Raw genomic sequence first — 57,720 nt, 5'->3', positions numbered from 1 at the left:
TTAAATGGTGTGGCGGGTCATGTATAAAATCCCGGCACCTGGGAAAGGAAAGACTGAAGAATTCTGAAGGCTCTGGGCCAGCATGGGCTATAGAGTGAGACTCTGTGAAAACAAACAAACAAACCAAGAGCCGGGCTGTGACAGCGTACACCTTTAACCCCGGTACTCCGAAGGCAGAAGCAGGAGGATCCCTGTGAGTTCAAGAGCAACCTGGTCAATCAGTGCGTTCCAGGAAGGTTAGCGTTGTTACACACAGAAACCCTGTCCTGAAGAAACAAAGCAACGACAACAAAAACAAACCCAGGAAGGTTTCAATCATGCAAAATGTGAAAATTAAAGAGGACTTTATTTACTTTTATATGTTCTTGGAGAAAGCCATTCACATGTAAAAATTAGGCATCTGATAGGAGTTTTAGTCATACTTTATTTTATACATATCAATTTGTAGGGCAGACATAATTCTTCAGTTCAATGGGACTTCCACATGATTACAGTCACAGAATTGGCACACTATATTAAAAAACAAAACCAAACGGAGACAGACAGAATATGAAGCTTTATGCCAACTGAGACCCAGCGTGCCCTGCGCCCTTCATACAAGATCTTGGAAGTGTCTGCTGTGAGCTTACCAAAATAGAACCAGAGGTCAGAGGTCACAAAGGGTGGTTTACAAAATAAAACCTCTTTTCCAAGAGTTACTTGTTTCATAGAAAAATATTACAAATAAAATTAGAGCTATTTGAGGTGTTTACTCCCAAATCGCATGTGGTGCACTGGTTTGTGCCGAGCCCTGCGGACACAGCGCCTGGTGGAGCCTGCATTTCTGGCATTTCTGCTCAGGTACACCGTGACCGCCCGCACCGCCCAGCCTGCTGACTGGCCAAGAGTCACAAAATCAGAACATTTTCAGCCATTGGGTACACTCACAATTTGTTTAAAAAAAAAAAAAAACTGCTTGGGAAACAAGATGTAATTTGTATTTCTTCCTGAAGGAAGGAAATTAGTAGAAATCTGTAAACATAAAACAGATTTTTGAAAATAGAAAGCAATAGCTAATTCTTTTTCAGAGCTGGAATTTTCCTCAGAGATGATTTGAATTTGAATTTTGGTTTTAGAGACAGGGTCTCACTGTGCAAGCCCAGGGCTCCAAGCTGGTCTGAAACTTTCTTTGTAGCCCAGACTGACCTAGGACTTACCGTAGTTTCCTGCCTAGGCTCCCTGACTGCCAAGCTACCACCCCGGCCATTGTGTTTTCCTGAGGGACTGCAGGCTTAAGCAACATTTGGTAAGCAGAGATGCGGCAGATCGATGCTCCACGTAGTCCAACCCCCTGATTTCCCTTCGTGATTATGCAAATCTTAAAGAAAAGAGATCTTATAAGCTATGTACAGCAGTTTACACCTCGGTTTCTTTTTCAATTGATGAATGGCTGAAATGAATTCATGACATATATTCGTCACGGAGATCTGTGTAGGCACATGGAAGCTTCACTGGAGGGGTGAGGTCTTGAGCGGGATCATGATTCTGGACTCCATTTCCTGAATGAGAGGAACTGGAAACAAGGCGGAGGTTTACTTCGCTGGCTTTCTAAACGCACTGGGGTAGAGACACATTACCAAGGCGCATGCTCAGACCACAGACATACGCTGTGAGAAGGCAAGGGAGCGCTAGCAAAGAGACCAGTTACCGGGGCAGAAATCTGTGACGGCACCGACTAGGATGCTAGCGAAACTGAAAGAGTCCACCTGGAGAGCGGCGTGATGGGAAATTAGGAAAGTCTTGGTTGTGAAAAATAGCGCTTTCTCAAAAGATTCTTTAAAACAAATAATCTAGATGTACCCCATAGAAAGGAAAAGTGAGATGGCTCAGTGGGTGACGGCACCTGTCACCAAGCCTGAAGACCTGTGTTGAATCCATGAAGCCACCATGGCGGAAGAGAGACCTGACTCCCACCAACGGCCCACGGACATACGTGTTAAATGCGCTGTGGCGGGCCCACCCCCAGTGGAACAACAGCGCTCATGGAAATCAATGCAAAAGAAAATTTTTTCCCATTTAAAAATTTTGTAAAAACTACTTCTGTGGACTGAGACTCATTCTGGGAACTGGTAAATTTAAGTGGAAATTACAAATAGGCATGGCAACCCACACCTGTAATCCTAGCATGTGGGAGGCCCAGGCAGGAGGACTCCCTCAAGTTTGCTGCTAAGTTTAAAACAGAGAGAGAGTGTATCGAAACGACAGAATAACACACAAAATTACAGGATTTTGTTTCTTTTGTGACTGGTGTCCACTCCCTATGTAGCCGAGAAAGACCTTTAGCTGGGACCCTCCTACCTGCACTTCCTGGCACAGTTCTGGCCCAACTGTGTGTGTGTGTGTGTGTGTGTGTGTTTTGTTTTTATGTTTTTTTTTTTTTTTTTTTTTTGAGACAGGGTTTCTCTGTAGTAGCTTTTGGAGTCTGTCCTGGAACTAGCTCTTATTGACCAGGCTGTTGACTGATTTTTTTTTTTTTTTAACTAAAGCAAGCTATTTTCTGGGTTGCTATCTCATTTTCTTACTCAGAATGCAGCTTAAATAGCCATCAAATTTAACTTTATGCTGATCTCTATGAATTTGAGGTCAGCCTGGTCTACATAGAAAGTTCCAGGACAGCCAGATCTACACAGTTAGACCCTGTCTGGCAGAACAACTAACTAAAAAAAAAAAAATTAACTTCATAATTTCTCTTGAATTTTAGTGCTGTGGATCAAACCCAGGGTTGAGCCAAGTTATTATCATTGTCACTATTATTATTGCTGCTGTTTGTTACTCTGTAGCCCAGTCCGTCTTGGGGCATTCTTTTAACCTTAGCCTTTTAAATGTGTTTGCCACCATACCTGTTTGCAAATATATTCTTTTTAATCGATGTATTAATAATTTTGGGGAAGTAATGGCCTTAGTGAAAAGAATTTAGAAAAAAAATTGTAACTTTTAGAGAACAAATTAACTAAAAAAATATTTTTTTAAAAATTAAGATAGTCCAGCATGGTGGTGCAAGCCTTTGATCCCAGCACTTGGGAAGCAGAGGCAGATGGATCTCTGTCTGTGAGTTCGAGGCCAGCCCATTCTACATAGAGAGTTTCAGGACAGCAAGGGAATAAAATAATTAAATAAAAAAATTAAGCTACCCACAAGTCTCAAAACTCTACTAGGCGGGCTGGAGAGATGGCTCAGTGGTTAAGAGCACTGCCTGCTCTTCCAAAGGTCCTGAGTTCAATTCCCAGCAACCACATGGTGGCTCACAACCATCTGTAATGAGGTCTAGTGCCCTCTTCTGGATTGCAGACATAACATGCAGACAGAATATTGTATACATAATAAATAAAAAAATTAAAAAAAGAAGAGACTCAAAACCCTTTCATTGTCAGAATATCAGAGGCCCAAACTCTGACATATGGCCCCAGTGCACTGGAAGTTTAAAAAAAAATAAAAAAGAAAAAACTCTACTAGGCAATATAATAGTTGAAACAATCAATATTCTTATTTTGTCTGTCTTCTGCTTTAAAAATTATTTATTAATTATACACATATAGGTGTTTTATCTGCATGCATGACTATATGTGTTGTGCCCACGGAGGCCAGAAAAAGGCACTGAATTCCCTAGACCAGGAGTTCTAGGCAGTTGAGAGCCACCATGAGTTTCTGGGAATTAGACCCAGGTCCTCTGGAAGAGCAGCCAGTGCTTGTCTCCTGGGCCATCTCCAGCCATCTCTGGCTTTTTTCAGACAGGGTCTAGCTGTAGCCTAGGCTGGCCCAACACTTTCAATCCATTAACTTCCCAGAGAGCTGGAATTAGTCATGAGGCACCGCCCTGGGTTACAGAATCGGGATTATTAATTTGAAACAAAGTCAAGTTAGTATTGAAAGAGAAAAGAACATTGGTCTACCTCACATCCTGTTAACCTTACTGTCACATCGCATTTCTAACACTAACACTCGAAGCGGGAGCTCTAAGGGGTCTTTGGCAGCTTACCCGTGTAGTACACCAGCTCCTCCCAGCCATGCTTGTGCCACGCGGCATTCCGTATGTCCTCCCTGGTCTGGAGATCTTTATAAGCTTAAACACAGGGAAAGAGACCCGAGTCAGGTACAACACCCACATTCTAGGAGTACAGTCATTCAGGTGGCTGTCTTGCTTTCTGACACTGTTTTGGTCACTCAGTAACTGACTTGGAGAACAGCAAGCATGGACTGAGAGAAACCATGGTCAGCCCTCTGGGAGGGGTGAAGCTGCCTGCTCTCATGGTTTTATAATCCAGTGACCACACGCTGTCTCTACAAAGCAAGGAAGCTTCTTCAGTAACACAGTCCATTTATGACTGAGAACCTTCAGACTGGATAAACCTTAGACTCATACTCCTTCTGCCTTTTTCTCTCAAGTGCTGGGATTATAGGCATGTACAACACCATCTGGGTAGAACATGTGTTTTATTTAGATTTTTTTTAAAAAATTAATTTTTTATCTTAGGTATATGTGTTTGCCTGCATGTATATATGTATGCATGTGCATCTGTGCATTTCATGGAGGCCAAAGGAGAGCCACAGGTCCTCTGGAATTAGAGTTACAGGGGATTGTGAGTCACTGTGGGTGCTGGGAAACAGACTGGGTCCTCTGTGAGATAGGCCAGGGCTGTTAACCAGTGAGTCACTTCACCAGCTGTAGAACACACCTTTTGTTGTTAATGATTTATTATTTATTTATGCACATCAATATTTTGCCTGCATATATGTCTTGTGAGGATGTCAGATCTCCTGAAACTGGAGTTACAGACAGTTGTGAGCAGCCATGTGGGTACTGGCAACTGAACCCGGGTCCTCTGGAAGAATAGGCAACACTCTTTACTGCCGAGCCAACTCTCCAGGCCTGTTGCTGTTTTTGATATTTCTTTGTAAACTCTGATTTGAACATTTGAAAATGCAGACGCTTTGTGGAGCCAAATCTCAGCTCACCGGAAGACGCACTGTTAGGGACAAGGCTGTTGCTGGACGCTAGGAAGAAGGAGGGTCACTGCTATAATCTATCCTTAGCGCAGGCTTTCGGTTTCACAAGTGCTAGGTAAGCTCCACTGAGCAGAAGAGCCAGGCTGCAGCAGGGGTTTCTGAGAGTGATGGTGGAAGCGGAGGGATGAAGTTATCTTTTTTGCCTCAATGTAACCACTGAGGTTTTGCTTCCCTGCCATGATGCTACTATGTAACCAGTCTGCACTATCTGTGGGGATCTTTTTTTCTGATGTAGAACGCCGGGCCTTGTACATGTCCTTCCACCCAGCCATACCCTTTTTTATTTTTAATTTACTTATGTGTAGGTATATATGTTTATGTGATAAGCTGGAGGTACTGAACTCGGGTTCTCTGGAAGAATAGTGAATTTTTAATTGCTGTGCCATCTCTCCAAACCCTGGCTGCTGTGGTTTTCCCAGTTTTAATTCTTATTTACATACATGCATGCAATGAAATACCATTATATCCATCCTCCCATCTCCCCCTCCAATGTTTAGTAACCTCCCAACAGCCTCTTTTGCTTGTTTTTGACTATGGCTTGTTTTGTAGTTCAAGGCTGGAATCTTCCATGCAGCCCTTGCTGGTAGCGAACTCTCAATTCTCCTACCTCGGCTTCCTGAGTGCTGGGATTACAGCCATGTGCCAACATATCTGGCTTGGGTCCGGCCTGCTGCCAGTTTCTAAGCCAGTGACCCACTGACCTCATGCTGCTGGCCTCTTTTGTTCTAGATAGCCCAGCAGTCACCATCCACCTGCAACGCTTGCGGCTGCTATCGGGTTTAAGGTTACTGAGTCTAGACTAACCCCACTGTTTATTACAACGTCATTAGTAATGAATTCTTCAATCCCAGTAAGTCACAAAAGAAGGAAAAGTACACATACCCCAAAGATGATGCACCATATATAGCTGCCCAATTTGAGAGAAGAATCCCCCAACTGCCTCATTATTGTCCTGTCTAAAGCGGATGGCACGGGCCCTATGAGAGAAAAGCAGTGTTCCGATAGTTAAGGAGAGTCGGGAGGCGCCTGGGGATGCTGACACACACCTGCAATCCCAGCACTTGGAAGGCAGAGACGAAGAAAGGCAGGAGGATCTGCAGTAAGTTAGAGACCAGCCTGGGCTACACAGTGAGTCCAGGCTAGCCCATGTTATATAGTGAGACCCTTTCTTAACAAAGACTCAGACTGTATTTCTTCCACTCAGGGCCAGCTATTGGGAATGAAGACTGTTTTCTTTTTTTTTCTTTCTTTTCTTTTTCCCACGCATGCCACAAGAGGGCACAGGGACTCGGGAATCGAACTGGGGACCTCTGGACTCACAGGCGCTGTGCTTAGCCATTGAGCCACTGCTCGGCTCAAAGACCATTTTCTTTTAATGCGTATCAAAGTTTTAAATGCAATCAAGTTTTTATTTTTGGGTGAAGTTAGGATCTCATTCTGTACCCCAGGCTAGCTCAGAATATACTACACAGGCCAGGTGACCTCAAACTCGTGATTTTCTTGCCTCAGTCTCCTAAGGAAGCTATTTTTATGATAAGTAGATAATATTTAACTATGACTTTTCAAAACAAAAACAGCAATATGAAGATATGTGGTTGCACTTCTGCTTATTCCTAAATTTAAATATAAACCTCTGATTCTTGAAATAAATGGGAGGGGAAGAGACCTGCGAACTTACAAGGAACTGCTTCACGGTTGTGAACTTTGCAGTCCACAATAACTTTCCTCATGAGATATGCTCACTGGGGTGACGGTGGCACTAACGCTAGTGGGGAAATCAACTACATTTGGTTGGATTTGAGGCCTTGTCCATGAGATGGACTCCATACCCGACACTGCTAACAAGGTCCAGCACCGAGAACAGACACATCACAGGCCCTGGGGACACCTGCGATGACCATGCTGCTAAATGTTCACAGCAGTAATGTGACTCCTAACCACATAATGCCAGACCAGAGAGCAGAGCATGGCTGAACCCTCAGCAGGGCTTTGCTTGCCAACGGCAGCTAACATAGAGACCCACAACTGGTCAACATGCAGGGGAATTTCTGTGAATTCTAGGCCAGCCTGGTCTGCAGAGCTGGTCTAGGACAGCAGGGCTATACAAAAAAACTCTACCTTGAAAAAACAAAACAACAAAAATTTGATTATAAACAAATCATTAAAAAAAACAAAACAAAAACCGGGCTGGAGAGATGGCTCAGAGGTTAAGAGCATTGCCTGCGCTTCCAAAGGTCCTGAGTTCAATTCCCAGCAACCACATGGTGGCTCACAACCATCTGTAATGGGGTCTGGTGCCCTCTTCTGGCCTTCAGGCACACACACAGACAGAATATTTTATACATAATAAACAAATATTAAAAAAAAAAAAACAACCAAAGCTTTCCAAAACCAACCACCAAACACAAACCCCTCTTCGCTTTCAAGATTTAATACTGCAAAAAAGCATGTTTTTTGTTTTTTTTTTGTTTGTTTTGTTTTTTTAAACTTAAACATTATCTTCTCCTGGGACCAGGTACTCTGTCTTCACATTTAGTGAGATCACCTGAAATCTTGAAAATGTTTAAAAATGAATTTTTCCCAAACCAATTTTCTATAATCCGAATAGAAATGAAGGCAGGGGTTTCAAATGACGCAGAGACCCCATCCCACCAGAGAGCAAAGCTGGGGTCTATCAAGGGCGTCCTCGTCATGGTTTACCCAGGAAATCTGTATTAATACTTCCGTGCTCTGGCCTGGTCTCGGGCACATGAAGGGCTTAGCACTGATAAAATTTGGGGAGATAGATTCACCTTCATTTATTTAAATAAAAAGAACCTGAAAAATAAGCTACGAATATCCACAGTGAAAAAAATAACCCTTAAGTAAGGGACAGGATACTTTAAGTTTTTTGAAATAGGGCCTTACTATGTTAGCCCAGGCTGGCCTTGAAATCATGATCTTACCTCGGTTTGCTGAATGCTAGACCTACAGGTGGGCATCACTATGCCCAGGAAGGAGTACAATTCTCCAGATGGCCTGACCAGTGTGTTCTCTTCCTGAAGGAAACCACAGACTGAATTCTAATGCCTTAACTGGGCTCAGAAACAGAGCAGCAAGCTCTCCTGTTAGTGATGAGGCCAGGCTGCTGAGGACCACTTTGTGTGCTGCCACTCTCATCCACAGGGACCCCACCAAGGCCTCCAGGTTCCTCTGTTGTGAATCACATATGGATTACCCACAAATTATAGATATCGTCAAAAAATTACAAATGTGATCAATTGTCTCGAATTAAGGAAATCAGTTGAACTGTGCACTGTAACCACTCGGGAGGAAGGAAAGAGTTTTTCATTGATCGTGATAAAATATTCTGGATTATTAATTTCATTCTGGACTTTTCTAATTTGGTTATGGAAGGCAGAGAAAATATACTTGCCGTAGCCTGGTAATAATCAGAAATGTGTGCTGCGGAGGAGACCGCCATCTTAACAGTTACCTACATGCCAAAATACAAATCAAATGCTGAGCTGGCTATATGAAAAGCTTAAAATAACTGAGTAACCTCAACATATCCTGTAGATTCACTGTGAAAAAAATATTAATTAGTAACATCCTAGTTGTATGAACATCTAAATTGCTATAAGCTAACGTGAACAGCTCAAAAGCACAAACAAAAACACCTCGATACAGTGGCACTTATCACAGTGTACAATCAAATATATATTCCTTTTTTGTTTGCTTGAAGCAGAGTCTCAGTAGCCCAGGCTGGCCTCAAACTTGCTATGTAGCTGAGGATAGCCTTGATCTCCTGGATCCTCCTGCCTCTCCCTCTCCCTCCCCGGTGTTGGGAGCAGTGGGAGCTACTGTACCTAGCTAGCTAGAGCTTTTGTGCCTACTGAACCTAAGAACTTCTGCCCAGTTCAGACTAACAGAGTTTCCCTGGCTTTTTTCATTGTTTCACTTCTTACATTTAAAGAAAATATTTGTTTCTATTTTATGTTTATGAGTGTCTACCTGCATGCATGTATGTGTACTGTGTGTATGCAGTGCCCTTGGAGGCCATTAGAGGGTATCCGAGCCCCCTGAAACTGGAAGTACAAATGGTTGTGAGCTGCCATGGTTGTTAAAAACCCAACCTGATGCTGGGTGTGGTGGCACTTGCCTTGAATCCCAGCACTCAGGAGGTAAATAAAGACAGGCGGATCTCTGTGAGTTCAAGGCCAGCCTAGTGTACAGAGTGAATTCCAGTACAGTCAGGGCTACAGAGAAAAATCCTGTCTTGGAAAAAAGAAAAAGAATCCAATCTAGGTACTCTACTAACTGCTGAGCCATCTTTCCAGGCCTGAGTTGGTTCAGGTTTTTTTTTACACACTATAAGCCAGGAGTGCAAACATTTTTTCTATGCCCAGTTTTCCTGGCACCTTTGATGCCAGGAAATAGTTATCTTCTCTCACTGAAGGAAGATTTACTTAGGCATATTTTTCAAAAAGCACCTGCTCATAATTGCGGTCAAGTGTTAAACTTCTGGCCCTTCAGCTCTGGCCCACTGACCTATATTATATGTTTGTCCATGTGCCAAGACTATACTTGTTTAAAGACATCTTCCGGGGGCTGAAGAGATGGCTCAGAGGTTCAGAGCATTGCTTGCTCTTCCAAAGGACCTGAGTTCAATTCCCAGCAACCACATGGTGGCTCACAACCATCTGTAATGGGGTCTGGTGTCCTCTTCTGGCCTGCAGGCATACACACAGACAGAATATTGTATACATAATAAATAAATATTAAAAAAAGGACATCTTCCGTTGTATCCCAGCATGCATCTAACCTTGGAAATCTTCCTGCTTTGACCTCCCTGAGTGCTAGGAGTACAGGCATAAGCCATAACATCGGGCTTCAGGTGCCGGCTCTTGGAGAGAACTGTCAGTCTTCCTACTTTGTCTATTTAAGCTTGCATTGGTGCTTTGCTACTCAAATTACAGAAAAAAAAAAAAAAAAAACCAAAAAACCAAACCCAAAAACCAGCTGCATCATCTATGCCAGCTGCCCTGCTACTGTAACGAACCCCAGGTCCCTGAGGAGCTACCCCTCAGGGATTTTGTCGGCAAGCCTTTCTGGAGAGATGCATGCTGAAACAGTTAAGGATGAAACAGCATGTGGTCTTGGTAATTCCTAAGAGGTCAGACCTAAACACGACTGGTTTTGTGTTAGTAATTTATTTTTGTGTATGCATTTTTCTTTTGTTGTCTGTCTTTCTTGAGATGGTCTTGCTGTGTCTTGTGATTGTCCTTTAACCTCCTAAGAGGTAGAATTTTATATGATGTTCGGCTTGTGTTAATAATTATAGAAGCAGTGCCGGAGAGATGGCTCAGTGGTTAAGAGCACTGGGTACTCTTCCAGAGGATCCAGTTAAATTTCCAGCACCCACGTGGTGGCTCGTAACTGCCTGTAACTCCAGTTTCAGGGGATCCAACACCTTCACACAGACATACATGCAGGCAAAACACAAATGCGCATGAAATAAAAATAAAAAATACTTTAAAATAATAATTATGGAAGTTTAGAAATAAGTATAGAATGGGGGATCCATCATATCGTTCTCTCTAGTTCTGTACATGTTTGAGATTTTTCATCAAAACATTTTAAAAAAGCCATCTAAACCAGGGGCCAGCAAGATGACTCAGGGGTTAAAGGCACTAGCAGCCAAACCTGATGACCTGAGGTTCATCCTAGGGATCCAGGCAGTAGGTAGAGAGAGGCAACTCCAGGAAGTTGTCCTCTGACCTCTTCAGGCACCAGGCCCTACCAATAAACAAACAACAGTGGAGGAAGAAGACAAAGGGAACAGAGAAGACAAATCAAGGCGGCTGGAGAGCGGGCTCTGTAATTAAAGGCCCTTGCCCATCTCCTAGGCACACACAGTGGGTAACATACACCTGAAACTCCAGTTCAAGAGGATCCAACACTCTTGGACTCTGTGGGCACTGTATGCACATAGTACACAGACATACATGCAGACAAAATGCCCAGACACACAAAAGAAAACTAAACCCTAAAAAAAGGATGGTGGTGTGTGTCTGCACTTGCAGGTTTGTTGGCGGTGGAGGCAGAAGGAGCACTGGAGCCCAGCATTCAAGACAACCCTGGCAGCAGTGAGGCCCTGGAAAGCGCAGCACTGAGTCAAGGCATTTGAGCGTTTCTCATCTGAGGATTTACGGTGTGAGCCAGATGTGGTGGTTCACACCTGGGAATCCAGGAACCTGGGAGGTGGAGGCACAAGGATCAGGAGTTTAAGGCCTGTCTTAGTTACACAGTGAGTTTGAAAGTAGGCTGGGATATGAGATTGTCTCAAAAAAGCAAAACAAAAAAAAATTCATGGCATGGCTTAAAATAATTAATGAGATATACAGACTCAACACAATAATATACTTACCAGTAATTGCCCCATTCAATCATTGTTCCTGGCTGAAAGGGAATTTAGATTTTGGTTAGTTGTATGAAAATATATAAACTGGGAACTGTAATTATCTGCTGTGTTCCCACGCAATCACTGTAGCGTCATAAGAGAAAACAACCAACACATACGCTAAGAGTAATCAACCATGGTCAGTCCATCTCTTGATGCACTGAAGACCTCTTTCCACCTTCCCCAGTACAAAGATCATTACATCACTGAGATGTGCACCTTGTACTGCTGCTGCCACTGGAGGCTGCCAAGGGTGAAGGATGTATATAGAAAGAAGATGATAAATGGACATAATTAACCAAGTTTTCTGTTGGAAGGACAACCAGAATGTACCAATAAAAATGGGGCTATATCTAGGTCATTAGTCACAGAAGGGATACATCTAGAAAGCTGTAAAAAAAAAACATATTCTCTCTCTCTCTCCTCTCTCTCTCTCTCTCTCTCTCTCTCCTCTCTCTCTCTCTCTCTCTCTCTCTCTTTCTCTCGATAGGATTTCTCTATGGAGCTGTGGCCATCCTGGAGCTTTGAGCTCACAGAGATCCGCCTGCCTCTGCCTCCAAGTGCTGGGATGAAAAGCCATCGCTGCCAGGCCTGGCTCACTCTTGTTCTCACCCAGACAGTGCTGTTTAATCCATGCAGCACTCAGTGTTTTTGAGGCACTCTTGCTTCAGCAAGGGCTGTTGCTGCATATTTGGTTCTGTGCTTGAACAGAAAGTTATTAGGGCTGGAGATGTAACATAGCTCAGTTAACAGTGTTTGCCTGGCACACAGAGTCCCAGGCTGGATCCTCAGCAAGGTACACATCAGGTGTGGTGGTGCACACATTTGACCCCAGTGCTCAGGAGGTAGAAGGAAGAGGACCAAGAGCTCAGGGCTATCCCTGGTTACATACCAAGTTTGAAGTCAGCCTCAAGAAAATTACTTGGGGGCTGGAGAGATGGCTCAGAGGTTAAGAGCACTGACTGCTCTTCCAGAGGGCCTGAGTTCAATTCCCAGCAACCACATGGTGGCTCACAACCATCTGTGATGGGGTCTGGTGCCCTCTTCTGGCCTGCAGGTAGAGCACTGTATATATAATAAATAAATTTTTTTAAAAAGGAAAATTACTTGGAAAAACATCAAATATCAAGTAATAAACATTATACATAATGCCATAAATACAAAAGAATTTAGCAGAAGAAAAAGGATGAGAAAGAGAAAATAAAGTAAAACAAAAAGACTAGATTGGAAGAAAACAGGTCAAATCAAAATACAAGCCGGATGTGATGCTGGGTATCTGTAACCCAGCACTCAGGAGACTACCGCAGGAGCTCAAATTCAAGGCCAGCTGGGGCTACGGGCGACCCTGTTTTCAGTCATTGCCACCACCCCTGAAAAATATGTGTAAGACGCTAAACACACATAACAAAACGTTTCACTGTCTGCATCAGGAAGCTGTGCAGGGAGGTCTGGCCTGCATTCACTACTTACTCGGAGCTGGTAGGACCTGAGTTCGTATATATTGGGTCCTGATCTCGGCACGGGCTCATTCCAGAAACTGAACTCCAACAGCAGCTGATTTCTCCTGGAGATAAGCATGTCGCTTCTGGCTTTACGGAAATTTACAAATTCCTTTGGGAGAGAAAAAAGATGCTCATGAAATCTTTGGATACTTACATATAAATAGACTTTAGTAACAACCAAATTCCAAAGGCTAACACGGTTATAAGTAAGCCCATCTTAGTTTTTATCTACTGCATGGAAATAATGGATAGAGCATGCCCGCTCATTTCCTAACGTATCCAGATTTTTTCTTTTAAAGATTTATTTATTTTTGCATGTATGTGTGTGCACCACATGAGTGCTTGGTGCCCTGGAAAGTCAGAGAGGGCATCAGATCCCCGGGAACTGGAGTTACAGGTGGTTGTGAATGTTGGAACTCAACAGTCCTCTGGAGAGCAACAAGGCCTCTAAACTACTGAGCTGGAGTTTGATCCACAGTGCCACCAGGGATAGTGGCACACACCTGTGAGCCAGGAGAATCAGAAACTTAAGGCCATCCCTGGGTACATAAAGAGTTTGAGGCTAGCCTAAGCTGTAAGAAACTGTCTGTCTCAAACAAACAATGCTGTAGGTGATAGTTTCTAATTGCAATCCAGGGCTGAGTTTACCACGCAGCGTGGCCAATGTCAGAGTCCAGTCTTGTCAGTTTAAAGATGCTATAATGCAGGAGCTCTGATTTTGATAGTATTAAAACTGGTAATTTTGGCTGTGTGGTGGTGGCGCATGCCTTTAATCCCAGCACTCAGAAGGTAGAGGCAGGTGGATCTCTGTGAGTTCGAGGCCAGCCTGGTCTACAGAGTGAGGGCAGCCAGGACTACACAGAGAAACCCTATCTCGAAAGACCAAAACCAAAACCAAAACCGAACCCAAAACAAAACAACAACAAAACCCTGAAAAAACAAAACAAAAAACCCAACAAAATCCAAAGACCTAACAAACAAAAAACCCCAACCAACAAATAAACATTAACAACAAAAACTAGTAATTTCATGTTTACATACAATTTTAAGAACTCATATGATGAAATTTCTACTATGAAAACTAAATGATTTACTAACAAAAGCTGGTAAGTGTCTTTATGAAGTTCTGTGTTAATACACCCTGAATCATTATACTACACAAGAATCTCTCTCTCTCTCTCTCTCTCTCTCTCTCTCTCTCTCTCTCTCTCTCTCTCTCTCACACACACACACACACACACACACACACACACTCCCCTCCCAAATTGTTACCTGGTTTTCTTTGAGTTTATTCATGACCTCCGTGAGGGCTGGATAGCCTCCTTCGTACCTCCAGAGGTGGACTGAAATGCATTTTAAAAGATAGCACACATTCAGTCTTGAGACACTCTTACCTTGACAATACAGAGTTCATGCCACGTGAATACAGAACAGCACTGGAGTGTATGCCTCGTATCCACCACATGAACACAGTACATTGTAGTGCACCTGGTATCCACCACAGGGATACAATACAACATTGTAGTGTGCCTGTATCCACCACAGGGATACAGTACAACATTGTAGTGTGCCTGTATTTGCCCTTGAGTTATTTTACAAAGTTTTCATAACAGATTTGAACATTAAAAAAGTAACTTTTACAGTGAGTTACTGTAGAAACCACTTGATCCGGGAAACCAGAACGGAACTTGAAAAGGACTATAAAAACAAGCACTGCATTTACAAAATAAGGTATTTATCCCAAAAACTTTTGTTTCCTACCGGCTTGATCCTGCTCGCCATACCATGTGTTCCACGTCCCCACCAAGGTACAAGGGTACTGCTTGCCTTCATGGATCTTTGGTAACACTTCTTGACTTAAAGAGAAGAGACAGTAATGCTGATTAAACCAGGGAGAGATTTCCCAGTAGACAGCATGGGAGCGTCAGTTGAAACACAACCACTTCCTATGTATTCTAGCAAACGAGCCCATACCATCCATATGTGTTTTGTTTTAGATTTATTTCATGTGTATGAATATTTTGTCTGCATGTACATCTGTGTACCATGTGTGACCCTGGTGCCCACAGAGGTCAGAAGGGAGCACTGGATTCCCTGAAACTAGAGTTACAGATGGTTGTGAGCCACCCTGTGGGTGCTAGGAGTCAAACAGAGTCTTTTGCTGGAGTAACAAATCCTCCAAACCACTGAGTCATCGCTCCAGCCCCCCCCCCCCCCAACAGATCGCTCCAACCCCCCACACAACAGATTTGTAAGATCGTGTCCGGATCTGAAGTGTTAGCCAAATTCCGTTGTCTATCAGCACCCACTGACCAACAGCTTAGGTTTTAACCGCAGGCTATTTACAAGAGTTACAAGCAACTCCTGCGGTGTGATAAAAGTGTTTACAAAGGACCAAGGTCCCAGAGTCCAGGAGCCAGGGCTCTATTTGCTATTTCAGGAGAAAGAAGAAAAAAGCTGCTGAGGAACGAGACGTTTACAGAAGTTAAGTTCTGCTGGTTCCCATCAAGAAAGAAAGTCAGGAATTACATACAAGATCATGAAAGAAACCAGAAAGCAGGGAGAAGCATTCAAGCCAGAGGTGAGCAATTGGCTGCTCAGCGGGGCAAAGCAGTGGGAAGGCCTTTGGGGAGAAAGAAGACAGCCAGGCATAGTGGTGTGAACCAAGTTGCCCCCCTCTCCCCCCCCCCCCCCCCCCCCCCCCGCAGTCCCCAACTCCACCAGTGTGGTTAACAATTGGAAGAATCAAAATAAAATATACACTTGAAGCAACAATTGGTTCCACACAATTCAGCCAGCTACAGGGATCTCAGAAGTATCACAATGAACACCCAACCAACTCAGGACCACCAAGAGCAGGATTGGTGCTGAGCCTTGACACAGCCACGTGTGACTTTTAACAGGTGTCATATCCAAGCCTGACTCCACAGAAACCTTCCTATGGTGTAGACACGATCTCAAGTAGCTGATGACTTTAAACTTGGGGCTGATTTTTCCCAAAAAAATATGCTACCTGCCTAGCTATACAGAAAAATACTAGACCTTGTGTCAAAAAACTGAAAGAAAAAAAAGAAATGCTACTGATTCCATTTATTTGCTGACAATACATCATAATTACAGTAGGTTGGTGACAGGCACTACATGTTGTTATTTAGTGTTTTCTGTTGGGGGGGGGTCTGAGTGCTCTGTCTTCATGTATGCCTGTATGCCAGAGAGGGCATCAGATCCCATTATAGATGGTTCGGAGTCACCACGTGGTTGCTGGGAATTGAACTCAGAACCTCTGGAAGAGCAGCCAATGCTCTTAACCACGGATCCATCTCTCTAGCCCCCAGAGTTTTGTTTTGTTTTTGATACAGGATTTTGCTGTGTAGTCCTGGCCAGCCTGGAACTTGTTATGTAAACTACGGGCTTCAAACTTGCAATGGTCTCCTGCCTCTGACCCCGCCCCCCAGCATGTCAGTGTCTGATTAGAGCTACATGATACCACATCCACCTAATTTTATAGTTGCTTTTGAGATAAGGTCTTGTTACTACATATTCCTGGCTGGCCTTGATCTCACAATCCTGCCTCAGATTCCGGAATTTTAGACTCACAGGCGTGCACTACCAAGGAAAGCACAAGTCTATTTCTTGAGAGGTGGCATTTACTTTTTTGTGTACATTGATTTAAAAAAAACTTAAAATATGGTATTAAATATGCCTGATATATAAGCCAGGACTGTTCATAAATAATGCAGATCTGAGGTGGGGAGGATAGATGAGGATGGTTTCTTTGTGTGCCCTGATGTGTGCAGCAGAGCTACTGTGGGGGAGTAGCGTCAATATGGACAACCAAGCTGGGGTCCGGAAAGGTCCAGGGTGGGGGTGGGGAGCTTTTCATCTACATGGATCCACACAGGAAATCAGTCAGTTATTTGTGCAGGGCCCCAAACTTGCTCTTACAGGCCCAGGCCTTATCTAAGCGGACGCTGGGAGACAGGTGGGATTCGTACTGAGAACTGGGTGGGTGGGGCAGAGCTCTTGACAGGGGCCCCTAAAGACCAGGCAGCAGTTAGGATCAGGTGCTGCTGAGAATTTTAAAGAAAAGGAAAAAACAAAAAAGCAGAGAGAAAATGTGTGTGTGGAGAAACTAAGAGATAAACCTTTTTGGTTTTGGTTATACTTATTTATTTAAAGGTTTATTATTATTAGTGTTTTTTGAGACAGGGTTTCTCTCTGTATCCCTGGCTATACTGGTACTCTCTTTGTAGACCAAACTGGCATCAAACTCAAGAGATCCGCCTGCCTGTCTCTCAGATGCTGGGTTTAAAGCCATGTGCCATCACAGCAGCCAAGATTTATTTTTATTTTATATGTATAGTTTTTTTTTTGTTTTGTTTTGTTTGTTTTTTTTGTTTTTTTTTTTTTTGGTTTTTCGAGACAGGGTTTCTCTGCAGCTTTGGAGCCTGTCCTGGAACTAGCTCTTGTAGACCAGGCTGGTCTCGAACTCACAGAGATCCGCCTGCCTCTGCCTCCCGAGTGCTGGGATTAAAGGCGTGCGCCACCGCCGCCCGGCATGTATAGGTAGTTTTGCCTGCATGTATGTCTGTGCGCTATGCGCATGCAGTGACTGTGGCGGTCAGAAGAGGGCGTTATATCCCTTGGCCTGGTGGGGGCTTAAATGGGAATGGATCCCATAGGCTCATATATTCGAATGCTTGGTCCTGAGTTGGTGGAACTTTGTTTGAGAAGAATGAGGAGGCATGGCCTTGTTGGAGGAGGTGTGTCATAAGGGGGTTAGACTTTGAGGTTTCAAAAGTCAGTGCCATTCCCAGTTAGCCCCCTCTCTTTGCCTAATGCTTGTGGATCAGGACGCCAGCTAGGGGCTACTGTTCTACCAGCTACCTGCCCGCCTGCCATCCTCCCCACCATGACGGCCAGACTCACCCTCTGAAATGGGAAGCCCCCAATAAAATGTTTCTTCTGTTGCCTTGGTCATGTCACAGCACAGCAACAGAAAAGCAACTAAGTTATCACTCATCATGTGGGTGCTGGGACCTGAACCCAGGTCCCTCTGCAAGAGCAGTTCGTGCGCTTAACCACTGAGCCATGCTTCCAGATTCTTTATTTTTAACTTACTGGAAAAAAAATTAGCCAGATAGGGTGTTACTATGTACTCCTAATTGGCCTGGAACTTACTATGTAGACCAACCTGGCCTTGAACTCACAGAGATTGGCCTCTCTTGGCCTCCCAGGTGCTGGCATTAAAGGCATGCACCACTACGTCTAGCTGAATTTTTTGAAGTTTTAGAAAGAGTTTCACATTGCAGCTCAAGCTGCTATCAAGTCTGGAACTCACTATGTGGTCAAGAACAACTCGGAACTCCTAATCTTTCTGTGTTCACCTTTCATGTGCTGGTATTACAGACCTTGTCACCAAGGCCACCCCAGTTCCTCACACAGCTGAGGTCACACTTGTACTTGCTAACCCTCCAAGCTGTCCAGGGAGGGAGTTCCTTAATCACAGGCAGCCAGGAAGGCCTGAAGGGACTCAAGGTCAGTCACAGGTGGATGGGAGGGTCTTCCTGAGTCCTGATGGGGGAGCTGTGAGTGCTCAGAACCAAAATGCCACTGGCAGTCCCCTCCCCCCAACTCAGGCCAACCTCTGAGAACTCAGCTCTAGGGGTCTCAAAGATATCGCTTCTGCTATGAAGAGTTAGCTGAGCCAACACATGAAGATCGTTAGAGGCGCCTCCCACCACCCCAGGAAATGAGTTTGAGATACACACCAAATTTTGTTGTATGCGTCTAGGCACTCCGGTTTAACGTTGTGAACTGAAAGGAAAAGAAAATGCAGCGATGAGCGTGTGAACAGAGGGACGGAGCCACGCATGGGGACGGCGGCCGGCCGCTACTCACACTGTAACTTGTACAGACTGCTTGTCTCCTTCTTGGCCAGGAGGTTGGAGTGCGCGTCTTTTCTTGGATCCACCTTTCTGACAAATAAGGACTTGAGCCAGCTGTCTTCCCGAGCTCTGTGACTTGAGGACGTCACTCTTCTAGGAAAGAATTGAAAACAGTTCTCTGAGCCGGGCGCTGGTGGCGCACGCCTTTAATCCCAGAGGCGGAGGCAGGAGGATCTCTGTGAGTTCAAGGCCAGCATGGTCTACTAGAGCTGGTTCCAGGACAGGCTCCAAAGCTACAAAAAAAAAAAAAAAAAAAAAACAAAAAACAAAAAAAACCAAAACCACACCAAAAAAACAAAACAAAATAAAACCCATCTAGGAAAAAAGAAAAAGAAAAAGCAAACTGCATTCTGACTGAATGTTTGCACAGCCTTAGTGTTCGCTAAGTTCTTTCACACCTCCAGAAACACACCGTTTTCCATGACACTCCCTGCCAGGCCTCCTGAGGTGAGGGAGGCAAGATAAGCAAGGTGCACAGATAAATACATGAAACCTATTATTAGAAAAAAATTAAAAATGAAACCTACTTTATACACAATTTAAAAACTGGTTAGAAAATAGTCTGGGTTCTCTGGTACAGCAGGTAGAAGTGCCAGCCACAGGCCTGGCCTGGTGACCTGAGTTCAATTGCCAGAGCCTGCCAGGTGGCAGCAGAGAACCAACACCTGAGGGCTGGCCTGACTTCCACACATGTGCACAAGAGAAATAAAGCAGTTTTAGAAATTAAATAGGCTGCGGCTATAGGTTAGAGGGGTTCAACACCTTGCCTGGCTTGTGATTTCTTTTTGGAGGTATGTGTGGGGTTGGGGATCGTTAGCTGAGACAGGGTCTCTCTCTATAGTCCTGGCTGTCTTAAGAACTCACTATGTAGACCAGACTTGAACTCACTGGGATCCTCCTTCCCTTGTCTCCCAAGGACTGGAATTAAAGGCGCACATGCCCTGAGTTTGGGGTCAGCCTGTTTGAGATTGAGGACAGCCAGAGCTGGGGGGAAAGGGAGGGAGGGAGGGAGGGAGGGAGGGGGAGAGAGAGGGGGGGGGAGAGAGGGAGGGGAGAGAATGAGGAGGAGGAGGAGGAGGAGGAGGAGGGAGGGAGGGAGGGAGGGAGGGAGAGAGAGAGAGAGAGGAGAGAATGAGGAGGAGGAGGAGGAGGAGGAGGGAGGGAGGGAGGGAGGGAGGGAGGGAGAGAGAGAGAGAGAGAGAGAGAGAGAGAGAGAGAGAAAGAGAGGGAAGGAGGGAGGGAGGGAGGGAGGGAGGGAGAGAGAGAGAGAGAGAGAGAGAGAGAGAGAGGAGAGAATGAGGAGGAGGAGGAGGAGGAGGAGGAGGAGGGAGGGAGGGAGGGAAGGGGAGGGTGGGAAATAGAGATCACACTCAAGTCCTCTACAAGGACTTTACTAACTGAACAAACTCCACAGCCACACACACACAATTTTCTACATATATAATTTTTTTTTTATAATTTGAAAGAAAGATTTCTGCCCCCCTCCATTTTCATGTATGCTTGTGGTGTGCACCTGGAGGCTGAGGCTGATGTGCGAATTGTTCCTGCTTTCCCTCTTATTCAATGAGGCAGGGTCTCTCAGGCAAACCTAGAGCTCGCCATATGACTAGTGTAGCTAGTAGGCTTGCTTTAGGGATCCAGACTCAACCTTCTAAGGCTTGACTTACAGGTGGGGAGGTGGAGAGTGGAGCCCCCTCCCCCGGTCTTAAAAGGGTGGTCTGGGGCTTTAGTGAGCACTTTAGTCACCATCATTCTGTAGCCCAGGCTAGCAGGAAACTCAGGGCAATCCTCCTGTCTCACTCACGAGTGCAGAGATTAGAGGAACAAATTTGGGAGTTAATTCTCTCCTTTCACTGTGGTTCAGGTACCTGGGACAGGCCTGAACAGCAAGTGTTGTTTGTTTTTGGAGCCATCTTGCCTGTCCATTTCTTTCTTTCAAGAAAGGGGCTCATATAAGCCAGGCTGGACGTTAACTTGCTGTATTTTTTCTCTCCTTTCTGACACACTGCCTCCTCCAGGCTAACTGGCCTCAAACTTCCGTCTCCACCTCCCATCTCAATACAGGTGCGCTGGGATGACAGCTGCGAAGCACTGCAGCTGACTTTTTTCTTTTTCATATTTATTTATTTGTTTGTTTATTATGTATGCACTATTCTGCCTGCACACCAGAAGAGGGCACCAGATCTCATTACAGGTGGTTGTGGGCCACCACGTAGGTGCTGGGAATCGAACCTTCTTCTGCTGGCCTCTGTCTGCTCTGAATGAGCTGTTTTTATCAGTGTGCCCCAAGAGCTTTCTGTGTTAGTCTCTTCCCAAGCCCTCTCCCCTGCATTCATCTTTATGTAGGATATTCTAGGTAAGCACTCTTCGGTGGGACCTCTGGCACCAAGAGCACCAGTTCCTTCTCCTGGATTCCTCTATGAACTGTACAGAGCACAGAATCCATGATTTTTGCCATGATTGTCACTGGTGAAGTCCAGACAGGCTGGCTTACTACCAGCTAGCTTCTCCCACGGCCTAGCAAACTGCTTAGCATCTCATGTAGCCCAGACTGACCTGAAATTCACTATGTAGCTAGCTTTGAACTCTTAACCTTCCTGTCCCTGCCTCCTAAGTGCTCAGATTGCAGGCATGTGCCCCCAGTTCCACTCTAATTGTTTTTAATGTGTCCTTCAGAAATGCAAAGATGCATGGCTATTTAATTCTTACTGCATTTAATACTTTATATATGTGAATCTAATAAAGAACTATTTGTAGGCTAAATATAGAGTAGAAAAACCCAGAGACACTTTTCTCTTTCTCTTTAGGGCTCAAGGGTATTAAGAACTGAACTAATAACCACATTTCTTTCCATGGACTGGTTGATGTCATTTGCCTATGGCATCTCAAAACAACTTAGCCAGGTATGTCTTGCAAAAGACTGGCTTAGAGAGACCAAAAGATCTGGTAAGAAGTGGCAAGGACAAACAACATTCAAAATGTTTTTACTAATCACGGATGCCTCACAAATAGGCAACTCTGCGGCTGAATGTGTGTGCGCCTAGCTTTGAGTGTCAAACTTTGAAGTCTTTCTTTGGGTGTCAGCTATCAGTTGGCTAAAGCTGATATGAAAATGTTCAGTCCTGGGCACAGGATGCATGATACACTGTCCAGTCTATCTCTCTGTATAAGCCAAATATGGAGAGGGCTATGCCAAGAGCTGCCGGAGTGATAAGATCCAGGCAAGGCATGGGTTCTTACTGAAAACCAGACAGACAGACACAGACACACAGATGGGCGCATGCGTGCGTGTGTTGGAGAGTTCCCCATTTTTTGTCAAAAGCTGGACTTTAGAATAAGTTCTGTGCACTAGGCTCTGTTGATAGCAAGTTCAACCAGACGCCCATACAGTCTCCTGGGGAAAACAGCCAGGATGAACACAGATACCAAAGCCGACACACGCTGCCAGAGCTCAAGGGGATGAGTCATCAGCTTGGAATCAGGAGCACAAGGGATCCAGTAGCGATACTGCAGCTCTGCCCCGGAGGCCAAGCAGGACAGATGGACAAGCAGGTGATCATTCTAGTCAGAACAACATGTACAGGACACAGTGTCATGGGAATGGAGGGCAGACTTCTGGGACAGCAAAGAGTTCAGAAAGACATGGGAGCAGAGAGTGGGAAGCAAGAGCGGCTTTAAGAGATCAACACAAGGCAGGGGGCCAGGTTTCTGTGCCTTACACTGGATATGGCGTGGTACTAGCAGGGCAAACAAGCATGAAAGCAGCCGAGGCGCACCGAGCCAGCAACAAGGGCAGGGAGTGCAGTTCCTGGACTCTATTGTTGAAGGAAGCACACAACAAATACTGAGAGGGTGGGACAAATGACAGTCCGGATACAGAGATGAAGGGAAAGAATATTTTCAAAAGATACCCCTGGCACTGGGGGTGTAGCTTAAGGCAGAGCGAGGTGAGCAAGCACACCTAGTACAAGTGAGGTCCTGGGGTCAGAACTAGAGGAAAAAACAATCCTGCCAATTATGTGACTCTTAGCATGTGGAAGGGGCAGAGTCTGGCAGATCTCTGAGTTTGAGGCTAGTTTGATCCATGTATTGAGTTCCTGGCCTGCCAGAGCTATACTGTGAAACCCTGTTTCAAACCAAAACCAAAACAAAACAAAACCTCCTCACAAAAACAAACCTAAAAAACCCTGAGGTGGAGAGGATCTTACCAGGTGAAGCTAGCACCAAGGTTTAGTCAGAGCAAAATGAAGAGAGGAGACACATTTAACATAAAGGCCACAGCAGCAGCAGTGGGCCTCACTCACGGACCCTCAAGTGTTTGCTAACTGCACAGAGTGTTAGGGGTGGGGCCAGAGTGGAAGGATACCGAGGAACAAACCTGGCCCTGGCCTCCGGGAGCTGAGTCTGCAGTGGGAGCAGGGAAACACGATCACAGCCAGTGTGCCGTGAGCTCTGGGACAGAGGCGCAGGCAGAAAGACGAGGGTCTTGGTTGGCCTGGAGATGAGAGGCACCTGAAGAAGTACCCATTGAGCTAAAGATGTAGAGGATGAGACATTTGCCACGGGAGAAAGAACATCCTAAAAGCTAGTAATGGCCAAAGCCACGAGGAAATATTGCAGTGAGGAAGCACAGGCGGGGGAAGGAGACAGGGCAGATCTACTGTAACAAGTCTCATATTAAAGCAATGCTCTCATAAACCCAACTCCTGATCTGCCACTAGAGTCGTTTGGAGCCTGTTCTGGAACTCACTCTGTAGACCAGGCTGGCCTCGAACTCACAGGGATCCACCCGTCTCTGCCTCCCACATGCTGGGATTAAAGGTATGAGCCACCACAGCCGGGCCCCATTTTTTTCATTTAGAAAAACTTCAAACACAGATAAGTTGAAATAAGAACTTACGCACTCCATGGAGATCAAAAAATTAATGTGATCTTTTAAAATGTTTTCTTTTTAACTTTTATAGATTTGAAAACTGTATAGACATAATACAACCTTAATATTTCAGCATATACTGGGCACGGTGGCAAACATTTTTAATCCCAACACTCAAGAGGCAGATGTAGGCAGATCTCTTGAGTTTGAGACCAGCCTGGTCTACATTCAGAGTTCCAGGCCAGCCAGAGCAACACAATGAGATCTTGTCTCAAATAAATGAATATTTTGACATAATCTCTAGAGACCAAAGGTAAGTCCATATGCTGTTATCACATCTGAGGAACATAACATCTCTACCCACTCTCTATTAAATGTTTCCATTGTCTTCCAAATGGCTTTTATTACTTTTATTGGGAGAGGTCTTGGGGAAGGAAGGGAGGGATTAGGATCCAGTCAGGGTTTATACGAGATAATTTGTGTGTGCGCACGCGTGTGTGCAAGAGGGTGAGACAGGGTCTCATTAATTAGCCCAGTTTGGCCTCTAATTCACAATCCTCTTACCTCACTTTCCCAAGTTCTGATGGTAGCCAGGTTTTTAAAGAATTATTTTTAATTAAGTGTACACATATGGGGGATGGGCATGGGAGTGCAGCTTCCCAGAGGGGTCAGATTCCCCGGAAGCTAGAGTTAGAGGTGCTTATGAACTGCTTGATGTGGGTGCTAGGATCTGAACTCAGGTCCTCTGCAATAGAACTCACTCTTAACCACTGAGCCGTCTCTCCAGTCACCACAGCCTGGCTAGTAGGTTTTGTTATAATGGGAAAAACGTCCTCTTAGAATTTTTTTTTTTTTTATCTGTCCCCTTCAATGATGGGATCAAGTTCACACTCTTCATGGGAATCCAGACAAGTGCTGCTGCTGGTTGAGGGTAATGGGAACGGAGACGGTGGAGCCCAGACATTTGGAAGCAGAAATAATAGATCTGACAACCAATTAGAAGGCAGGGAGGGAGGTAGCACAGGCTTGCAGAAGGCCTGGAAAATGGGAGATGTTCCATTACTGGGAAGAAAACAGTTTTCCTTTTTTTTTTTTTTTAATGGGAGATGTTCCATTACTGGGAAGAAAACAGTTTTCCTTTTTTTTTTTTTTTTTTTTTTTTAAATTTCGAGACAAGGTTTCTCTGTAGTGTAGGAGCCTGTCCTAGAACTCGCTCTGTAGACAGATTGGCCTGGAACTCGCAGAGATCCGTCTGCCTCTGCCTCCCGAGAGCTGGGATTAAAGGCGTGGGCCACCACCGCCCGGTGAGAGCAGCTTTGTGGGAGGGACGTGAATGAAACCCTGGGTAACGTAAACCTTTCCCAGTACCTTCAGGCATCAGTGTGATTGTCTAGTGGACAGCTGAGAACGCTGGGCCCAATACAAACTACAGCTAAATAAGATGAACTGGAGAAAACACAAGTCCGGAACCCACAGACCTGACTCCTTCCTGAAACTCACGCTGCAAGGTCACCCCAACATTTCTGTAGGCAAATCTGTTTTTTTTTTTTTTTTTTTTTTTTAACGTCATTTTCCTTAACCTTTTAGCCAGTATCAGGCACAGCTGAGCAGTCCAATAAATAATCCCCCCTCTGACAGCTGTCACATAATGACGGCGCTGGCTGCTCTTTCCCCGTCTTCTTTGCTGGCTCAATCTCCACCACCCAATCAGCCTGCAAATGTTGGCACATACTAGGGCTTGCTTCTCGGCTTCTGCACTAGCCAGAGTCTTTTTATTTATTTATTTATTTATTTATTTATTTATTTATTTATTTAAACAATTCTATCCATCACTGTGGCTCAAAAACAAAACACCGAAAACAAAAACCCAGTAAAAACACGCACGGTATAATGGAACCCAGGTATCTATCCACGTTCCTATATGCTGACAATTTCTCACCAGCTACCTGAGCCCAGACATTTGGTTTTCCCATTTGAACAGCCTAACACCTCAAACTTTGTAAGGTTCTATACCGCCCTGGATCCTCCCTCCTTCCTCCTCTCTGGATGGCTCCCGGAAAGGACTGGCAGAAAGGGAGGGGGGAGGGGGAGTGTTTCAAGGAACCACAGGGCATTTGGCTCCAGCAGGAAGTAGGGGTACCTGGAAGGTCCAAATCTCTGAGTTACCAGCTCTACAACTCTACATTAGGTCTTGACTGAACACCTTGAGTTTCAGCTGCCTGAAACCTGTTTTCCAAGGAACAAAACACAAACTTTAGGGGCTCAGATGGCTTGCTCAGTAGCCACAGATGTGAGAATTGTTTGTTTATCCAACTTGCAAATATATTACACGTGATTTAAGTAATTTACATCTACAAGTTGCAGCTGTCCCCATACAGTGGCAGCGCACGCCTTTAATATCAGCATTTGGGGGGCAAGGAAAGGTGGATCTCTGTGAGTTCGAGGCCAGCCTGGTCTACAGAGCAAGCTTCAGGACAGTCAAAGCTACACAGTGAAACCCTCTCAAAGAAAAAAAAAATTTGCACCTGTCCTAGAAAAGGCAATAGGCCTGACACCACACCCAGACTTCACACTTTCCCAAGTCTCTGTGAGGCTCCACCTTCTGAAATGCACACCCGTACTTAAGATTGCTACAAGTCATATTATATAACGTTACACAGGGCTGGAGAGATGATTCAGTGTTAAGACCAGTTGCTTCTTTCCCAGAGGACTAGAGTTCTATTCCCAGCACCCGTTTTTGTTTTTGTTTTTAACTTTAGTTCCAAAATGATTGGATGCTCTCTTCTCACTCCGTAGGCACCAGGCATGCGCATTGTGTGCATACACACACACACACACACACACGCACACGCACACAAATCTTAAAAAAAAAGTTTCAGGGCTGGTGAGAGGGCTTAAAGGGTAAAAGCACTGGTTGCTAACTAAGTCTGATGACCTAAGTTCAATTTCCCAGACCCACATGGTGGAAGAAAACCAATTACACACTCGTGCAGACAAGGGTGCACTAAATAAATCTACTAATTTTTAAAGAGGCAACATTTCAAGTAGCCAAGGGTGGGCTTGGTAGTGTACATCTGTAATCCAGTACGGGTTGGCAGAAAGTTCAGGCCAGCCAGGGATACATGTATCAAGACTTTGTCTCAAAAAATAACTAGGGGCTGGAGAGATGGCTCAGCGGATATGAGCACTTGCTGCTCTTGTAGAGGACCCAGATTGAATTCCCAGCCCCCACATGGCGGCTCACAACCCTCGGTAACTCCAGTTCCGGGGAATCCAAACCTTCTTCTGGCACCGGGCACATACGTGGTACACATAAGCGCAGGCAAACACTTATACACACAAAATAAAGACAAACCCTAAAAGCCGCTTAAGAAGAAAATAACCATACAAAGGAAGAAAGGGACAAGAAATCTGCCGGTAAATTAGGACGGCTTTTGGTTATTTTGCTAAAATGTCAAAGTGACAGATTCGGACAACTGAACACAGAATCCACTGAGGTTAGGGAAAGGGAAAAAAAAGTTTGAACGTGAACTCCGCCATCTACCACCGCTGGCCGCTGTCGATTACTTTTCCGATCCACTCCGCTTTCAAAATTAAGTCAAAAGAGGACTTTTCCGAGTCGGGACCCCGGGGCAGCTTCCCCGGGAGGGTGGCTGGGGACCTGCCATCCTGTCACTTCTTCCCAACCTGGGCGAAGCGCCGCGATCGCGGAGCGCAGGGCGCGGAGGCTGCGGGCAGCCGTGGCCCGCGAGGCCGGCGCCGGGGTGGTGGCTCCGGCAAGGGCGGCGGCGGGGGCAGGACCGTGACCTTGAGCCTCGCGGGGCCCGGGAAGGCGCTCCAGCCGCGCCGGCCCTCAGCCGTCCCCCCCCCCCCCCCGCGGCGTCCGCCACCCGCCCCGGGGGACCCGGCGCCCTTCGCCCCACGGCGGCCCCTCCCCGGCCGGGCCCCGGAAAGGGCGGCGCTGCTCACCGGAGCCCGGGCAGGAAGCTGCCAGGGGCGGCTGGCCGCAGCAGGCCTCCTCGCGCGAGCAGCACCCGTGCCGCCATCTTTGCTCCGGAGCCTGAAGCTCCCAGCGCCCGGGTGCCGCTGACGGCGCCGCCGCCGCGACCCCTCCCCCGGCCGGGCCGAGCAGGCTAGGGCGGGGCAGGGCGCTAGGCCGCTGTAGTGTGGGGGCGCGGCCGCCAGGGGGAGCAGCGTCCTGCTGCGGCGGCGCGCGGTGCTGCCGCCAGGGGGCGCGCCAGCCAGCGGCTGAAGACAACCGTAGCGGAGCTCAGTGTTCAGAAAGGGACTTGAGAAAGGAACCTAGTCAGAGCTGAGATGGACACGGGAGAGCCCCAAGAAAGGAGTAGGTTTGTGGAGAGGAGAATCCAGAGACTATGGGAGGGACCCACTCTTTATAAACTACTTTTGAAGTTTTTACCGTGTAAATGTCATTTCCCCAAAATAACACTTTTCATTACACACACGCACACGCGCGCGCGCGCGCACGCGCACACACACACACACACACACACTCTGTGCGTATTTGAGACAGGGTTTCCCACAGTAGCCCAGGCTATCCTCAAACCCATGGCAATCTCTCCTCTCAGCCTCCATGCTGGGATCACAGCTCTCATACCGGGTTTGTTTTGTTTTGTTTTTCGAGACAGGATTTCTCTGTAGCTTTGGAGCCTGTCCTGGAACTTACTCTGCAGACCAGGCTGTCCTCAAACTCAGAGATCTGTCTGTCTTTGTCTCCCAAGTGCTGGGATTAAAGGCATGTGCCACCACTGCCCTGCTAGAAATAACACTTTTTAAAATGCCCTCTGGGTGGACAGATACCTGAATTCTTACAGTAAGCATCCAATGGGTGTGGACCATGGGGAGTCCCTGTCTAGGGATGCCATTAGATCAGTGTGTCAAGAGTTAAAAATGGAGCGTTTCACAGGATGGAGTCAGCATGGAAGGGAGATCATAAGATAAAGGAGATGAGGTGTGGGGTGGACCTGGTTCTCTACTACCCGTAATCTTTTTTTTTTCTTTTATCGTTTTAAAGATGAAGGTCAGAAAAGCAAAGCAGTCAAGTCATTAGAGAGTTCTTACCTCTACAAAGGCTCAGATGAAGGGATGATCCTGTCCTCAGCAGGCTGTAGACTGCAATGAGCTCCTGTCTCCTCCCGCCTTCTATTCCTTGCTCTGCCCAGCCACACCACTCCTGTCTCCACCTTCCTAGTGCTGGGATTAAAGGCCTGTGACTCCCAAGTGCTGGGAGCACCTTTGTGTGAACTCTGCTTCTCTTTTTAGACAGATTTAACTCGAGTAGCCCAGGGTGGCCTTGAGTCCTGGGATTAAAAGTGTGAGCCACCACTCCCTGCCCTCTAGTGGCTTAGCTCTGAACTCTGATCTTCAGGCAAGTTTTATATATTAAAACACAAGTATTATATCACTATATATACAATATTCTTCTATGAATATATGGGTATCAGAAACTGAACATGGTTCATAACTATCTGTAACGACAAGTCCAAGGGATCAGAGTCTCTCTTCTGGGCTAATGGGTACCTACCTACACACACATAGTAAGGCACATCCATACACATAAAATAACTTCTGATAGGACTCACAGGTGGGTATATTCACTATAGAATTTCAGCTTGTTGTATGTTTCAAAGTATTTGTATAAAATACTAAGGAAATGAATGGTGTGTTAAGGAAGACTGTCAACCGTTCTACAAAAATTGAATTCTACCCCCCCAAAGGAAAACACACTGTTAGTATTCAGGCATCTGTACTATAATATACTACCATACATTTTAGTATTTAAATTAATTAGCCCTAATTATTTCTAATATTAAATAAATAAGATGATTTAATTATAAACTATTACTTATTTGGGATGCCCCAGGTATTAGACTGCTTAATAAGTTGTGTGCCCAACTGCAGCACGGTAGTGTACAGTCCACGGCAGTCCCCGGAGTTCGCAGCGTTCCGGGAGCCACTGGCAAACCCTTGCTGCGAAGACACGAAGACGCAGAGGGCAAGAGGAGGATGGCCACCTCCCGTGTGGTGACGAGTAGCAAGAAGAACACCCAGGAGAAACTTGCTGCTTGGGCAGAAACCAAGCTGTTGGTTTCATGGATGTCATGAGCAACACGAGAAAGCAGAGGACATTGGTCCCGGAAAGAAGATACCTGCTCACCGTGTTGTCCTTGCTGATGTCCACAACTAACACGCTCGAATCTAAGTCCTTTGACGTAGAACTCAAAGACGATGAACCTGATATTGAACAACGGGTGGGATTTGCTTATGCTGCTAGCATTTCTGGGAAGAGCAACGACGCCCCATCTTTGTTAGAGGCAGCAAATCGGTACCAGATTGAACCTGTGAAGAAAATGTGTGCTGGGTTTTCAAAGGAACAAATCGGTGCTTCAGATTGTTCGGTATAAGTGTGTGTGGGTGCAGAGTGTCTGGGCTGTCCCGAACTGAAAGCAGCAGCAGGTGACTTTATTAACCAGCATTTTCCCGAAATTTACAAAACCAATGAATTTCTACAACTTGATGTCAAATGAATAACAGCTTCTCAGCCGAGACACGGACTACGAGAGTGGAGGACGAGGCTTATGATGCAGGAGTGAAGTGGCTTAAACATGATGCGCCTAATCGCCAGCCATTTATGGCTGATCAATGTCAGATTTCCACTTAGATCGAAGAATTTCCTATGTAAAACAGTACAAGCTGAACTGCTCTTTCAAGACAATCTGGAATTCTTTAAGATGGTGGTACACCTGCTGTCTCCTGAAGATGGAGAGGAACTTGCAGGTAGCACACGGCCTCGTCTTGTAAATTTTGACAACCTGTACACAGCCCAGTTGTCAAGTTGTTTAGAGGTCATTCCTCTTCTGGGATTAACCACTGCGACAGCAGGTTTTCCTTGTGTCATATCAAAAAGGCAAAGAATTCTTTCTTCACTTGCATAATATTCATATATGACACTTTTAACCAGAGTGTCATAGCGAGGTAGGAAGTCGAGTCTTCTTTTGTTGCTGATTTCTCCCCCGCCCCCCCAGGCAGGGTTTCCCTGTGTAGCTTTGGAACCTGCCCGGGCACTCGCTCCACCTACCTATTCCTCCCATGCGCTAGGATTAAAGGTTTGCCCCACCACCACCTGGCTGTTGCTGTTATTAGTGATTGCCAACTGACTGTACCAAGTATAGAGTGATCCATCCAAGTTACCACAGGTAATCTTTCCTGCTCGTAGTTGTAATAACAAACTTTTCTTCAGACGAAATGGCAATTGTCTGATCCACAGAAGCGCAGGACCCCCCCTCCCCCGCAAAGCCTGCGCTCCCCCAGACCTGTTGTGCGCGCTCCCCGAGCTCCGAGCTCCGACTGCTTCCCGCGCCGGTCCTACAAGTACACCGTCCTACAGCCCTCGACGCCTGCCGGGATCGCTGCTGTCGATGCCATCTGGGGGTGGAGGGAGAGAACACCCCACGGCCCTCCCTCGGGTGCGCTTCGCGGTGACTCCGCGTGTGCGCTCGGTCCCAGCCGCCGCGGCTCGGGACCTCGGCTGGCCGCGCAGCACCTCCTCGGCTTCTGCCAGGAAGCAACCCGGGGAACAGATTCAAATGCTTTCTTGCCGGGACGCACACGTGATTTCTGCGACTCGCGGAGGCCCGGGAGCGCTGAGTGAGCCCGTTGCTACCCACGCGGGCCTGGTTCCGTGACCTGAGCAGACCTACAACCTGTCATCTTGGTGCTCAAAGAGTGCAGCTTTCTTTTTCTGCTTTTATTTATGTGCATTGGTGTTTCACCTGCACTTACACTGGGTGGACTCCTGGAGCTAGAGCTACAGAAGGTTGTGAGCTGCCATGTGGGTGCTGAGAATTGAACCCGGGTCCTTTGGAAGTGCTCTTAACCACTGAGCCATCTCTCTAGCCCCATGGATGCAATTTTCTAACAAGCGGAATTTGAACATGTTAATGTAGCAAGGAGCAGACCCAGCTGTGGCAGGCAGATAAGAGTCTTGCTGGGGCAGGGCCTCCTTAAGAGTAGTGGGCCCCGTGTTTCTTACACAGATCCCCGATTTCTTAACCTGAGACGGTATGTAGCCCGTCTGGCCTCAGATCTGTGGTCATTTGTTTCCTACAGCTCTAGGAGAGGGGAGCCTAAGAACGAGGTGGACTAAAGTCTCAGGAAATAGCCAGTTTTATTCAGAGCACCGGACAGTTTATTCTGAGGGCTGAGAAGAATCATATGAGTAAAGAATACAACCACAAGGACAAGACACACGTGGTGAAACTAGCTTTTCCTTAAGGTGCACGCGCGCGCGCGCGCGCACACACACACACACATTCACAGCAACAAGCAAATAGTGGGTGATCTGGGTTAACCTCAGCTACCTGCTACACCTAGGAGGGGCACAAACGCACACACACTCCAAGAACAATTTTGTGCCTTGAAGAACCTGAGATCGCCAAGACGCCTGTCATGTTTTCTTGGGGTTTTCTCACAAGCACTCAGAATTCTTGGGCTGTGTTCTGACAGTAATCCTTTTTGCCTGGAATTCTGTGCCTAAACCCTCATACTCAGTCTATTTAAACAGGGCCTCACTATGCAATCCAGGCTAGTCTCAGACTCTGAATCCTCCCGCTCGCCACCTGTGTCTCTGTTGGGAATGCAGACTTGGCATTTACACATTTCTTTGTTTGCTCTGCTTTGGTTTTTCTTGGCGGTAGGTCACGTGCTTTGTACTGTTGCCTCCATCGCTGGCATCTTGCCCTGGGAGTTTCATTACTTCTTTATTGCCCGTTCCGCCATTACTGGGGATTGTACTATACAAGTGAGTTCTCGAGCTTCAATCTAGTTTTGAAGTAGGGGCTACTCAACTACCTAGGCTGGTCTTGAACTTGCGATTCTCTGCCACAGCCTCCTGAGTGCTGGGTTACAGGTGTCCTACCACCACCTGTGGTTCTAGGCCCTAGTGGTTCTCAACATGTGGGTCGTGATCCCCACAGGGGTCACCTAAGACCATCAGAAAACACATATTACCGTTTGGTTAGGAACTGAGACACCACCCCGCCATCCATCTCCACACGGGTCTGCCTGCTTGAACACCGGGAACTGTGTGTCGCAGTTTAGAAAAGTTGAGAACCACTGATAGGGGAGAATTTCCTTCCTTCCTTCCTTCCTTCCTTCCTTCCTTCCTTCCTTCCTTCCCTTCTTTCTCTCTCTCTCTTTTTTTTCTTTTTTTTTTTTTCTAGACAGGGTTTCTCTGTGTAGTCCTGGTTGTCCTGGAACTCACTCTGTAGACCAGGCTGGCCTCAAACTCACTGAGATCCGCCTGCCTCTGCCTCCCAAGTGCTGGGATTAAAGGTGTGCGCCACCACCTCCCAGCTTCTTTCTTCCTTCTTTCCTTTTTTTTTTTTTGAGACAGGTTCTCACTATGCAGTCTTTCGCTGGCAGCTGTCTAGACCAGACTGACCTCTGTCTGCTTGAGGACTGACATCAAAGGTGTGCTCCACCAGGCCCACATTCCTTATTACAAGGGTCCTCCTGAACAGCCTAATTGAAAATTTTAAATTAAATTTATAAATGACATTTGTTTATTTGTGCGTGTGTATGGTGTGTATGGACACTTGAACCATGCCAAGCATGTGAAGGCTGGAGAAAAACTTCGATTCTTTCCTTTTACCAGTGGTCACGGGGATTGAACCTGGGTTGTCAGGCTTGTTGGCTGGGGGGGTTAGATTATAGGTGTGCACCAGCAGGGAGTTCTTCTCTGCAGGCTTATGCTTGCTAGGCCAGTACTGTACCAGCGAGCTACAGCTCAAGCCCAAGAAACTTCAATAAAATGATACATCAGTGTGCATGTCCATCTCTCAAGTATTTTACAGATGCTTGGAGCTGGAGACCAAGGTATCAGTCATGCTGAAGGATCACACAGCTCCACCTGCCAGAGATCCAAATATCCTAAAACGGTGGTCCTCAACTTGTGGGTCATGAGCCCAAAGGGGTCTTAGGGACTGAGACACCGCTCCTCTCTCCTCTTCAGACGGGTCTGTCCACATACAAGCATCTGGAATTGTATTAAAGGATCGCAGCATTAGGAACAGATACTCTAAAAGGCTTTCCTTTCCATTGTTGGGGGCTGTGGACCCCCGACCTTGAATTTCTTGTAAACAACTTGTTTTCTTCTGTGCTGAGCAGCCTGCAGCACAAGAACCTGATGGCAGGGGGGTGGGTTCTGGTGAGGCTTGCATATGAAAGATCGGGAGAGCTGGGGCATGGCCAGAGCACTATATAAGTTGGCCCTCTTGTATCAAGGATGACGCGTGTGTGTGTGTGTGTGTGTGTGTGTGTGTGTGTGTATGTGTGTGTGTATGTGTGTGTGTGTGTGTATGTGTGTGAGTGTGTGTGTGTGTGTGTGTGTGTAAGTCTCCAGCTTACTTCCCGGCTCGTGTACCGTCCTGTAGTGCAGGCGCTGCATTCCACCACCTATCTTGGCACTAAGCCAAGAGTCGTCCTTAAGAACATAAGCCATCCCACCTCCTGGTACAAGGTCTACGTTTTAGGATCAGTACCATGGAGTCCCTCCCACCTGTGCGCCCCCTCTCACTCCAAGACAGGGTTTCTCTGTGTAGCCCTGGCTGTCATCTGCCTCTGCCTCCTGAGTGCTGGGATTAAAGGTGTGCACCACCACCATGTGGCAGGATTAGTCTTTTAAAGTCAGTTTCCTAACCTTTCATCTTATATCTATCCTGTTCTCTAGAATAATGCAAATACCATAATTTTCTTTGAAAACCTTAAATAATTCATTATCCTATTTCTCCGATATTTACCTATGTTCAAAATATCCCAGCGGTTCTCTTCTACTTTAAGAACTCCTGATTACTTTTTTTTTTTTTAAAGATTAATACATGAATTTGCCTGTGTGCCCGTGCACCACAGGCGTGCAGTGCTCATGGAGGCCAGTAGAGGGCGCCAGATCCTCTGGAATTGGACCTAAAAGTTTTGAGCTGTTGTGGGATGCAGGTGTTGTGAGCTGAACCTGGGTCCTTTGTGAAAGCAGCCAGTGCTCCTAACCACTGAACCATCTCTTCAGCCTCACTGGTCATGGTTTTACATAGGATGTTTAACCTTCTTCCTCTGTTTCCTCTCCATACCCCTCATTTACTAGTCTGCAGACTTCAAAATTTAGTTCCAGCACTATCCCAACTGTTATTTGGTCTCTCGCCGCTTACCCTCCCTGGGTACCATCTGTCACAAGGACACCTATGCATCCCTCCCCACTTTGTGAGCCTTATGACCAAAGGCTGTGCTCATTCTGACATCCGTAAACTAAGCCTGGTGGCTTCCATCTATTCATCCCAGCTACCCGAGGGGTAGAGGTAGGAGGACTGTAAATTCAGGGCACACCTAGGCTATAAACTGAGACACAATCTCCAAACAACAAAACAAACCAAAAAGAAAGAGACGCACATATATCATACATACTAGCAGAAATTAAAATATACCCTAAGTTTTACTCTTTCTAGCAGTCAGAAAACTGAAATTCAAAGACCAGTTTCTGCGATAAGAAACAAACAAAAAAAATCTAAGTTACAGCATTTAAAATAATGTGTGTGTGTGTGTGTGTGTGTGTTACTGTTATCACACTAGTGAAGAGCAACTCAGAAACCACCTCCTCAGATGCAGAGTCCTACGACTTCCTGGGCATGGCGGCTCACACCTGCAGTCCCAGCACTTCACTCAGGAAACTGACAAGGAGGATTGCTGCGAGTCTGAGCCAACCTGGGTTAAAATGTGAGACCCGTCCTCAACTCCCTGAAGAAAGTGCTGGCGACTGTCTATCAGATGTTAAGAACTCATATAGTCTGGGGTGTAATGACTCAGAATCTGAAGTTTTTACTTTCTATGTGTCAATGCTATCCCTATAGGATTTGCTCATTATGTATAGTCTTCTGCCTGCAAGTCTGCCTGCAGGCCAGAAGAGGGCACCAGATCTCATCACAGTTGGTTGTGAGCCACCATATGGTTGCTGGGACTTGAACTCAAGACCTCTGGAAGAGCAGCCAGTGCTGCTGAGCCATCTCTCCTGCCCCCAATGCTATTTTTATAAATACAGCTCAGACTGACAAGGGTCCCCCTTGGGAGTTGGTGAAATGAGAAAAAAAAATTAAATTCACTTTGAATATAAACTATTAAAACTTGGTGCCAGCAGGACGGCTCAATGGGTAAAGGTGCTAGCTGTGCAAACCTGGGGGTCTGAGTGTGATACCTGGAAACCACGGACACGTGGAAGGAGGTGTCCTCTGACCAGTGTCCAGGGCTACATGTGCACTCACACACACATCATGGACACACATAATAAAAGTATGGAGTGTAGTCATATATATATATATATATATATATACACACACACACACACACACACACACACACACACACACACACACATATATAGTTTTTTTCAAGACAGGGTTTCTTTGTAGCTTTGGAGCCTGTCCTGGAACTAGCTCTTGTAGACTAGGCTGGCCTTGAACTCAGAGATCCGCCTGCCTCTGCCTCCCGAGAGCTGGGATTAAAGGCGTGCGCTACCAAACATGGCACCTTATGTATTCTTACCAAAAGATTTTCTTCTTTCAAAATGAAAGTACTAGAATCAGTCTAAGATTTCTGTGAACATAAAACAAAGGAAAACAAACAAGCAAAAAATACGTTCTAGGACAGTAAGCTCATAAAAAGATGCAGCATACTTGCGCATACAGTGTAACCTGAAAGTATGTTCGATGCGGAGAATCTGAAACATAACATCAACCTTTATGGAACACCGTAAGATCTTTGTTTCATTTACTTTACTATTTCATTCATGTCACAGAGAAACTGGACGGCTAGTGATGAAGTCAGAGAGGAGACATAAAGACAGAAATCCCTTTGGCTTCTTCTTCCCTAGGTGGAAGACGCCTTGAGTTCTTCTGGAGTTTTACTTGGGTTAGCAGTTTCTGAGTTGAGTGGATTTTCTAGGTAGGCGGTCCCTGCACAGGGCTTTCCTGTGATTGGGTCGATAACCCGGCCAACTTTGAAAATGATCTCGGCCAGTTCATGTTTCACGTGCTTTGACCTGGCGACCGGCAGAGCTCTGAGGAGCACGATGTCCCCGACGGAGCACTGCTGGTGGGCGTCGTGAGCAAAGTAGGTTTTCCGCTTGTTGAAGTACTGTTGAGAGAAGGAGGGGAACAAATCAGCAGCGCCCGTCTGGAACCCAGCGCAGCAAAGAGAACATGAAGAAATAATGCACAGACTGTCTGTGTGTATGCCTGCAGGCCAGAAGAGGGCACCAGACCCCATTACAGATGGTTGTGAGCCACCATGTGGTTGCTGGGAATTGAACCCAGGACCTCTGGAAGAGCAGGCAATGCTCTTAACCTCTGAGCCATCTCTCCAGCCCCCAAGAAGAAATACTTTTGGAATTTTTTAGTACAAAGGGATTAGCAGTTTAATTTTTGAAAATCAGCATTGATTTTCCCAGAGACATTTCTGAGCTATGGAAGTCATTCCTTTAATTATCCTGGCTCTAAATCAATGATTACCTGTCTCTATGTCGACCCTCCCGCCGAGGCCTCCACTCCAGCCTACAAACACACAGCTCTCTCCGCTAGCTGTGAGTCACGGGACCACTCCTGGTTCAGTTTCTTTCCACTACTAAAGGAGGCTCTAAAGTTATTAAGACAATTAAACATTATAATAAGACTGTGGGGGCTGGAGAGATGGCTCAGAGGTTAAGAGCATTGCCTGCTCTTCCAGAGGTCCTGAGTTCAATTCCCAGCAACCACATGGTGGCTCACAACCATCTGTAATGAGTTCTGGTGCCCTCTTCTGGCCTGCAGGCATACATGCAGACAGAATATTGTATACATAATCAATAAATAATTAAAAAAAGAGTTTTATTAAAAAAAAAGACTGTGGTTGTGGCGCACGCCTTTAATCCCAGCACTTGGGAGGCAGAGGCAGGCGGGTCTCTGCGAGTTTTAGGCCAACGTGGTCCACAGAGCGAGTTCCAGAAGAGCCAGGGCTACACTGAGAAACCCTATCTTGAAAAGCAACCCCCTCCCCACCCCATAAGAGCCACCACAAACTATTCATTGTAGTTGGAATGACTTCCTGTCATCTGGTTCAGGAAGAGAATCTTACTGGAGGGTCAGCGCAAATGTCTCTTTACTGAGATGTTCTCTTACAGCAATCTGAGAGGAAAGAATGAAGAGCCCCGCTCTCTGTTCCCACATTGTTGTGTTCAGCAAATGACTACAGAGTCAACTTAAACGAATGGCGTGTTCCTGAAACCCTCCTACGAACCAGGCTATACCCACAGCCCAGCAGTGTCAAGACGGCTGCAGAGGCTCAACTTATCTGTTACCAACCTGGAGACGCTTTTCTGCTCTGGCCACGTTACTAACTTACCAATGCCACCTAAACCAGGTGTTGATCCTTACCTTAAGCAAGTAGGGATCCAAAACAAGTCTGGTCGCTCTGACTTTAGCAGTTTTTACCATGGCTGTGCCAATCACCTTCCCCACGACCCATTTGGCATGGACGGATGAACGGATTACTGACATTATGGGTCTCTGAGCACCTAAAATGAAAAAAAAAAAAAAAAAAAAACCAAAAACACCAAAGCTTAACATTGTTAGGACAGTCTTCCTCCCTATTCATCTAACAAACCAATTGCTCTGCCTCTTCTCCCTGAAGTCTACCTTTCTCCACCGTAGCCCAGATGACCTTGAACTGGGAGATCCTTCTACATTAGCCTCCCCTGAGTTGGGCTGGAGAGATGGCCAAGTAGCTAAGCATTGGCTGCTCTCCCAGAGGACCTGGGTTTAGTTCCTAGCACTCACATGGTGGCTCAAAACCTTTGTAGGACCAGTTCCAGGGGATCCTCTGAAATTACACACAGGCTAGTGCTCCAACATGCCATCTAAACTCTGAACATTCCGATGGTCTCAGCCCTTACCAAGTGAAGTTTTTGTTTGTTTGTTTTCAGACACGCTTTCTTTGTGTAAGCTCTGGTGGTCTTGGAACTTGCTCTGTAGACCAGGCTGGCCTGGAACTCACAGAGATCCACCTGCTTCTGTCTCCTGAGTGCTGGGATTAAAGGCTAGCGCCACCACTGCCTGGCTAATCAGGTGACTTTTGCCAGGAGCAATGCCCATGTCCAGAAATCATTTTTGCTAGCTTTCTGGAATAGCCAGGTCAGAGAAGCGTACAACCCTTATATTTAATGCATTTACAAGGCAGTGAATGAATCTCACTAACTCAGATTCCCCATTCGGAAGGAAAGGAACAACACGGCTTGCTCAGATATTCTGAAGAACTATCAGAGTGTGAAATCTCACATATAAACTGGTCACATTGGAGTCCCTCTCTCCAAATGAGGCAGGAGGCAGAGGATAAATAGGTAGTTCAGGGAACAGCCCCAGTGAGTCTCCAGGCCAATCACCTGGAAAACGCCCCTGCTGCAGGTCACAGATTCTCTACAGATCAAAGCTCCTCTACTTACAGCTGCCTCATAGGTCATCAGAAGATAAGTCACCTTATTTACCTTTTACCCACGACTTTTTTTTTCTTTTGTTCTGCAACCATTTACAAGCATCTTATCCTTTCCACTTGAATGGAGTCCTTTCTTGGGACCGGTCCCTTCTCAGGGCATTTCTCTTTCTAACAAACGGTACTGTTTGAAGCGCTCAACTCCCGAGTCTGCGGGGTTTGTTCCTTATCGTTAAAGGGGTACGACGATCTCGAGGTCACAGCACCCATTGCGGCTCGCTGCCTGCCTCTATTACAGCCATACAGCCTGCTACACAAGGGCTCACAGGCCGGCTGTGCTGCAAGACCTCGGCCGCGCACTGCAGGGACCGGGAGACTTTGAATCGGAGCTTCTTTGGGAATCAGTTGCTATGGAAACCACCGCGTCTCGGACTGACAGGAGCCGCAGCACTACTGACCTCCCCGAAACCCAGACCTGGAACCCTCGCTCACCTTCTGGATTCTACTATTCGGACCCAGGCGGGCGAAGCATGGGGCGCAGCGTGATAGCGTCACACGCGTGCTAGCTCCGCCCCGGACTGCCCTTTTCACAAGACGCCGCGCCTATTAGCTTTGGGCGGGGCTAAAGGTAAGACCCCGCCCAGTCTATTTAAATTAGCACAGTGGGCGGAAGTCTTCCGGGTTAGGAGTGTCGCGCTCGTACGTTCCCTACGGTACTGCGATGGGTGCGCAAGAAGTTCCTGCCTTTTCCTATTCCATTTTTGTTTTCTGCTCTTCTGATTTTCCAGAAATTGATTGGACCTTGCATTCGTCAAATCAATGTACCTTGCATTCGTTAGCCTTAGAATCTTTTTTTTTGACAAATCAAGATAGGGTTTCACTGTCTAGCCCTGGCTATCTTAGAATTCACTTTGTAGACCAGGTTGGCTTTAAACACAAGAGATTCTCTTGCCTCTGCCTCCCAAGTGCTGGAATTAAAGACGTGTGCCACCACTGCCTGGCCCCAAATAATTTCTAATGTTCTGTTACACAGTGTAACATTTGCATACATCAAAGTAGCGGATACAGGGGATTTTGAATGTTTTTTAGGCAAAGAGGTGGTAAACGGATGGGTATGCAGTCACCCTGATATTACTGTATGCGGGCACTGCAATGTCACACTGTATCTCATAAATGTATAACATGCATGTCAGGATTTTTAAGTTGATATTAAAAGTGGGCAGGTTGGCACATGGCTGTAATCTCAGCATTCAAAGACTGATGCGAACTGCAGTGAATCTGAGGCCAGTCTGAGTTACATAGTGACAGCTGGCCTCAGATACACACAAATACATAGACATGCATACATACATACATAGGGCTGAGGATGCAGCTCAGCTGGCAAAGTATTTATCTATCCTGCTCAAAGCCCTGCTGTAGATCCCAGCACTACATAAACTTTGTGTGCAATTGCATACAATCTCACATTCAGGAAGTAAAGCCAGGAGGATCGGGAGTTCAAGATCATCCTTGGCTACAGGGTTAGTTGGAGACTAGCCTAGCTGCCAGACTTTCTACAATAAACAAACAAACAAATCTGGAAGAGGAAAGAGAGTCTGGTGTGAGAATATGCATTTTGTGCCCATTCTAAAGGAGTCAGATGATTTCTTTCAGGTTTCCTGATAAAGCTTTCTCAAACGGAAGACTAGGGATATATCAGGGAAATTGTGAAGAGGAACAGGCTATTGGAAAAGCTTATTTGAGGGTCAAATATGAACAATCTTGACTACTGAATTAGCTTAACGATTGGTGTTGGAAGACTTGAAAAATAAAAATTCATCCAAAACATGGATCTAGAAACGTGGCTGAATGGCTGAGGGCTTTTCTAGCCTGCATCGTGTCCTGGAAACAATCCCGGGCATTACAGTAATAGCCATAAAGCAAGGCATCAATCTGTCGAACTCATTTGTTTCTTAGCAAACATTTATGGAACACATATTCTCAGAATCTGTGCTAGACATTGTAGGAAAAAAGATGAATAAAAGGGGAGCCTCCCACATCATTGGGCCACAGTCTAATAGAGGCAGATGAAAAAGAAGCAAGTATATTATAGGTAGTAGAAGAGTGTACAAACAGAAAATGTTCCTTGGCACACATGTAGCCCAAATCACTCACTGGAGGTTGTTGTTTTGTTCTGGTCAGACAAGAACTGGAGTTGCCCTCAAAAGGGTGATGTGGTCATTTGAATGTAACTGGCCCCTATAAGCTCACAGAGAGTGTCACTACTAGGAGGTGTGGCCTTGATGGAGTAGGTGTGGCCTCGTTGGAGGAAGTGTGTCACTGTGGGGGTGGGCTTTGAGGTCTCCAATGCTCAAGTTACACCCAAGTGTGGACACAGACTTCTGCTGCCTGGGGATCAAGATGTAGAACTCCCAGTTCCTTCTCCAGCACCGTGTCTCCCTATACATCACCACACTTCTCACCATGATGATAATGAACTAAAGCTCTGGAACTGTAAGCCACCCCAATTAAATCTTTTCCTTTACAAGTCTTGCTGTGGTCACAGCAATGGAAACCCTAAGACATGTATTAAGGCAGTTTCCACAAGAGGCGTCCCAAACCGACCTTCAATAGCTCTGGTTGTAACTACAAAGAAAGAAGCATTAAATCCTGAGTCAAATTAGTACAAAGTTCTTATGCAAACTTGCACCCCACCAGTGCCAAGGATATGAGAAGAGGGGGCTGTTCTGTTTAGTTTTGTTGTGTGTGTGTGTGTGTGTGTGTGTAGCTCCCATAAGGAATCTGAGCTCAGATTGAGAGTCACTTTTTTGTTGGTTTTGGACAATAGTCTAACACTTCTGTTGGTGCTCAGGAATGTTCACCTCCACTTGGATTCAAGGTTACCAGGGAAACATTGTTGCTAGCTCAGTTAGTCCTCAAGGCACACTGATTTCCTTTGTGTCAGCATAGAGAAGACAGTAGGAGGGCCTGGAGGACGCTATGGAGGGACATCAGAAGCAGAAAGGGGATTGCATAGAGAGCAAAGGAGTGTAAAATGGTGACCAAGAATCTGGCACTTGGCCAGAACCAAAGTTATGTAGGATTCCAATCTCTTCTCAGATAGCATTTCTTGTTAAGGACCTGACATTGTCCTCTCCATGAACATATGAGCAGTTTTTCGGGTAGTGCGTGCGTGCGTGCGTGCGTGTGTGTGTGTGTGTGTGTGTGTGTGTGTGTGTTTGTGTTTCTGAGGCAAGGTTTAACTATATATCCCAAGCTGCCCTCAAACTCACAGCAATCTTACTGTCTCTACCTCCTGAGTGCCTGCCTGGCTTACAGGTAGGAGCCACCATGCCCTGCTGAATATTGTAAATTTTAAAATTTATTATTTTATTTAATTTATTTTTATCTTATATGCATTGATGTTTTGCCTACATATATGTCTGTGTGAAGGTGTCAGAAGCCTTGGAAGTGGAGATACAGACAGTTTTGAGCTGCCATGTGGGTGCTGGGTATTGAAGCTGAGTCCTCTGGAAGAACTATCAGTGCTCTTAACTGCTGAGCCATCTCTCCAGTCCTTAAAGTGTCTGTCTGTTGCTATTCTTTTGTTTTGTTGGTTTTGGTTTTTCAAGACAGGGTTTCTCTGTAGCTTTTGGAGCTTTTGGTTTTTCGAGACAGGGTTTCTCTGCAGCTTTTTTAGAGCCTGTCCTGGAACTAGCTATTGTAGACCAGGCTGGCCTCAAACTCACAGAGATTCGCCTGCCTCTGCCTCCCGAGTGCTGGGATTAAAGGCGTGCACCACCACTGCCAGGCCTGTTGCTATTCTTTTGTTTTGTTGGTTTTGGTTTTTCGAGACAGGGTTTCTCTGTGTAGCCCTGGCTGTCCTGGAATTCACTCTGTAGACCAGGCTGGCCTCAAACTTACAGAGATCTGCCTGCCACTGCCTCCCAAGTGCTGGAATTAAAGACATGTGGCACCATGCCCGACCTAAAATGTATTTTTATTTTGCAAGAAAGCAGAACAAATTTTAATTAGTATAGTAAACTATTACCACAGATTATATTTATTAGGCCAGGCTAAAAATCTTCAAAAAGGTATTAAGTATAGAAAAAACTGTAAATAAAGCACAACATGACTAAAATTTGAGAATCATTACTCTTCCTGTTTATTCTGTTTTATGTAACAGGTTATATTACAACATTGCTTTGTTTAATCAATATTCATATAATTAAAAAGTATTATAGAGTAAGTCTACAAGTTAGTAATTATAGGTTATTGTAGGTTGTTAGATTTTTAGATTATTAGATTTTTGCGGTTTTTTCCAATTTTCTTTTTAAAAACAGGGTCTCAAGTAGACCATATTGGCCTTGAATTCCATCTATAGTGGAGGGCAGCCTTGAACTCCTAATCCCTTCCCCCACACCAAGTGCTAGGATCACAAAGAAAACAGCAACCATAATAACCACAAACCTGGAGTGCTAGAATTACAGGCAGGCCACCACACACCCCCTTATTTAGGCTTTACAGGAGATTCAGAATATGGCCTAATATATTTTTGTTTATAAAATTAATAACACTCACTACTTAATAACACTCTTTCAGTGGTCTGACTTCAGCTATAAATTTGGTTTCTATGCAGTAAAAGCTCACTTGGAAGCTTTCTTTCCACCATGAATAACTTGGTACTGAATGGAAGGAAAGAAAAAATTTTCCACATTTGTCCGTTCATTTACCCCCAACACAGCTCTGTGCCATTAGGGGGCGGACTTCAGCTGGAGGGTTTCCAACCCTTACAGCCACATAGCTTCTCGCGGCTGTGGATCTTCCTATGTTGGTTAAGGTGAGCACTCTGGCTGAAGGCTTTCCCACACTCATTACACTCTCCCGTATGCGTCCTCTCATGCTGCTTAAGATGTGACCGCTGGCTGAAGGCTTGCCCACTCTCAGTACACTGATAGGGCTTCTCTCCCGTGTGCGTCCTCTCATGCTGGTTAAGATGTGTCCGCTGGCTGAAGGCTTTCCTGCAGAAGCTACAGTCGGACGGTATCTCTCCAGTGCGAAGTCTCTGGCGCTTAGTTAGAGACGTGATGCGGCGGAAGACTTCACCACACCGAGTACATTTGTAGGGCTTCTCTCCCGTGTGGATCCTCAGGTGCTGTGTGAAGGACGAATGCTGACGGAAGGTCTTCCTTCCCAAACCTTCCTGACAGATGAAAGGCTTTCCCCGGTATGGATTCTCTGATGCTGAGTCAGATGTATCCCTCTGGCTGAATCCTCTCCCATGCTCGTCGCACTTTTAGGGTTTTTCTTCTGTCAGGGCTACCTGAGGTTGGGTATGAGTTGAATTTTGCTCGTAGGCCTTTGCACATTCACCATGTTTCTCTCTGAGAAGAATACAATTAGTAAGAAAAGCACGTTGGTGGAAGATTTTCCCACACTCATATTCACAGGGATTCTCTCTTACATAGTTTCCTCAATAATCAATCAAATCCGCGTGGCATCTGACGCTGTTTTCTCGCGTGTCATAGTGAAGAGGCTTTTTAACAGGAGGGATCCTCTGAGGCCTAATAGGGTTAGAATTCAGATTATAGTTTTCCTCAAACTCCCATGCTTCTCTGAGTAATTTTTTGGTGGGTGAAAGACACTTGTTCCAAATGCTTCTGCTGCTTTTCTTGGTTCAATTCTAACTGATAATCAAAATCCCAGCGTCCTCATAAGATGATGTACCAGAAAGTGCCCCCCCCCCCCGTTAGTTTCTCTATTATGACCTCATGGAGCTGGTTTTCATCGGATGTGTTCTGCTTGACAGTTGTCTTTTTCATTTCCGGTCTGTCCACCCCATCTGAAAGAGATTCAGAATGTACAAATCCTTCCCAACATGAAGCTTTAAAAAGGAAACTGTTACATAGAGAATTACCAGAGAACCCTGATGACAATCTCACCAACATTTTAAAATAGGGACAGTGACAAGCAGGAAGACTATGAAAGGAAGCACGAAACAGTGAGCACGGGGACTGGCTGGATATTGAACTCAGGACCTCTGGAAGAGCAGCCAGTGCTCTTAACCTATGAGCCATCTCTCCAGTCTGAGTATAGGGACGTTTAAAACACATGGAGGGTAGTCATAACCAAAAATGGTCATCCAGAAATATCCATGGTTGAAAACAAATGGGTAGGAGAGAAAGACATGTCAGACCAAGATATTGGAGGATGTCTGAGCTTTGCGAAGGCAGCGCTCGGCCCAGGCCCTACAAAGCACATTTGCAGACCATTCTATTCATGCAATCCTCCTGCTTCAGCCTCATGAGTGCTGGCATTGCAGGTGTGCACCACCACGGCCACTGACTCATTTGGTTTTTATTTTGTTTTTAATGTCTGACTATTTTTTCACCCCTAACTGGGGCATGGGTCACTCACTGCACATGTGTGGAGGTCAGGGGTTCTTCTCGCCTTCTGTTATGTGGGTTTTGAAGGATCAAAATCAGGTTGTCAGGCTTCATATGACCACCTTTACCCACTGATCCTTCCTGCTGCCTCTGGCTCCACTTTGTGTTTAAGCCTCCTGTTTACACTTAGACACGGATCGTCCTCCTAATCACTCCATATTCTTTCTTTCATTAATATAAATATCACCTAAGCTGCTAAGCCCACTGGATACATTTCAGGTCTCTCCTTAGCTATGAGGACACTGTAGATAAACAGGCAATGTCACTAACAATGAAATCTGTGATATTCCAGAGGGCATGCCAGGCTTCGGTCCCACAAGGGAGCGTTCCCTCTCAGTCCCTTAAGAGGGATGGTTAGAGCTCCAGGAGCTAGTGCAGCCATGAGGATTACAGACCGATCCTGGCATCTGTGTAAATGCTGGGTGGTGTGGTGGCCTACTGTAATCTCAGTGCTCAGGAGACAGAGACTGGCTAATTGAACTAGTCCAACCTGCAAACTCTGGGGTACAGTGTGAGTCCTTGCAACTAAGGGGGGACACCTGGTGCTGATTAACCTCTGGCCTCTGTACAACTGTGCAAACATACACACACACACAGAGAGACACACACAAACACGCTAGCCAGAACTACAAAGTGAGATCATTGTATCAAATAACAAAGCAATAAAGAAATAATTTTAGCTGGGTGATGGCGGCACAGGCCTTTAATTCCAGGACTTGGGAGGTAGAGGCAGGCAAATCTCTGAGTTTGAGGTTAGCTTGGTCTACAAAGTGAGTTCTAGGACAGTCAGGTTATACAGAGAAACCCTGAGACCTCATCCCCCACGCCAAAAATAATAATTTTATTCTGGGGCTGGCTAGAGCGATGGCTCAGCAGTTGCTCTTTGAGAGGACCCAGGTTCTGTTCCTACCGCCTTCATGAAGGTTCACAACCATCCGTAACTCCAGTCCCAAGGGACCAGATGTCCTCATCTGACATCCATGGCACCAGGCATGTACATGGTGCAATACATACATGCAGGCAAACACTCGTCCACATGTAATAACCTATTTAAAAAGGACACTATTTAAAAACTGGAAAAAAAAGAGTGTATGAGTCACTAAGTTTAGGTTTTGAAATATTTAATTAAATGCTAGCATGATATTGATGAAAATATAACAGAAAAATCTGTAAGGAACACTCGAGGCTCAAACTAGTGAAAGGGGAGGATGAAATGGAAGTGCCACTTAAGAGTAAGCGCGGAGCCGGGCGGTGGTGGCGCACGCCTTTAATCCCAGCACTTGGGAGGCAGAGGCAGGCGGATCTCTGCGAGTTCGAGGCCAGCCTGGTCTACAAGAGCTAGTTCCAGGACAGGCTCTAAAACTACAGTGAAACCCTGTCTCGAAAAACCAAAAAAAAAAAAAAAAAAAAAAAAAAAAAAAAAAAAGAGTAAGCGCGGAACACCAAGTCACGGGGAGAAACTGAAGGGGCAGAGAGCCCAAGATAAGCCGGAAGAGACAAATGGAAGATGACGTCAGGACTGCCAAGTCTACGTCATCCCGTCCCAACAGCACATGACATGTCAGCCACTGCCTTCGAGGGAAGGACATTAGACGCGAGTGACTTAGCAGCACAGGAACGGAGGAATCGAATCCCTAAGGTAAGCCACGGAGATCGGAAATGAGGCTCTGGGCTCCGGACAGTAAGTATAAAGAGTTAGATAATAAGAGGGAAAAGAAAATTAAAAGAAAGTAAAATGGAGAAACTTGGATGTAAAAAGAAAAGATTTAAAGATTACTGAAAGGAGGGGCTGGAGAGATGGCTCAGTGGTTAGGAGCATCGGCTGCTCTCTCAGAGGATCCAGGTTCAATTCCCAGCTCCAGTCCCAGGGCATCTGATACCTTCTTCTGTCCTCCTAGGGCACCGCATGTACTCGGTGCACAGACAAATTCAGGTCAACATCCATACACGTAATATAAGATGGGAAGACAAAAAAAAAAAAAAAAGATTACTGAAAGGATGTATAAAGAAAACACAGAGAAAACGCTAGGGGGCGATCTGTTACAGCGTTTACACTCTTCTAACTCCCACATCCAGAATATCATTTTTCTCCCTTCCCTTCCTATTTCCTTTATCGCAAATAAACTCCACACCCAAGCTCTGTCTGCACGCCGTGTTCTCTCATCCTCCGCAGTTTGGACCCACTCGTCATGGGACCCGCCGCAAAGGTCTCGCGTGCAGGGTCCTCACCTACCTTGGGACCAGCCAACAACATATACTCATCCTGCTTCTCACCTGGAAAAGCATCCAGCTGGCTGCTGCTTTGTGGAGTCCACTGCGCCTCTTGTTCCAACTCTGTGATCACTTCTGGTTTATAAAGCTGGTGCCCTGATCATGGGGTTGGGGGGAATGTAGGTCTTACATGTTTATAGGGAACAAAAGTCTTTTCAGGGACCAAATCAGGCAACCTGGTTCATTCATACCCATTATCCCAGCACTCAGAAGGCACAAGGGTTGCCATGAGTTTGAGGTAAGGCTGGTATAAATATAAATATAAATATAAATACACACACACACACACACACACACACACCCCTTGTCTCAGAAAAGAAAAAAAATTGATTTCAACAAAGTCTGAGCCCCACTCCCTTCCCCACCCCGCCCCCTGCCAAAGGGAAAAGAATAGCAGACAAATGTCTGTCTCCAAAACTGGCCAGCATCCTTCTGTATGGCCTAGACTGTATTCACAGAGCTTTCGATGCCTCCTCTAGCCTAAGGAAATAAACTCATTTGAATGGACTCTGCTCTCCCAACAACTCCAAGCTTACCCAGTGCAACCAGATTCCTGTAGCTCTCCAGCATCTCGTTTCCATAGAGATCCTTCTGAGCCAGGGTCTCCTGTGCTCATTCCTCTCTGGTGAAGTTCACGGCCACATCCTGGAATGTCAGCAACTCCTGGAACACCAAGCACACGACTCCTTGTTCACACCTATTTTTTTTTTTTTTTGAGTTATTCCAAATCACTTGACTGGTTTTCATAGAAAAAAAAACATCTAGGGGCATTTCCACCCCATCAGCTGACACAATACTTAATTATATTGTAGAATTGTTAAGTTGGGAGCATAGTCCCCAGCCCCCAGGCCTGAGAGCTGTATTGGTCTGGATTCCAAATCTCAGCATATGAGGTGCTGACCCCAACAGGACCACTCGCACAGAGTATTTAAGTGAACTCCCCAAAGAGGAACACGTGGTCCCTTTTCTTTCCTCCTGCTGGTCACATTCGCGGCCTCCCCGTTCCCCCTTGGGGCCACCCGAGAGCTCAGGAATGCAATTAAACCTGGATATCTTTTAATTTGGCTTGTTTTGATTTGGCTTGATTGGGATTTTGCATTGGCAGAGAGCTCATGTTAGGAAAAATTCCTAACAGAATTGTTAACAATGGGCTCAAACGGATTTTGGAAGATTCCTTCTCTCGGTGTGTGTGTAAGTTCATACGTGTCCAGGTATACATATGTTCATCGATGCATGCCACTGTATGGCAATTCCCTCCAAACTGAAACCTTCCTCCCAGAAGGGAGGGAGGGGCTGGTGAGAACCCAGGAAGGAAACAAACCATCCGAAGACTTGGGAGACTAGAAACTTGAAAGACTCTCTAGGGGCCGGGCGGTGGTGGCGCACGCCTTTAATCCCAGCACTCGGGAGGCAGAGGCAGGCGGATCTCTGTGAGTTCGAGACCAGCCTGGTCTACAAGAGCTAGTTCCAGGACAGGCTCCAAAGCCACAGAGAAACCCTGTCGCAAAAAACCAAAAAAAAAAAAAAAAAAAAAAGAAAGACTCTCTAGGGCCCCTCCCTGACTAAAAGCAGGAGTAAAGAACACTGGGGGAGGGGCGGGGAGACTAATCACGCCAATCGCAGAGAGGGGTTCTGGGACTGCTGAGCTACTGGCAGGCTGTGCAGAGTCCAGGACTGCAGACTTTGTCAGCTATCACCCACGCTGGGGTGGGCTTTTTGGTGACACAGCTGCTTCTGAGTCATCCACACCCTGAATTATATTCCTAGATCAACCCCAATAAAAACTCATTAGTGTCGGGCGGTGGTGGGCACACACTCAGTACTCAGGTGGCAGAGGCAGGTGGATCTCTGAGTTTGAGGTCAGCCTGGTCTACAGAGTGAGTTCCAGGATAGCCAAGGCTCTACACAGAGAAACCCGTCTCGAAAAACCAAACAACAAAACAGCAACAAAGAACTCATTGGACATTAGTACAGTTGTTACTTTGGGATGGTATGGCTTCCCTTTAGATGTGTGTGTGTGAGTTTGTGTGTGTGTGTGTGTGTGTATGTGTGCGCACGCGTGCGCGTACGCGTGTCTCTCTAGGAAGTCTGTCATGTAATAGCGTACAAGTCAGAGGACAACTTCATATTGTTTCTCAGGCATTTATTTTATGTTCAATGGCTGTCAGTATGTATGTCTGCCTGTATGCATGTCTGCGTGAGGGTGTCGATCAGCTGGAACTGGAATTATAGACAGTTGTGAGTCATGTGGGTGCTGGGAATTGAACCCTGGTCCTTTGGAAGAGAAGCCAGTGCTCTTAACCGCAGAGCCATCTCTTTAATCCTACTTTTTCTTCTTGAGATAGTGTCTCACTGGCTCTGGAACTTCCTACTAGACTAAACTGGCTGGCCAGGGATCTGCAGAGATCGTCTTGTCTGTGCCTCTCCAGCACTGGACCACCATCCCTGACAAATGCATGTATATATGTATATGACATATATATGTATACAGATGCATACATATATGTATATGCATTTGTAGATACATTTGTGTGTTTGTGCATACACGTGCACATGTGCTCAGGGAAATACACATGCCGTGGTGCATAGAACAACTTCAGGTGTTGGTCCTCACAAGGTCTCTTTGGTTTGCTGTTGTGTCCACCACGCTAGCTGGCCCTTCTGCCTCTGCCTCCCTTCTTGCCATAGAGAAGACAGTTGTGAGCTGTCATATGGGGACAGGGAATTGAACCTAGGACCTCTGGAAGAGCAGCTAGTACTCTTAACTACTGAGCCATCTCTCCAGCTCCTGAAATTCTTTTATTATTTTTACCCTGCGTTCTGGGGAATCACACACAGTCCCCATGCTTGTAAGGCAGGCAGTCTAACGACTGAGACATCATCCCAGTCATATAATAGCTATTTCTCCTCAACACTGGGGATTGAACCCAGGACCTTTATATGCGAGGCAAGCACTCTTTCCCGGCTTCACAGTAGAGTCTTGTGTATGAATGTTTTGCCTGCAGGTATGTCGTGCACTGTGTGTGTGTGCAGTGCCCACGGAGGCCAGAGGATGGCATTTGCTCCTTGAGGACTAGAGTTACAGACATTAGCTGGCATGTGAGTGCTGGGAATTGAACCCCAGTCTTCTGCAAGAGCAAGGGCTCTTTTTGTTTATTTGTTTGTTTGTTTTCATGACAGGGTTTCCTCTGTGTAGTTTTGGACCCTGTCCTGGAACTCGCTCTGTAGACCAGGCTGGCCTTGAGCTCACAGAGATCTACCTGCCTCTGCATCCTGAGTGCTGGGAACAAGTGCTCTTAATGGCTGAGCAATTCTTCCTATAATAAAAGCATTTTAGAAGAGAGGAAACTGAATTTACCTGGCATCCTCTGATCTAATGCATCATTCACTTCTTTCGCCTTCATCTTCTCCTCCTGGGAAAGTAAAGCATTCTAAGAGCGTATAAGTGGAGAACTAGAAAGGAAGCACATTGTTAATATATGACATCAAATCTGCATTTAAACCTTGGAACATCCTGCTGCAGCAGACAATGTACCGAGAAGCCGGCAAAGACACAAACTTAAAAGTTAGACAACTGTAACATCAGGATTTCATTTTTAGAGTTTTTTTTCTTAAAAATTACCCATTTTATTTTATGTATATGAGTGTTTTGTCTGTATGGATGTGCGCCATGTATCCTGGTGATCTTATGTCCACTCAAACTGTAGCTGGATATCACTGTGATCTGCCATGTGGATGCTGGAACCAAGCCCAGGTCCTCTGCAAGAGCAGTACCGCCTCTCCACCTCTGCTATTGCCTGTTGGAGGCAGCGTCCCGTGGAGCACAGCCTGGATTCCTACTTACTATGTAGTCGAGGATAACCTTTCCCTGCCACTTTCCATGCTCAGCTCATCCTTGCTTTTCCTTTACATGGAGTGACTCTCTGGAGGACTTTTCACCGTGTTACAAATGTTTATGTTGTAGTTATGTTGTACAAGGGAAGTGTAATGGCCTTCAGCCTGTTGGGGAAATTAGAAAGGATACCAAAACTCACTCAACTCCTGCTTTTAGAGATTTTTTTTTTTTTTACTTAATTGGTGTGCTCTGGGCCTGAGCAACAATATTTTCAATTGTTAAAATCTCCAAAGCGATTCTAAGTACGGACTTGAACTTACTTATGAGCCAGTGCGATGCGAACAGCATTGTTGATGGCTTTTTTGGTTGTTCGGTTTTTTTTGAGACAGGATTTCTCTGCATTCCTCGATGCACTAGCACTAGAAACTTCCGTTCCTTGGCAGTTCTTACAAACTCTTCATCAGGGCATTCTAGAAATCAGACACTGGAGGTAATGAGAGCAGGCACGAACTGATACCACGGCGACCATTTCTGTTTCCGGGAACTCTTAGAGTCTTGGCACGTTTAGAGTGGAGATGTACGGCTCCCCAAAGATGGCTATTGCTTCTCCTGAATCTAAAAACATCATTCACTTAAGTAGGCATTTTTAATTTTTTTTTTTACTATGATATTCTAAATTGCCTTTTGGCAGAGATCTAGTAAGATAACAATTTCAGGGTGGGCACCCAGAATGAGAGGCACCAGAAGAAGCAGAAAAAATTCAGAAGCCTTGGTCAGTACTGACCTATGGAGTCCATCAAGAACGGTACAAACTATTCATTAAGACAGTGCATAGCACACCTTTAATCCCAGCACTCGGGAGGCAGAGGCAGGCGGATCTCTGTGAGTTCGAGGCCAGCCTGGTCTACAAGAGCTAGATCCAGGAAAGGCTCTAAAGCTACAGAGAAACCCTGTCTCAAAAAACAAAAACAAAAACAAACAAACAAAACAAAGTCAATGTGTAGCAAGCCAGACGTGGTGGCGCAGGCCTGGAGGCAAAGGCACGAGGATCTCTGAGCTCAAGGTCTACAGAGTGAGTTCCAGGGCTACAAAGAGAAACCACGTTTTGAAAAACAAAACAAAACAAAACAAAACAAAACAACAGAATGATTTCTCTGTGTTGGCCTAGCTGTATAGAACTCACCGGCTTCTAACTTAGAGATTCACTGCCTCTGCTTCCCAAATGCTGGGATTAAAGGCGTGCGCCGCCACTGCCCAGCCTACATTCTTTAAAGTAGTATTTGAGTTGTCCTTCATCTTTCTCCTCTCCCCCATCTTTCTCTCTCTCTTTTTTTTTTTTTTGAGACAGGCTCTCACTCTGTTGGCTGGCTTTGAACTCTTGGTTATCCTCCTGCCTCAGCACTCCCTAGAATGGGACTGAGATACTGCTATTCTCAGGCTTTTAGATGTCTGACTCACATATTTAAAAAAACAGAGGTTGCTGGATATCAACGTGCATGCCTTTGCCGGCAAGCAGTTCTGTGTAAATTTGAGGCCACCCTCTAGTGAGCTTTAGGTTAGCCAGGGCTATGGATCAGTTCTGGCAAAAGAAAAAGAAACGAAGAAAGAACCCAGAGGGCTATGAATGTTATCAGCTGTGAGAAACTTAGTTTCCTCTTTCCACTCTGTCTCCCCAGAACAGAGAACAAAGTGTCCTTGCCTAATGAATTGAGAGTCTTCAGAAAGATTAGATGTTCTTTTTCCTTAGAGAGGAGGGCAGGGACCAGGGCTGGGGCTGTAGTTCAATTGGTAGAGCACTTGCCTGTCACTCGTGAAGTCCCGAATTCCGTCCACAGGACCTAATAAACTCGCTGGGTGCCAAAGACCTATACTTCTAGCACTCAGGAGGTAGAGGCAGGAGAATTAGGAGAGAAAGGTCATCCGTGATTAAACAGGGAGTTGGTGTCCAGCCTGTGACACACAAGACTGTCTCAAAAATGGAGGAGGAGGAAGAAGAGGAAGGGGGAGGGAGGAAACAGGCATTCCAAACAGCAGAGTGAAGTGTACTGATTTGCTAATTATTATCAAAGAACAGTCTTTGTCTGTTCACAGAGAAATCCTGAAAAATAGCTCTTGAACAGCTATCTCTAATGATGGAGATAAAGATGTTATTTCTTTTATTTAAAAGTTTTTAATCAGCATATATTAATTATAAACAATAATGGATTTCATCATGGTATTTTCATGAACTCCTCCCCTAAGGAAAGCATTTCTGTAAAGCATTTTCCTTTGTAAAGAGGGGAAATCAGCTGTTTCAACAGAATAGCCCCATTAGATAAGGAAATCATTCATTATCTGCCCAAGACATGACATCAATCTTAAAATTTCACAGCCAATTCACCAAGAGGTTAAATTAAACCTTTCCAGATTAATTTAAAAGCACTTTAGGAGCTGAGCATCATGGTGCATACTTATAATCTCAGAAGGCAGAGGTAGGCGGATCGCTATGAGTTCGAAGCCACCCTGGTCTACATAGCAAGTTTCAGGCCAGCCAGGGCCACATGGTGAGACTCTATCTGGAAAAAGAAATACTGCATGGGTCAGACCAGCAGCGTAAAGGAGTGTGCGCCAAGGCTGAGGGCGTGAGTTTGAGTCCTGACTTCCTTAAGTTGTCCTCTGACTTCCATATATATCCCACAGAGTAAATAAATAAATAACATAAAAACCTTAAAGTTTGAGACCAGCCTGGTCTACAAGAGCTAGTTCCAGGAGAGGCTCCAAAGCTACAGAGAAACCCTGTCTCGAAAATAAAAAAACAAAACAAAACAAAACAAACAAACAAAAAACTTAAGAACTAGGCTCTTGTTTTTTACTATATGTAAAAAAGAGCCTTATGAAAATGAATGAAAATTGTAAGCCTCGGTCTCTGGCCTCCATCTTTGGAGGCCCGGTCCCTGTGCCCGCCAAGTCTTGACCCTTTTCCTTCCTCCTGGTTGGCGGCCTCCCAGTTCCCCGTCCAGGCCACCTGAGAGCGCAGGAATCCCATTAAACCTGGATATTTTTTGATTTGGCTTGATTGGGATTTTTGCATCGGCAGAGAGCTCATGTTAGGAAAAATTCCTAACAAAAAATGTCCTTAAGTTTCAAACTCAATGATCTCAAAGCCAAAGGTGACACTAAAACCTACATTTATCTGGGCTGGAGAAAAGGCTCATTTATTGGTCAAGAGCACAGGCTGCGCTTGCAGAGGACCCAGGTTCAGGTCTTAACACCGACACCACGTGGTACACCTCTAGGCCAGCCAGAGGTAGTTAGCAACATCCTGTACCCACCACTGACGCTGTTGTGGCTGGAGGGATGGCTCAGCCTCTAGGAGTGCTTACTGCTCTTTCGGAGGATTTGGATATGGTTTTGGTTCCGAGTTTCCTTAATGGGCTGCTCACAATCAATTGTAATTCCAGCACCAGGAGATCCAGCATCCTCTTCTGGCCTTTGAGGGCATCTGCACTCATATGTCCATGTCCCCACATAGACATACACATATACACACAATTTTATAAAAGCATACAGGGTTCTCACTGTGTAGCTCTGGCTGACCTCGAACTCAGAGAGATCCAATTAATTGCCTTTGCTACCTATGGGCTGGGATTAAAGGTTTGTACCATGCCATGTTTCTTTATTACATGTCTTCAAAGGTTTTGTATTGTGATATATATTATAAAATCCAGCAAAATCCCCATCAGGTAGGAAGCATGCAGATATATATTGTATGTAATGCTTTCCAAATACATCCAATTCGAAAAACATTTTATGGTATTTTTAAGTGGAAACATTAATTAGTGTATGTGTGTGTCTGTGTGTCTGTCTGTGTGCACCATGGTATACATGGAGTCGGTGATCTCCTTACACACTCACGTGTGTTCCAGGGATTGAATTTAGCGGCAAATTCTTTATTCTTGGAGCCATCTCATCAGCCCAAGTATTTATATCTCGTTCATGTAAATCTGAAAAGATCTGACAACATAGACCTGGTGAGACACCTCATTTACATTTTCCTTGTTCAGGAAGCAGTTTTTAAAAAAATCTCCCTCTAGGGGCTGGAGAGATGGCTCAGAGGTTAAGAGCATTGCCTGCTCTTCCAAAGGTCCTGAGTTCAATTCCCAGCAACCACATGGTGGCTCACAACCATCTGTAATGGGGTCTGGTGCCCTCTTCTGCCTGCAGGCATACACACAGACAGAATATTGTATCCATAATAAATAAATAAATATTTTAAAAAATCTCCCTCTAACTATCTAGTGACTTATCTTCACGTCTCACCAAGGTGTGATGTTATAGATGGCAGGAATCACTTGTGCTTATTGACTCTCCTCTCTCTCTCTCTCTCTTTTCTTTTCTTTTTGGTGTCAGGGTTTCTTTATGTAGCCTTGGCTATCCTAGAAGTATCACTGTAGATAGCTCTGTAGACCAGGCTGGCAGCGAACTCACAGAGATCCACCTACCTCTGACTCCCAAGTTCTGGGATTAAAGGTGTGTGCCACCACTACTCGGCCACTGTTCTAGTTCAGTACCCAATGGCTGGCAATAAATACTTGCTAAATGAATACATGAAAGGGTTTTAGGGTCTCTGTTTACATTTTTCTATTTGCTTTAAATTTTTATTTATTTTGAAGCAGGATCTCATGTAACCCAGGCTGACTACAGTGACAGAAAAACACCATTTACTCTGTGTGTATATAATAAATAGCAAGACACTGACATAAATTATAATATAATGAGGCAATACACCAGCGAACAACTAACTTGGATAATAAATAGCAAGACACTGACATAAATTATAATATAATGAGGCAATACACCAGCGAACAACTAACTTGGTCTAGTAAATGCTTCAGTTCTACAGGTAATTACCAGAGATGTGAGGGTTTATTATACCTCTAGTTTTATTGTGATTTATATTAGACTTCTTTCAAACACACAATATAATGTATTTCAACAACAACAACAACAAAAAAAAAACCCACAAACGAGTAAAGTAGGATCAGATTTCTACACGGTGTATACAGATGTTATTTACTTTTTATTACCTTTGTTTCTTGTGGCGGACTTCATGCAGGTCAAGTTGGCTTCAAGTTTATTATTAACTGTCATCTGATCCAGAAATGCCGCACAGTGCAGCGTACAGCGTGTAACACCCGATTCTGTGTTACCCCCTCGGTACAGTTCGCGCGCCACTGTACCTTACGCGAGTCGGACAAGGGCCTGGAGATTGAAAGAACACACAAAGAGACCTGGGTCATTCGAAAGGAAATCAGCCGAAAGCCGTTTATTTAGCCTTGGGGAAAATCTTAAATACCCCACTCCAGCCCAAGGAATTCCACCCAGGCAGGTGGGAAATTACCACATCTAACTGCTGCACAAGGACTTCCACCTAGGCAGGTGGGAAATTACCATACCAACAATAGAGTCAACAATGCCCTACAACAAAACACCAGGCGGGGCAGAGGGAGCACAGGAACAAACAGGATGCTTAGTCATCTGACCAGAAACTGTCCTCAAGGTGAGCCCCAGGAACAAGGGCAGACCCGGGCCCTACAACAGCGCAGCGCACAGAGTCTATATCTTGTTAGCTAGTTTGCACGGACCTTCACTAGGGTTGAGCCACGTGGTGGCGCAGTCCGGTTAATTCCAGTACTCAGCGAAGTTGCAAGAAGAGGGCAAATTCAAGACCAACCCGAGCAACTTAAGTCCTACGTAAGATTTTAAAATATAGAAGGGGGGGGGGAGGCTGAGCATATTATAGCTCTTAGTGGTAGAGCAGTTGGCTGCCTTGCATGCAGGAAGCTCTGGGTTCAACCCCCAGTACCTCCAAACAAACAA

The 57,720-nt window shown here is 45.6% G+C and overlaps 2 protein-coding genes and 1 pseudogene across 4 annotated transcripts; 1 reads left to right on the top strand and 2 right to left on the bottom strand.

Annotated features, from left to right (window-relative positions):
• Positions 1-404: 404 nt before the first annotated feature.
• Nipsnap2 (nipsnap homolog 2) lies at positions 405-27,910 on the bottom strand. Of its 3 annotated transcripts, XM_038345813.1 has the most exons (11): positions 27,778-27,910; positions 18,889-19,028; positions 18,759-18,804; positions 14,749-14,843; positions 14,260-14,330; positions 12,956-13,096; positions 11,453-11,484; positions 8,459-8,464; positions 5,926-6,020; positions 4,016-4,099; positions 405-1,552 (listed from the first exon to the last, which is right to left on the bottom strand). In XM_038345813.1, the coding sequence occupies exons 1-11, from the start codon at positions 27,852-27,854 to the stop codon at positions 1,488-1,490; spliced, it is 852 nt and encodes a 283-aa protein (XP_038201741.1). In that variant the 5' UTR covers positions 27,855-27,910; the 3' UTR covers positions 405-1,487. The 3 variants fall into 3 exon arrangements, with proteins under 3 accessions (XP_038201741.1, XP_038201743.1, XP_038201744.1); XM_038345815.1 differs by lacking the exon at positions 8,459-8,464; XM_038345816.1 differs by lacking the exons at positions 8,459-8,464; positions 14,260-14,330; positions 18,759-18,804.
• Positions 27,911-29,835: 1,925 nt separating this feature from the next.
• Positions 29,836-30,764, top strand: LOC119824335 (annotated as a pseudogene).
• A 5,865-nt stretch (positions 30,765-36,629) lies between these two features.
• On the bottom strand, positions 36,630-39,958 carry Mrps17 (mitochondrial ribosomal protein S17). The gene is made up of 3 exons (XM_038346091.2): positions 39,823-39,958; positions 38,280-38,419; positions 36,630-37,005 (listed from the first exon to the last, which is right to left on the bottom strand). Exons 2-3 carry the CDS (start codon positions 38,400-38,402, stop codon positions 36,739-36,741), a joined length of 390 nt encoding a protein of 129 aa, XP_038202019.1. The 5' UTR covers positions 38,403-38,419; positions 39,823-39,958; the 3' UTR covers positions 36,630-36,738.
• Positions 39,959-57,720: the final 17,762 nt, after the last annotated feature.

This window comes from Arvicola amphibius, chromosome 10 (genome assembly GCF_903992535.2).
Source record: "Arvicola amphibius chromosome 10, mArvAmp1.2, whole genome shotgun sequence".
NCBI classification, from domain to species: Eukaryota; Metazoa; Chordata; class Mammalia; order Rodentia; family Cricetidae; genus Arvicola; species Arvicola amphibius.
Note: the sequence above shows the minus strand (reverse complement) of the source record. Positions and strands in the feature narration are given on the sequence as shown.

Excerpts from the sequence above, each read along its gene's own strand:
- Mrps17 (XM_038346091.2), bottom strand. The coding sequence starts at position 38,402 with ATGTCAGTAATCCGTTCATCCGTCCATGCCAAATGGGTCGTGGGGAAG. Across the intron at positions 37,006-38,279 it reads TGGATCCCTACTTGCTTAAG|TACTTCAACAAGCGGAAAAC; the intron begins GTAAGGATCAAC and ends TTCTCTCAACAG.
- Nipsnap2 (XM_038345813.1), bottom strand. The coding sequence starts at position 27,854 with ATGGCGGCACGGGTGCTGCTCGCGCGAGGAGGCCTGCTGCGGCCAGCC. Across the intron at positions 18,805-18,888 it reads CAGTCTGTACAAGTTACAGT|TTCACAACGTTAAACCGGAG; the intron begins GTGAGTAGCGGC and ends TTTTCCTTTCAG. Across the intron at positions 14,331-14,748 it reads TGGCGAGCAGGATCAAGCCG|TCCACCTCTGGAGGTACGAA; the intron begins GTAGGAAACAAA and ends AATGCATTTCAG.